The 67,466-nt window shown below is 49.7% G+C and overlaps 2 protein-coding genes across 6 annotated transcripts; one reads left to right on the top strand and one right to left on the bottom strand.

Moving 5' to 3' along the window:
- Positions 1-29,670: 29,670 nt before the first annotated feature.
- On the bottom strand, positions 29,671-45,232 carry CUNH8orf33 (chromosome unknown C8orf33 homolog). Its single transcript, XM_004779366.3, has 6 exons — positions 45,134-45,232; positions 31,646-31,948; positions 31,234-31,557; positions 31,018-31,102; positions 30,735-30,881; positions 29,671-30,257 (listed from the first exon to the last, which is right to left on the bottom strand). Exons 2-6 carry the CDS (start codon positions 31,649-31,651, stop codon positions 30,118-30,120), a joined length of 702 nt encoding a protein of 233 aa, XP_004779423.1. The 5' UTR covers positions 31,652-31,948; positions 45,134-45,232; the 3' UTR covers positions 29,671-30,117.
- Positions 45,233-45,319: 87 nt separating this feature from the next.
- LOC101682296 (zinc finger protein 252) lies at positions 45,320-56,572 on the top strand. 5 transcript variants are annotated; one of them, XM_045074040.1, is made up of 5 exons: positions 45,320-45,479; positions 47,248-47,322; positions 47,648-47,774; positions 48,799-48,912; positions 52,527-56,572. In XM_045074040.1, the coding sequence occupies exons 2-5, from the start codon at positions 47,287-47,289 to the stop codon at positions 54,887-54,889; spliced, it is 2,640 nt and encodes an 879-aa protein (XP_044929975.1). In that variant the 5' UTR covers positions 45,320-45,479; positions 47,248-47,286; the 3' UTR covers positions 54,890-56,572. The 5 variants fall into 5 exon arrangements, with proteins under 5 accessions (XP_044929975.1, XP_004779424.1, XP_044929976.1 ...); XM_004779367.3 differs by having other exon boundaries at positions 45,326-45,431; XM_045074041.1 differs by lacking the exon at positions 45,320-45,479 and adding an exon at positions 45,488-46,483.
- Positions 56,573-67,466: the final 10,894 nt, after the last annotated feature.

The following is a 67,466-nucleotide window of genomic DNA, read 5'->3' on the forward strand; positions in this document are numbered from 1 at the left end:
GTATGAGGGGCACGTGGGTGGCTCAGTGGGTTAAAGCCTCTGCCTTCAGCTCAGGTCATGGTCCCAGAGTCCTGGGATCAAGCCCCATATCGGGATCTCTGCTCAGCAGGAAGCCTACTTCTCCCCACCCCCCCCCAACTGCCCCTCTACCTACTAGTGATCTGTCTGTCAAATAAATAAATTAATCTTTTAAAAAAATACATTTATGAAAAACTGTACCAGAGCTTCCAGGGGTGAGTCGGAGTATAAGCACTGCCAGGTAACGGGTGCACCTGTGGCCTAGGAAGGGCGCTGCTCACCATTCTCCCAGACAGGGGTGTCCGTCACCCTTCTCTCCAGGGGAACTGCAGGAGACCCCCTGTCCTCAGGCACCTGAGGTCCACCTGACCCAGGAATTCACCTTCTCTAGCAGAGGACAGATGGGGCTTCCTTCTCTGGCTAAGAATATGAACCTTGATCCTGCGAAAGGAGAGCTCCGCTGGGACTCCTGGCCTGGTAAGGAAGCTGTGCCCGCTGTGTATGTGACAGAGCCAGAGCAGCTGGGCATGGAGGGAATGAGTGCCTTAAGTCAGCCTTGTGTGCGGCAGTGTGGGAGCAGCAGCCCCTGCTTCCTGGGTAGCAGTGATGTGTGCAAAAGGAAGGAGGCAGATGTGGATCCTTCTAAGCCACACCAGTCTCACCCTTAGTCCTGAAACCAGCAGGAAGAGAACGCTGAAGACAGAGACTCCAGGGGGATTCCCATCCAGGGAAAGGGGGTCCGCTGGAGGGCACTGAAGCTGCCAGCCCCGCCGACCATAGGCCATTGGCACAGGATCACCTCTGGCACTTCCTTAGCATGTTGTCTGTGTTCATGTGTGGATAGTGATTGACCCACTGGTGCACTTCCAGAGTCAGACTGGAAAACTTCCAGTGCCTGCTCATGGGTCAGAGGACCCCGTGCCCAGAGAAGCAGAGGATGTCCCTCTTTCTCCAGAGCTGGAGAAGGCAGCCACCACCCTGGGGCAGGACCCGGTCCAGGCATATGTTCTTTCTGAAGCTCCCACTTTCGGTGGGCATTGCTGCACCTGAGAAAGGCCCCCTCAGCCCCAGAGTCAGGAGCCTTAAGGGGCTGTCTCCCATTCTGGCCCAGGATCATGACTAGAAACAATCCTGTCTTTGAGATGATGGGTCTTCTTCAGGAGCCAGAGAGAGGACTGGCCCCTCCCCCTTCCCAAGTCCAGGACGCCCAGGACCCTGCGAGAGCTCTTCATTCAAGGAGGAGTCATGGAGAGTGTGTGTGTCTTGTCAGCCCAGCAAGTGAAAGAACCAAACCCCAGTTCTCAGGTTCTAACAGAAGCAGAATTTCAATGTACTGCTTGGGGGCAGCCACCTCCCCTCTTACATGGCCTTGGGGGACCCCAGGGGAAGTCTTCCTTGCTCTCCTGCCCTCAGAGTGAGGAGATGACCCCGTGTTCCAGGGTTCCACCCTGTCCCACTGCTGAGGAAGAGCCACACATAGGGACCTGGTGTCAGGAATGTGGTCTCTCAGGGGCCTGACAGCTGCGTGGAAGGGCTGAATGGCTTTGGGAGGAGGGGTGCTCACTGGCAACACTGTGCACCATCCCCCGCAGCACTCTGCAATCCAGACTCTGTGCCCACAACAGGTCAATCACCAGCATCCCATATGTTCCTGCCACGGGAGTGATTGATCATTCGGGATCACTGCATTGCACAGAGGCAGAGTGAGGTCCAGAGAGGGGAGGCAAATGACTCCAGTCACAGGGCTGCTCAGCAGAGGGGCTGGAAGGCCAGCCCTCCCGAGCCACCATTAGCCCAGCCAGGGATTCCCTGAGCCCAGGGCGAGCTCTCCCCTGCCTGCCCGGCCACACACTGGCCCCTGAGCTGGATGATGGGCTGTTCTTGGCTCTGAGGGTGTTGCTGACCAACTAGGAGAGGGAGTCCAGCTGGCAGGACAGGCTGTAGCTATAGGACAGAGTGACAGTCTGAGCTAGCACAAGCCACACTCTGGTTTCCCTCCCAGAGCCTGCCTGGGAGCTGGAGTATGGGTGCCCTAGGGGCCAGCACACAACAGGGTCTGTGCAGACCATGGAGCCATGGCCCACAGGGAGAGTCCATTCTGCCCTCTCCCTGCTCCTGTGCCACATAACCTCTCCTCACTGTGGGACTCCAGGACCTAAAATCAGGCCCCATAGGGCTGGTGCGGCTCCAGCTTGTAAGGAGTTTCAAGCCTCCTGGAGCAGCAGAATTTCCTGGGGCTGGAGGGAGGTCTGGCTGCGGACGAGGACTGGGCTGGGGGAAATGCGGCCTCATGGAAGGTGAAGGAGGGGGCAGGGGCCGAGTCCTGGGGCCACTGCTCATGTCTAAAAAGGGCTGAAATCCATGCGTGTCCACAGGTCCCTCATTATGGTAACAACACCCTCACACTTGGGCATCCTGGTGGTGAAACCCTCCTGCCTGCCCACCTTCCCACCCCTCTGACTCTAGCCAGGGATGAATCCAGGGACAGGCTAGAGCTCTGCCCCAGGGCACAGCTGGTAAGACAAGCAGAAGGAGGGGAGGAGAACTGGAAGGGGCGGACTGATCTCCCTGCCCTGATTTGGCCTCCACTGATGTCTCCAAGTCCTCTGGCTCAACCCCACATTTAGCTGGACCCTGTAATGGAGTCTGAAATCCAGACCAGCTGGGTGGGGGGAACTCAGTGACCTTTGCATCCCCAGATGTCCAACCCGCCTGGCCTTGCACCCTGAGCCTTGCTTCCCAGGATAGGCACGGTTCCGGTGCTCAGCAGACTTTGGGGCCAAAGAGAACTTGGCAGTGGTGAGGGAACATGGGGGACCAGTTGGGGACAGCGCCATGGTGGGTACGCATCCACCACAAGGCTGGGTCAGGGGACAGATGCTGTGTGCAGGTCTCCTGGGCACACCTGGCCCTCTCAGAATGGAGGTCTGGGTGCCTGGTGCACCTTTCCTCCACCTCCACCTACCCCTGGAGCAAAGGCCAGGTTCAAGCATTTCCATGTCCAACCCTCAAGGGACAGTTGGGAACCTGGGCTCAAGAGAGGCAGCGACTGGCCCAGGACAAAAATCGGGTACAGAGTCCAAGGAGCAGAGCTTCCCTCCAGGCCTAGGCAATTCCTGACCCTCCCATGAGGTTTGCTTTGAGGGTGAGAGCTCCTCAGATCCTTGGGGAGAGCTACCCACCCCATCCCATGTGGGGACATGACCTCAGGCATCCCCAGACATCTAGAGGCATATGTGTTTGAGTGTGCGTGTGTGTGTGTGTGTGTGTGTGCGCGCACACACACACGCACACACACCCCACTCTGCCCAGCTAGGGGTCAGAGGGGGAGACACCCTGGGAAAATGGTGGGTAACTAGGGGGAAAGAAGAAAGAGTTTGGAGACAGCTGGGCCATGGAGTCGGGGGCATCAGGACTCCTGGCAAGGACCGAGATCCAAAGCATGGGGAGGGGAGACAGGACAGGCTGATGGTCAAGGTGTCCCCAAGGGGCCCAGGGGCTTTTCCAGGGCACTGGGTGGGGGCAGGGTCTGGGGCCTGGTGTCCATCACCACCCTGGACTACTGGAAGTAGGAAGAGGCACCCCCCCCCCAGTGTGGACAGGACTACAGCACCGAAGGCCTCCCCTTCCTCTTCTATCAGTGGGGCCATAGAGACAGGGTGTCCCTAGTCTCCCACAGGCTTGCAGAAGAGCCTGTTGTCCTTGAATCTCTCTCCCTGACCCACTGTGCTCCCAGGCTTGGGAAAATGCTTTGGACTCCCTCGAGGTCCTTCTGAGCAGAAGACAGCCTGGGGGCTCGGGGGACTGACCTTGTGGGCTTGCAGAATGTGACAGAGCACTGGATCCCTGGTCTGGGGACCCAGGGCAGGAGCCTCCTTGTTGCGGCCTCAGGGTCCCCACTGGGAAGAGGTTCCAGAGTCAGAGCTCTGCTTGGGGTGAGAAGGCCTTACTTAGCAAGGAACCGAGCACCAGCCCAGGAGAGGGAAACAGGGACAAGGGACACTTCGGAGGTTTCTCCCCTCAGCCCTGCAGCCCACAGATCCTGCTCCTGGGAGACACCCACAAACAGAGACAGACGCAGACACAGAGACAAAGACAAAGACAGAGATAGACACTGAACCCAGGAGAGATGGAACCAGGAGAAGTCCCAGACTTTCCTCCATCGGCTGGGAAATGACAGCCACACATTGTGTCCCCTTCTCAGTCCCACGGGCCATCCACCCTGGGAGGACCGGATTCAGGAATGCCCGGGATCCCCTGTGGGCGCTGGCCAGCACATGGGCGCAGACGAGGCCCTTGGACCTCAACCTAATGGGAGCCCCAGGAAACCTGTGTCACCAAGGTCAGAAGCCATGCACTGCAACCTTGCCACAGGGGATGGGACACAGGCAGGAGGACGGTGGCTTTGCCTGGATCCCAGAGCAGATCCAGGCCCCTCTGGGCCGTGTTCCATGCCCCCGCCCAGCCCCTGGCTCACCCGCGCCTGGCCAAGTGTGTGCACAAGCCTCCTGGGAGAGCGGGGATGGAATGTATGCAGGGGTCCTACCCCTGATGGCATCCCTAGAGGGAGAAGCCAGGACACCCCCAGTGTGCAGACGGGGAGACTGGGGAGGACCTGAGAGCCACAGGGTGTGTGCGGGCTCACAGACCTGGGCAAGAGCAGGAGCCCGGTCTGAACCCAGCTCTGGGCCCTCCCAGCGGGGACAACAGCTGCACCCAAGCCTCCCAGGGTCTGTGGGGAGGCTGTGTGGGGGTCACTGGATGGACAGGGCACGGGGTGGAGGGTGAGCCTTGAGCAGCTGGGGGAGGTGCACCCTCAGGGAGCTCTGGTGGGAGCAGGAAGTCCGGTAAGGAGCCCCCAGGCAGTGGTGACCTCACTTCCCTGACGACAGAGCCCAACGGACTTGGAACCCACGTATCCAGGCACCCACGTTCCAGAGAAAACCCCCTGCCCAGCTCATTTCTGGGCAGATCCTGAAGGAAGCGCCATGTTCTGCTGCTGCCTACCGAAGCCCAGAGGATGCAGGCAGAGGAGAGCTCGCCCGCCAGACACGTCCCCCCACTGGGCAGGTCGTGTCAGGCTTCCCCGACGACTCTGGCCCTTTGGCAAAAAGAATCAAAAGGTGACACCGGGAGGCTCAGAGTCAGACAGCCCCACACCTTCTGACCGACCCGTGTAGGCCTAGGTCTCCTCCCCGTGTGTGTGTGTGTGTGTGTGTGTGTGTGTGTGTGTGTAAAGAGAGCTCATTGGGGATGGAGACGCCCTGAGCAGGAGCACGCTGATGAGGGGTCAGATGCCTGGTGGGCAGGTCATGTTCACACCCCAGGTTAAGGCTGGCTAGGTGGGACAGAGTGTGGGGCTGCACCCTTCTGCCCAAGGTTGATCCTGAGACCCTCCAGGGACAGGTCACTGACCCAGGTGCGGGGCTGTGCACGCACAGGTCTGCGTGGGATCTGGGAGAAGCAGGGACACTGGGCAGGAGCACGGTGGGTATGGCCGGGCAGGGCTCTGACGCCTCTTGCACACTCCCCGTCTCTGCCTTGGCAGGCCACGGATGAACTAGGAAGGAGGCGGGAAGACACGCACCCCTCCCCGACCCCGGAGTCCCCGGTCCTGGGAAGGCCCTCGCTACCTCCCAGACCACTGCCCGCGGTACTCCACTGCACTGCGGTCCTGGACACAGAGCCCACGGAGGCCAAGTCCAAGGGTGAGAAGGCTGGGGTGGGGTGCCTGTGGCTGTGTGGGGAGGGGTCGGTGCTGGGCCCCACAGGGAGAAGCCCCCACAGGCCGATGTGGGGCCAGGAGCCTCGACTTGGCTCGGAGCACCCAGGGGGTGGACTGCAGTCGGGGAGACGTCCCTGGGAGGGTTCCTTCGTGGCTGAGGATTCTCCGGGAGGCCCTGGGCTGTGCTCTGTCTCTGCAAAGCCACAGGGATAGGCAGGCCCGCGGGTGACCTTCTCTCCTCTCCCAGCTTCTCCAGTGGAGGAGCTAGACCCACTCCCAACTTCAGCAACTCCGGAGGGGCACATGGTGTCTGGAGTCACTTCGGCGGGAGACCGGGAACCCACAGGTGCCCGGGCGCCTGCCCACGGAGATGCTGATGCTGTCCAGGGAGAGCTGGCTCCTGCTCCTGCTCCTGCCCCCACCCCTGCTCCTGCAGCTCCCACTTCCCCTGCCCCTGCCAGAGCGACTCCCACTTCCCCTGCCCCTGCCTGTGCTCCTATTCTGGCCCTTGACCCAGATCCTCCCTTGGTCCCACCCCTTCCCCGACCCCTCCCTGGGCCCCTGTTCCCGCCCCAGACCCAGCTCCTGCCCTTGACCTCGCCCAGGCCATCACCCCTGCCCTTGCCCCAGCTCCTGCCCCTGCCCCTGCCCCTGCCCCTGCCCCTGCCCCTGCCCCCGCCCCTATCCCTTTGCCTTTCCCTGCCAGGGCCACTGCCCAGACACCTGACCCTGCACCTGTCCCAGACCCAGGCCCTAACCCTGTACCTGCCCTTTCCCCTGCCCCTTCCCGCGCCCCTGCCAGGACGGCCTCCCCTTCCCCTGCTTCTGCCCCTGTTCCTGCCCCAGACCCAGCTCCTGCCCTTGACCCTGCACAGGCCATCACCCCTGCACTTGCCCCAGCTCCTGCCCGTGCCCCTTCCCCTGCTCCTATCCCTTCCCCTTTCCCTGAGAGGGCCACGGCCCCTGCACCTGCCCCGGCTCGTGCTCCAGACCCAGGTCCTGCCCCTGCACCTACACCTGCCCCAGACCCAAGTCCTAACCCTGTTCTTGCCCCCGACCCTGACCCTGACCCTGCCTCTGCCCCTGCCAGGAAGGCCTCCACTTTCCCTGCCTGTGCCCCTGTTCCTGCCCCAGACCCAGGCCCTGTCCCTGCGTCTTCCCCTTCAACTGCCGCCATCCCTTCTCCTGGCCCTGCCAGGACCACTGCCCGTTCCCCTGGCCCTGCCTAGGCCCCTGTTCCCACCCCAGACACAGCCCCTGCCCTTGATCCTGAATCAGTCATCACCCCTGCCCTTGCCCCAGTTCCTGCCCCTTCCCCTGCCCCTGCGTCTGCCACTGCCCCTGCCCTTTCTCCATTCCCTGCCAGGGCCACTGCCCCTGCACCTGCCCCAGACCCAGTCCTACCCCTGGTCTTGCCCCTGCCCCTGCCCCTGCCAGGACCACTGCCCCTTCCCCTGGCCCTGCCGAGGCCCCTGTTCCCGCCCCAGACCCAGTCCCTCTCATTTGCTCCTGCTCCTTTCCCTGCCCTTCCCTGGGCTCCTGTTCCTGCCTCTGACCCAGCTCCTGCTCTGGATCCTGCACCGGCCACTACTGCTGACCCTGTCCCCGCCCCTAGCCCAACCCCTGCCCCAACACCTTCTCCTGCGGGCCTCCCAGACCCGCATCCAGAGCCCACAACTCTGCGGGGAGATCTCCCCAGAAAAATACCATCAGTTCCATCGCCTGACCCCGACATCCCCCCAGAATCTCTCATCCCCTCCCCTTGTGTCCTTCCTCTCCTGTATGGAGTCACCGTTATCGTCGCCGTCCATCTCCTCTATGCCGTGTATTATTTATTTTAAATAAAAGTTCTTTTCCCTTGAACACGTCATGAGCATGAAGAGCACTCCCAACGCTGTGCCACCACGCCCCAGAACATCGTTGCAGGCTATCTCCTTCCCCAAACAAGACCCTGAGCCCAAGCCCTCCTGCCCATTGTTCCTCCAGCCTGGCCCCTCGCAAGCCCTAAGCTGCTTTCTCTTCCTGTTCCTGCACGTGTTCTGGAGGTTTCTGGAAGTGGAATCCCTCAATAGGTGCCTTTGTGTCCACACCTATTTTCAAAGGGCCCTTGTTTGGGGTTTGGTTTGGTTTGGTTAGGTTTGGTTTTGGTTTCTTCTCTCTGTTTGACATAGAATTTCCCTTCTTGCTTGTTGAGATGCCCAATGGATTACAGAGGAGATGTCATCCTAGGGACCCCTTTAGGAATTCTGGGCACAATCTCGGGGCCAAGGCCCCTGTTCCTGCTGGGACACCACAGTCGGTTCCCAGACAGGACACGGCTGTTTCCTCCTGTGGCCCACACAGAAACCAGGGAAAAGCAGAAAGCTGGAAGACACACCACGGAGGGCAAAAGCATCGCTCACAACCCTAGACCAGAGAAAGGTCTCCCATGGGTCTGCTCCAATCCATGCTCCAAGTCACTGCATCCCACAGGGACAGAGACAGGGACAGAGACTAGACACATGCAAGTTCAAGAGGGAGGAGAGGCACACAGGGAGTGTGTGTCAGGAGATGCAGGAGCTCCCGGGGAAGGACTCAGGCAAAGGAAACCCTGGGGAGGCAGTACTGGTCACCCTCAGATTGGCAGGTGTCTAGTCTGGGGACAAGCAGCCCTGGGGAGAACGTGAGGAAGCAGAGGTCCGATGCAGGGCCCCTGGAGAGAAGGGGGACAGGCACCCCTGTCTGAGACAACTGTGAGCGGCACCCATCCCAGGCCACAGGTGCACCTGTCACCTAGCAGGGCTCAGCCTGGGACTCACCCCCAGAAACTCTGGCTCGGTGGGTCACGGATGTGTTTTCAGTAGTATTGGGCACAGCAGTGGTGAGACAGCAGGGAATGGGACAGTGTTCATGCCCAAGGAGATGGAGGGGATCCTCATCCCAGTCCTCATGACACAATGTCCTGGGGCTCCTTTCTCAGTGTTGTCTGGGGCACAGGATCGCGGCAGGCCCTCCTGAACCGCACTCCTGCCACCAATAGTTGAAGGAGGAGGTGGAGAGGATCCAGGGTGACAGCGGGCCAAGGACAAGGAAGGTCAGCACTGGGAAGACAGATGGACCCTTCCCCGAGCCACCAGGGCTCGGGGGCCTGAGCTGTGATTCCCTCAGGTCTCACCCAGAATAATGGCTCCTGATGTGTGGACCGACTTCTGTGGTTTCACTCCCTCCCTCCCTCATTTATTCAGTCCATCATTCATTCCCCCCTCCTTCCCCTCCACCCCTCCCTGCCCTCCCTGCCTCCCTCTCCCTCTCATCCTCCTCCTCCCTCCCCTCCCCCCTTTCCTCTTCCTTCTCTCCCCTCCTCCCCCCTCCTCCTTCCCTCTGTTCCCTCCTCCCCTCCCAGCCTCCCTCATGCCCCCCCTCATTCAGCCGAGGACCTGGGGTCCCTGCTCTGTCCTGAGCACTGGGGCTTCATCAGTGAGGTCCCCTCACCCATGGGGTCACCTCCACTGTGGGAGGGGACAGGGGTCGTCCTCAGGGCTCGCAGCGGTGATGAGCACCAGGAATCTGCCCCTGAAAACAGAGGCCCATTTCACAAATAAATGTTGGAAAGACACATGCTTAGCATTTCCTCAAGAAAAATCTAGGCCTGAGAAATGATGAAAAGTAAATATATCCTAGACTTCATGCAGTGTGAGTTCTACTGGCTCATACACACTGATTCCTAGAAGCAACAAAGAGTAACTCATTCAATGTTAACTGAGGGTTTGTGACACATTTTTTCTGATCAAATAACAACATTTCAGCCCACATCTCCAGGGCCTCTGAGTTTACCCAAAGGTCTCTGTGGTCCTCTGACTCTTCCATCGACCTCCTGGGAAAGCTTGGTCCTGTTGCCTTCCTTGTCTCCTGCCTCTTCTGGGACACTTCTATGGACCCCTACTCCCGCCAGGGCCTCCCCAACCAGGACTCCCCATGCCCTGTGGCCTCGTGCCCAGGTCCTGCACTGGGTCCCTTGAGCCCAGTGCTTTGTGCAAGCCCTGGGTGCTCCTTCTGGGGTCACTTGGCATCTCCCATGTAGTGGCCTGCATCTTCCTGCACTGGGTCTCCTCTGACAAGTCTGTGAGGCCAGCCTATGCCCATGTCATGGGCATGGAAGCACGAGTCCAGAAGGTCCAGATGACCTGCTCCCAATCCCAGCGTGTGGAGCCTGGGCCGAGAATGGTCCCTGAGCAGGGGACGGCTTGGGCCTAAGGAGCCTAAGGGAGGACGTAGTCCACTGAGCCCCCAGGAGAGTGAGCACCTTGGGGGCCTGGCGCTCAAGCCAGCTGGAAGACCACACCCCACCCGCACTGGCTCTGTCCCCAGGGCTGGAGGTCATCGGGGTATCTACCCTCCCATGCTGCAGGCTGGCAGTGACTGGCAGGGGAGGAGGCACCACTGGAGCAGGAGAGAGCCGCAGAGCAGGAGAGAGCAGGAGAGCCCTCCGCAGAGAGGAGGGGGCAGGGGCTCTCCCAGCAGCAGGTGCACTGGGGTGGGCTGAGGAGGCATCAGGAGACAGCAGTGTCTGCAGCTGGGGTCTCCACACAGACCCCCTCCTCAGGCTTGGCACAAGCTTGTCTGGATGGCCTTTGTGCCCCAAACACAAAGTCTGACTCAGGACCTGCCCTCAAGCTTCCACTCCCAATCTTTTGTATTCAGCTCAAGTGACAAGAAAGGGCCAATAGTTTAGGTGGTGTTGGGTGCAGAGACATGTGATTTTCTGGCCCACACTGTAACACTGCTGGCATTTTAAAGATCTCAGGGCTTTGATGCAAAAACGGTAGGATGCCTGGGACCATGGAAAGCTTTCTGAAACATGCTTCGGTGCCCTGCAGCCCTCGCATCCCACCAGCTCTGCTTAGATCCCTCCAGGCCACAGACCCACAGTCTTGGGTCCTCAGACAGCCCAGACAATGTGCCTTCAAAAAGGTGGGGCAGCAGGACACACTGAAGATTCCAGCAAATCCCCCACCCAGAAAGTGCAGGTACCACTGGATGAACTGTCTGAGAACAGTCAGGTCAGGGTTCTGGGAAGACCCCAGAGGCACAGGAGTAACTGAGGAGCATCTGAAGGTAGCCACCTCACTACTGGGAGAGTTGGTGGCCATCAAGAAGTCACAGAGGACTCCAAAGGTCTGGACTTGGTGTTTCCCTCTCCTGAGATGGGGACACCTGTGGGAGGAGCAGGTCGCCAGCTGGTGGGGAGTGCAGGTGCCTGATATGGGCAGATGGGGTAAGTGAGGCCCGAGACCCCCAGGGGATGCTCCTGGCATCTGAACTGAACACGTCTTCAAAGCTGCAGATCGGTTGGAATCATTTTCAGGCTGAGAAAGAAGATGAGGGGGACAGAGGGGACTGAGGAGGCTCGACGTAGACAGGAAAGGGCTGAGCCACGCCTTTGGGGGAAAAGTGGGTCAGCTCCAGGCTCATGGGGACAGGCCTTGAGGCCATTATGCTACATGAAATAAGCCAGTCCCCAAAGGACTGATACTGAAGGACCCCACTTGTGAGGGACGGAGAGCACCGATTCATAGAGGTGGAAGGAGCTAGTGGGTGCCAGGGCTGGGGAGGAGAGATGGAGGGTTAGGGTTAGGGTGAGTAGAGTTCAGTTTGGGGTGAGGACAAAGTTATGGCAGTGGATGGCGGTGGCAGGTCCAGAAGAGCGAATGTACTTACTGCCACTGAACTGACCCTGAAATGTGCTTAACAGAGTCGGTTACATGTCTGTTACACCACAGTAGGAAAGAAGTGAGTCAGGAGGTCTGGGTCATCATGAGTCCCAGGAGGGCCCTGGAGCAGGGATCCTGTATCTTAGTTCTCGCTCTCACGCTCTATCCCTTGTTGGTGACTGAGCTCACAGCAGGCACCCAGTGAATGCTTGCTAAGACACAGTGCAGGCAGATGGGGGCACAAGTGCAAAACCACTGGTGGGCACTGAGGAGTCCCAACAGGACCTGCATCCAGACGGAGCCAGTGCCCACATTTTACAAACACCAGCACAGAAATAGCCATTTAAAACCAAGGCAGGAACCACATATAACCCAGAGGGTTCCATTCTCTTGAAGGCTGAGCTAGCGGCCACAGCCAAGGCCTCTGGCAGTCAGGGGACTGGGGGTCTGGCAGGTGGCTCGGCACACCCTCGACCCTGAATCCCCATGGGACTGTGAGGGAAGACCCACCCAGGGCCCATTCTGACTCCACAGCAGCTGCAGGGCCACTCCCAGCCCCACCAAGATGTGTCTGTTTAGAACCAGGCAGGAAATCTTTTCTCTCGACTCTTCTTTTTAAAGATGATTGCTCAGCATTGACACAGAAAAACATCTGACATAAAACTGGAGCCGTTCACAGCTGCCAGGGACCCAGAAGTTATCAAAATGCAGTGACCACAAAGAGAGAAACTTGTGTCCCCAGCCTGACATCTCATATGCAGGTGCAGCCCCAGATGTTCAGAGGTCCTGGACATCTGGGCCTCATAGTCTCCCTCAAGGGGACAGAAAAAGGAACCTGCTCTGATGGCTCCACTGGCAGCATCTCCTGATGGAAAGGGGGGCAGCCCCTCATGTGTTCCTGGCGTCCAGGTGATTCTTGGGCACAGCCATGTATCTCAGCTTCTCCATGATTGGGGGGGGAGGGTAGCCCAGCAGCTTCAGATCCCACAGATCCTCCAGGGACAGCCCAGCATCTGAAGGCCCCACAGGTCCTCCAGGGGACAGCGTGGCAGCCACAGGTCCCACAGGTCCTCCAGGGCACAACCCAGCCACTACAGGTCCCACAGGTCTTCCGGGGATAGCATCTTGGTGAGCTTGTGGTTGAGCAGGTACCTGCTCAGGTGGCTCTTGTCATGCCATATGGCCTCCATCCCATTGGGCAGGTCGACCCCCATTGCATGGTGACAGGCCAAGTTAAGTCAGTGAACCTCCACCACCAATACCCTAAAAAAGGCCCCCAGGTAGTAAATGTTGCCCTGATCCCTGGGGATATGGGCCTGGGACTCTAGCTGGCATCCGTAGCCAAAGTCTTTGCAGGCTTCGCAGTAGGAACTGGGGTACAGGGTGCCAAAGACGGGGGACAGGATATCCACACCCATGTGGTCACAGAACTTCAGGTCTATACCTGCACACCAAGTCGTCCACCTCGCAGAGGAAGTGCTGCTCGTAGAAGCAGCTGACCATCACCATGTGCTCCATGGACACATCCTGCCAGTGTGGAGCACCACAGACCTGGAGGACCACCACCCTCCAGCCCTCCTGGTGGGGACACAAGGACCCGGCAGCGAGCCGGTCAGTGAAGATGTAGCAGGTGACACTGTGTCTCACCATGAAGACCACTATCTTTCAGCCCTCCTGGAGGGGCACATGGACCCAGCAGCCAGCAGGTCAGTGAAGATGTAGTAGGTGACCCTGTGTCCCACGATGGAGGGCTTCTCCACTGTCTGCAAGAACAGGTCCAGGAAGCTATAGGGACAGGGGACAGGGCGTGAGAAGGTTCACTGCCAGAGACTGGCAGCAGGACCCCAGAGCTGGGGGCTGTGAACATGTACACCTTCTTCAAGGGGGTAGGCTCTGGGCTGTTTTAAGCGACAGTCACTCTCCCAGCCTGTCCTGAGTGAGTCTGCCCCTGGGGTCTCCCTGCCTCCTGCTCCCAGAGATGGGGGCCATCACCCCATCTTACAAAGGGGACCCTAAGGCTTAGAAGGTTGGAAACCCATGCAGCCCTACATTTAAGTGGGGGAAAAGCTCACACACACCCAGCAGGCATGAGGCAGGTCATCAGGGGGCAAAGCGTGGCTCAGCCAATGGGGAAACAAGCCGGACGGGAAGCAGGAGGAGGGAACGGAGCTCCTGGCAGAGGCACAGCATAGGCAAAGGCTTGGGTTCCAGCCTGAGGCACCTGTGGGAATCCACACTCTGGGGTGCCCACCGGAGGGAGGCACCCCGTGGGAGAGGTGAGGCTGGGAGGGGGGCAGGAGGGGAGCAAACCACAGAGAGGCCCGAAGATTATGTCCCAGAAAGATCACTGTGGTTGCTGGAGGAGAACGGGCTCTGTGCCGGCGAGGACAGGGAGACCCTAACCCTAAGGCCACCCTAACCCTAACCCCTACCCCTAACCCCCATCCTAACCACGAATACCAACCCCAATGAAATCATCACAACATCAGCGAAATGCAGTCCTATACGTTTCTTTAAGCAAATGTGAGGATCCTGGTCAGGAACATTGCGAAACCGAGAGCTCGCGGACACGCCATGCGCCGTAAGCCAGTGTCTGTTCCCAGGCGTCTCCCGCTGTGCAACAGAGTGAAACAATGTTGCGCGGCGCAATGAGTGCGGGAGTAAAACCACGCGGTCGTCTCAGTGGCGCGGAAAAGGTTCTGACCCAAATCCACGTCTGCTGCCGAGACAACCTCTCACGAACGCAGGAAGAAGGGGTCATTTTCCCGTAAATCTCCTGCGAACACCGCGCGCACGTCTGAAGGCCGCCGGCTCCCCTCCGAGTCCGGAACGGGGGCGGACGCTGGTGCCCACCGAGGGACAGACCCCAGGACCGCACTCGGAGGCGGCGTCCGGGACTCACGGTCGGACGCGGCTGCGGGACCGAGGGAGGGGACCGGGGAGCTGGTGGGTCGCGCGCACAGTCCCCTCGGGGACAGCGAGAACGTTCCGGAGAACGACGTGCGGCACGTGGCCTCGGCCGGGGCGGCAAACTGCCACCCGCCGTGTCTGAAGCGGGCCGAGTCGTCGTGTTTAGTCGCCGTGAGGACGCGAAGGATGACGCCTGTCACCACGCGCGTGGACCCCGGGAACGGCCCCAGGGACACAGCCCTGTGGAAATGCCCCTCAGACGGGACCCTCCGCGCTCCGTAAGCCCGTCCGGGTCGTGCACACGGGGGACTCTTGGGAGCGGCTCCGGAGGGAGAAAACCGGTCGGGACCGGAGAAGGCGCCGCGGACGGGGCGGCGGGCGGTGACCGGCGACGTGGGCCTGCGGTCTGGGGGCCACTGCGGGCGCCGTCAGGGTTTCCTCACCAGGGTTCCGTGGGGGTTCCGCGGGACGGTGTCGCTGTTCGGGGTCAAACGCCCGACGCAGCCCGTGTCACACGACAGACGGTTCGGAAGCGACGGCGGGGGGTCTGCGTGCGGGGACGAGCGTCTCTGTGAGACCCGCAGATCCGAGGTCACCGCAGAGGACGCGGCGCTTCCCGACCCCCACGGCACCAGGTCGCAGGAGCAGAGCCGACGTCGGGCTCCGGGAGGGAGGCGGGGTCCAGAGGGTGTGGCCGAGGGAAGGACCCCGCAGGGCTGAGGCGGGGGGAGCACGAGGCCGGGGAAGGGGGTCGCGCCCTGACGGCAGACTGTCGGAGGAACCGAATCGGAGCCCGGAAAGGGGCGACCCGACAGCCCCACGCACCGCAGCACCGGGGACCCCACGTCGGCCCACACGAAGCCAGGGAAGCGGGTCTACACAGCGCACCCTCCCTCCGCGGGGCAGTCCCCCCTCCGCAGTCCCGGTCCCGCAGCTGCCGCTCTCCGCCTCCTGCCACCGCGGGTCCTGTGGAGGCCGCACTCCCGTCAGCGTGCGCGGCCCCACCGCCTCCGGTCCTGAGGAGGTCAGGCTCCCCCCGGCGTGTAGGAGCCGGGCTCTGGCGCCCCCTGCGGGCGGTGGGGGCAGTGCAGGATGCGGTGCTCTGTTCAGTGGAGACACCTGTCCCCTCCGGGGGCCCAGCTGATTCCATTAAATTTTGGAAATTCACACTGATATCAAGCCCAATATCCCCTGACACCTCCAGAAATAGGAACAATTATCTGGAAACTATATGGAATTAAATGAAATGCAGATATAAACTTAACAACTTATACCAAAATCCATTCGAAATTGAAAATACATTTAAAATACAAAACTATCAAAATATCAAAAAAGAAAACATAAAGGAAAATCTACATGACCTTGGGTTTGGTGAGGAGTTTTAACGCACAATTCCGGAGGCTAATCCACAAAAGAAAAAAATTGATAACATGAATTTCTTAAAATTCTAACTCTGAAAAAGATCTTGCTCAGAAAACTACTGGGGGAAAATATTTGCAAAACACATATCTGATAAGGGATTTGTATTCAAAATATACCAAAAAGCTCTCAGAATTCAACACAAAGGAAATAACACAATTGATCATGGATGAGTATCTGAAAGATGCCTGGACAAAGAAGACATGTAGATAATAAGTGAGCATATGAAACATGCCCCACAAACAGTGAGCCAGCACTGCACACCTATTAGAAATGCTCACCTACAATAAACAAGGGTACCAATGGCTGGAATGTGAGAAAGGACAGCCACTGTCCTTCCCTCTGGGGTATGCACCTACCACTGCTTCGGAAGACAGTTTGGCAGGTTTTTTTCCCAAAGCAAAATCCTCACCTTTAGGATCCAACAATCGTGCTTCTGGTATTTAGACAACTGCACTGAAATACTATTTCCAACCAAAAACTCGCATGCAGTTATACACAGCAACTCTATGTCTAGTGGTTAAAATCTGACCAATATCAAGAGATACTTCAATAGATGAATCCATAAGCGAATCAGAGTGCATCCACGTGAAGGAAGCAGAACATGCCACCCCAAATATGCCTCTTTGGCACAAGGATTATTTGGGGCTGATCAATTTTAAGAACCAGAAGACACAGGAGCATCTCTGAAAACTGAGCAGAGGTTGTCATTTGGTGAGTGAAATGTACACAAATAAAGGAAAGCTCCATTTATAAGGTATCTCCACCTCTGCACCAGGAACAGAAGAATGACTAAAACTCAACACATTTGTACCAAAGGAGAAGGCACAAACATAAATCTGCATAACGATCATAACTTTCTTTCCTGTGCTTGGCTTCTCCACCACCCAAAATCTTTGTGTCTTTAGCTGAAAATGGCATTTAGGATGATGGCTGGGCCATTTCAGGGAGATACTCTGCTTTTCTGGTTATCTCCCATGAATACAGAACGTAAGCATGGTATTAAACTTCTGTTTATTTTTCTCCTGTTTATCTATTCAGCAAAAAAGGAATCAACCATCACCCCATACAAAGACATGGATGAATCTTACATGTATCACCCTAAGTGAAAGAATCAAGTCTGAAAAGGCTACACACTGCATGACCCCATTTATAGGACAGTCTGGAAAAGAAAAAACTGCAGGGTGACAAAAGGACCATGGTATGGGAAGCTTGAAGTATGCCATGATATTTTAGTGCTGGATACCTGCCACTGTGCATTTGTCAAAACCCAAACATCTTCACATCCCAAAGAGTAAATCATAATCTACTCAAGTTATTACAATGTGGGAATATCATATGTAGGATGTGGGGTGTTTGGACCAAAGGCTGCCCCAAATGTGCCACTTCAGCATACCAATCACTTTAAATAGAAGTTACTTAAGAGACAGCCTTGTAAGGGGGACACTCAGGCCCTCCTCTGTCCCCTTAGCAGCAGGATATCCATCTCCGCATGCAGATCTCCCGGTACGAGGAGGTGAAAAGCCCACCTAATCATCAGATGGCAAATTTACAGCCCAGAAGGCTGCATAAACAACCCTTGTTATATTTGACTAATTTACCACCCCAGTTCAAATTGTTTAGAACTCCTTACAAATTGAAGCTCCTAAGGTTTTCTTTCTTCTCTGAATTCCTCACAGGAATTTTCTCTTTGTCCAAAAAGTATAAAACCTGCCTGCCTTAGTCATTTAATCATGTGCACATGATTAAACTTTGTGGGGTCAATGTAATTCCTAGTCCAACTGGTAGAACCGTGACATGAGCAAAATTTCTTCGGCCATTTTAGTGGGATACAGAATATGACAAGTGATGTAACTGTACTGGAAATGTCTGAAAAAACACTCACTGCAGGTTCTATGGCAAAAGATGCTGGCCAAATTAACCCCAGAAATGAGTGGAGTCTGTAAATGTAATGGCCTATTTAGCCAGAGCGATTCACTCCATCGTGGACTAAACAGTCCATCTTGGATTAAACAGGATTTTGTTGTTTATGCAGTAAAACTTAAACCGACCCTGCCCTCTCCCAGGGGACTCACTTAAAAGCAAGTCTGGGAAACCAGTCCCAGGTAACAAAGCCCAAATACAAGGGCGAGTCAGGCCAGGTGGAGACATCCAATCAGTGGGGCACACATACTGTCTCCGTAGCTACCAAGGAGTGTGGGCCCCACCTTTTGGGTGCCTTTTGGGCACCAGTTCTGACCAAGGCGATAGGCTAGTTCAAATATCTACTATAGGGTAAATTGTAACTCAATTGACCACCTGTGTGTGACCTAGCATGACTGCAACTTTCTCTGTGTGTTACAATCTCATTGGCCACCTGTGTGTGGCCAGGCTCAACCACATGGCCTTTGCCCTTTAAAAGTTAGTTGGCAAGGCAGGGAGGGGTTGCCCTCTCTGTAGGAGGTGACCCCGGCCAGTCAGCTTGATTCGCGATTTGGCGCGAAATAAAGCTTTGCTTCACCTTCGCTTTGTATCAGTCTCACTCCTTTGATCACGGACGTAACACAGACTAATGGAAAAATGTGCTGTATGTACACAGTGGACTCTATTTCACAAAGTCTCCCATTATGGTGGTAGTGAACAGATCGAACAGATCTTAAAAAACCGTATCTGTAATCTGGAATGGAGCAATGAATTAAATACATGGCAGGTGGTGAAAGCCAGTTTGTCACTGGTGGAGTAGAAAGTTACAGACCAGCAAAGGGAGAAGATCACAATATGACAAGGTTGGAGACATTAGCATGAACTCATCTTTGGCTTAATATGGATACAGACAGTACCACACAGAAATCTTTAATTAGGTGTGTTTACATAGGCTCGAATACATGCATATATTGTCTTGCATTGTTCACTGAGCCCATTCAATTTCCACAGATAAAACTTTTTTTTAAGATTTTATTTATTTGACAGAGATCACAAGTAGGCAGAGAGGCAGGCAGAGAGAGAGGAGGAAGCAGGCTCCCTGCAGAGCAGAAAGCCCGATGTGGGACTCGAACCCAGGACCCTGGGATCATGAGCTGAGCCGAAGGCAGAGGCTTTAACCCACTGAGCTGCCCAGGCACCCCCACTGATAAGACTTTAATATCACTCTCTAACAGAAGGAGCCAGAGCTCTTTGAAGAAATTGCTGACACTAGGACTGAGACAGTAAATGTAGAAGCAAGGTTACCCTTGAAGTATCAGAAACTAAGGAAGTACCAAGAAAAAACCCACAAAGATGAAATGATGTCAACAGAAAACAGGAGCCAATGGAAAGCACGAAAAATGAATGATTTGTAAAAAAAGAAATCACAGGCACAAAATGGAGTCACTTATGTTAAGAGACCCAGGTCAGCAAAGGACGACTTACTACCTAACCCAACTGCTGTTTCACATAACCCCATCTCCACGTAAACTTTAAGCAGTCAACCTGGAAAATGTACTGAATGGCCCCTTCTGTTCCCCTTAAGAGGCCAACCTGGCCTAAAACAATGCATTCTTTACTAATGATTTTCTTTTTTCAATTCCTTGTGTGCTTTTATTTTTTAAGAATTAGTCATTGTGTTTTATTTGACTTGTTAACTAGAAACATTATCAGAAATCTGCCCCCCAAGGCAAGATAAAGGGGAAAAGTATGCATTGTAGTATCTATTTTCAGCTTGTGAATAAAAATGATTTTTAAGGCCATGTCTTCAAGACAGAGAGATTTCCCATCCTGTTCTTTTAAACCTGAAATGATTTAGCGCTCACAATCCCCCAAAATACTCCGGCACAGTACCAATCCTTGACTTCCTCCATGTAATACAGAATTTCCCTATAACTTAGTCACACCTTTATAAGATGAAAAAGTAACAAATTATTTTATAGATTGTACATTTTAACTCCCTTGTTATGCATATGAAGAAACTGAGGACTAGCGAAATAAACATCTTGGAGAACCATTTATTTATCACGATGGTCCCCAAGTCCCTCTCAACTCAGGAAGCAACTACCCTTCTCCTACTCTCCTATTTGAATAGTCTCTATAATTCTTATAAATAAACCGAAGCAGTCTCCATCTATTCTTTCACACTGCTACTCTGGTACTTCACATTGTATTACCTATTGTGAAAAAATACAAGATTACAAATGTTTTAAAGAAAAGAGCATTCACCATTGCTGGAATGATTAAAGACAACTGTATGGAGAGGTAGTACATGTGCTAGGCCTAGAAGCACATTTATAATTTAGATAGGCTAGGGGTATAAAAGGAGAAGTATATAACACTGTCATACAATTCCGTCTGCTTGTTTTTTTTTTAAGACTTGTTTATTTATTTGACAGACAGAGATCACAAGGAGGCAGAGAGGCAGGCAGTGAGAGGAGGAAGCAGGCTCCCTGCTGAGCAGAGAGCCGGATGCGGGGCTGGATCCCAGGACCCTGGGATCATGACCCGAGCTGAAGGCAGAGGGATTACCCCACTGAGCCCCCCAGGCACCCCCCCCATCTGCTTTTAAAAGCATTTCCTTCCATGCAGCTCAAAGAAGGTCCTTTCTATTTGCTAGATGGGATGCTGCACAATTCAAGAGCAGTTCAATAAAACCAAGGTGATCTTTTAAATTACTCAGTTGCATTCTTTAGTAACAGATTAAATAGGTTTTTACAATTGGGATTGAATAGACCTGTCCTAACAGAATTCCAAATAATAGATATAGACACTTAGCCACCCATCAAAGAGGTGGCTTCTGAAGCGTGTGGGCTCCACAGTGTCTTCCTGCTCATGAAGACACACCACACCACACAGGAAAGGGTAACATTGTGGTGGAGAAGACTGACCAACACTGCCTCAACCAGGTGACCAACGTTAACATGGACAGTGACAAGTGTCTCTTGTTGTACAGTGATGACAGAGCACTTTAACTCTTTGATCTGCTTCCTCGAAACCTACAACCCCAGTCTAACCATGAGAAAAATAACTAAATCCCAATGCACATCTATGTACAAAATCCCTGACCAGTCCTCCTCAACATGGTCAAGGTCATTGAAACAAGACAAGTCTGAGGGACTATCCCTGCCAAGGAGAGCCTAAAGAGATGTGATGACCACATGTCATGTGGTGTCCTGCCCAGAATGCTGAAGCCAGGAAAGGTGGAACAGAGGGAACCTGAAAAGGAAGGACTGTGGTAAATAATAGATCAACGTTTGTTCATTAATTATGACAATTCTGAAGAAAAATAGAGAGTAGAAATTCCAGTCTATTCCATCAGACTGGAAGCTTAGAGGAAATAAATGATTTCTCAGTAAAATAACATTAACAAAATGGACCCTAAAATAAGGAAAAAACAACAAGCAGACCAATTAGCCACCCAGGGACTCTTTCTCCTGCTGGCTCTCCCCTCACTGCTCTGGAGCTGCCCTGAGACTTGCCCACCCCCATCACTGTCTTCCCCTCCCCAGCCACGCACAACCCAGTGAGGACACCATGCACAGGCAGTCTCAGGGATTGTTGATCTTGATGTGTCACCTAGCACTTTTTGGATGGCAAGGGACTGGACATGCTTACTGAAGTAAAAGAAATCAATATTTTTAAATGGTAGAAATAAATAACTTGCAGGAGGCAAGTTAAGAGTGGGTTTGGACCTAGAAGTGCCAGAGGCTCACACTCTTACAGTGTGACCTGGACCCTCTCCAACCCACCATCCTGCTAAGTGTTCTGGACATTCGCAGGCACAGTCTCTCTCACTGCATCTGGGGCCTCTAGCAACTCTGGGCTGATACCCACTCATCATCTAGTCTACTGGGAAGCATTTCTTCTTCCCTTGAGTCCCAAGGAAAGTCGCAGCTTTAAGTCTTTGGTCTTGGGACACATTCTTATCCTTGAAGCCATCTGAGCACCTAGAAGATGGAGCATGGTGTTGGCTGGACTTGGATCATACACCCACCTTCAAGGTGGGGGAATGTGGGATCTAAACTCTGGAACTCTTTGGATGGGAGGTAGATGATATTATTGCTCAGTGAATCAGTGGAAGGCTCAAGGATTATTCCACAGCCCAAAATCCACACTTGGCATGCTTTCTAAAGGTCACAGTCCTTGGATCATGCACATGGCTCTCCAAGAACATGCAGTCTCAGTGAGAAACTGCCTGCTGGGAACACAGTTGTTCCTGTATTCTTGATTCTTAATGAGTGTGTATGTCAAAGCTTACACTATAACTGGGAGGCCAAAGGCTTGCAGAGCCAGTCTGCTGTATGGCTGCTGTGGCCAGGGCCACATTCAATGTTTGGAGAGTAAGAGACTGTGAGGGAGCAGGTGTTTGTCTCCACCAGAGGCTGAATGAGAATGAAGGGAGACATCCAAAGAGGCTGTCTATGTGGCCCATGAACTGTTAAACTGCCCAGTAATTGGCCACAAGGGTTGTCAAGACCCAGGCTGGCCTGAGCAGGACTACAGATGCCTGCCTGGATGGTTGAAGGCCAAGGGCTGTCCGATCTGAGACTTGACTATCTATTTCTGATCACTCAGCAAGGATGAAGGATCCAGATGGTGCCAGGAGAGTACCACCAGCCCACGAGAAGTCTGCCCATGGTAGGCTTTCTGGTAGCTGGTAAGCCACTGCACCAGTCCTGTATAAAGTCACATGCATCTGGGGCACCTGGGTGGCTCAGTGGGTTATGCCTCTGCCTTTGGCTCAGGTCATGATCTCAGGGTCCTAGGATGGAGGCCTGCATCAGGCTCTCTGCTCACCGGGGAGCCTCCTTCCCAATCCCCATCTGCCTGCCTCTCTGCCTACTTGTGATCTCTCTGTGTCAAATAAACAAATAAATAAAATATTTTTTAAAAAAGAAAGAAAAGTCACACGAATCTACTGTATGCCCCCAAGGGTCAGGCCTTTGCTGGAAACTTGGGCTGCCCAGGCAGAACCCCTCCCAGATGGGAGGGTGGAAGGACTGTGCACAATCTTGAGGCCTTCCAAAACCCTCAACTGGGGTTGAGTTGAATTTGAAACAGTGACCGGGCAGATATTTCACTCGTCTATTACAGTCCAACACTGAGGGGCAAAAACCTACAGCCCAGCTCAATCCCTAATGCGTATGTGATCATGGGTGTTTCCTGTCCATCCTAGGGGCCCAGAGAGTCAGAGAGGAGATAGAAGATAGGCAATAGGGCCACTTACACTACAACCAAACCCTGACCCAGACCCTGACCCAGGCCCTGACAGTGACACGGACTCTGAGCCAGACCCTGAACCTGGTCCCAAGCCTGCCCCTGGACCCAACCCATGACCCTGACCCTAGACCTTGATCCCCAAAACCAACCATGGCCCTGACCCTTCCCCTGCCCCCGACCCTGACTTTACCCTAAACCCTAAACTGGACCCTGACCTGCCCTCTAGCATGTTTTCTTTTCCAATCACATCGACATTATCTCTGGCTAAGTGGAAAGGAGAGGAAATTATATCTGGGTCTCTCATTTCTCCAAGCCACTATTGATGGAGCTGATAATTTGTATCAGTAAGTTCTCAAACACTTTGTAATTTTTACTGCATCCCGTATTAGAGACTAATCTAACACTAGGAGGTTGAGTCTGGGACCCATGATCACAGAGTGAGTACAAAATGTGAACTAAGATCCTCCTCAATTCTCATCATATGGAGAATGATCAAGGCCTCTGGGCTTCAAGCTCAAGGGGTAAGTGGTATTGCCATTGCTTATCACAAATATCTGGATGTGAACACAGGCATGACTGTTTTTAGATACATAGTTTATTTTTCCAACTGTTGCATATCATGAATGATCCTTAACAGAATTTTGTGTGCACAGTATACATATTCCCGTCTTTTTTAAATTGAGGATTAGGGATTGAAGTGTTCTTGAATGTAGTTTGCATCAAAAATAGTTCACTATGGTTCTGACTGTAATTGTTTTATATTTTTCAATCAAACCTAACCTTCCTTACACCACCACACCTCTCTTCAGCACACCTGCACTTGAGGAACATCCAAATTAATAGTGCTGGGGAGGACGTTTTCTGGAATAATAACGGAAAATCCAGGGCATAATATGTCATTCTAAACTATGGGAACTTTCCTGTTGGGTTAGAATTTTCAGTGGAAGAGGAACACTTTGTCCTCCGTCCCCACAGAATCATGGAGCCGCCCAGGAGAAGACAGAGTGGGCCACTGGGTCACTGAGGTTAATTACAAATCTACTGTTGGATGTAAATCTCAGAACAGAGCTCTGACATAAAAATAATCATGCTCCCTCGCTTGAACATTCTGAAATACCAACATAATAAGTTATCTGTATAATTATAATTATTCATTAATAATTAAACACGATCTCAAAGAAGCTGTATTCAAATACATATATTACAGATCATGTCCTAATAGACTAGGACTTTTTATCAATTACTTAAACGTAAGTACTGAAACCTGAAATACTCTGTAGTGGTAGCATGAGCCTAGGGAATTTAGCAAGGTAATACCGAGTTCATGACCTTCGTATGACATTTCAAGTGTTAATTATGACATTTACCTATTGCTCGGCATTGAGTTTTGTTTTGTTTTATTTTCATTTTATTTATTTATTTGACAGACAGAGATCACAGCAGGCAAGAGTCAGGCAGAGAGAGAAGGGGAAGCAGGCTCCCCGCTGAGCAGAGAGCCCGATGTGGGGCTCGATCCCATGACCCTGAGATCATGACCTGAGCCAAAGGCAGAGACTTAACCCACTGAGCCACCCAGGAGCCCCTGGTTTTCTTTTTTTAAAGACTTTTTATTATTTGAGAGAGAAAGCGTGCACACCAGGGAGCAGGGGCAGACCCCCCACTGAGCATGGAGTCCGATCCAGGGCTTGATCCTAGGACCCCAACATCATAACCTGAACTGCAATCAGATGCTTAATCCAGTGAGCCACCCAGGGACCCCACGATTTTTCTTTTTTACTAATCTTCCCAAACACAGGATCTGATTTCATTAACTACTCTCTCAAAATATAAAGTGAGGGTGACTCTTGCAGGTACTCTAAAAAGCTACAAATCTTTAGTCGAAAAAACATTAAATCTGTTCGCTATTAGATATTGTAACTACTGTGAATATCCCTCAAATCTACAGCAAAATATCTCTTATTATTGCTCGGACTCCCTACTCTGTATGCAGACAGAACTGGGTCCCAGGACTCAAGAAAATCTCTCTGAAGCCTGCCTTTAACGAAAGCTCTGCTAGTTCACAGGGGCAGGTGTCCAACCAGAGTCGGGCACCTGCAGCAGCATCTCTCTCCTATACCTTCTCCCTCCCAGGTTCCCAGGGGAGAGTCATGTACTACAGGTAGGGTTTTATTATTCAGCCATCATTTATTCATACATTTAGTTCATTCATTTATTAATTCCGTTGCTGAAACTTAGTAATTCCACTATGTAGTCAGTAAATTACCCATTTGCCTTGGAATCTCATCACCGACCTTGCCTGGTTGATTCCTACTCATTCACTTCCCAACTTGAAACTGTTATTGCACTTGAACAGAATTTGCCTTGCTGATTTAACAAAGCCAATGAGGCTACCAAAACTGTTTTGCAGGGCGCTGAGGTCTCAGAAATGGGAAGACACAACAGGCGGACGAGACCTAGGAGCTGTCTAGCTACTGAAAAATATGCCGAGACCTAAGAGAAGCTGTGGATTCTTTAAATTACAGTTTTCAAACATGTCTGTTTTGTATATCAAGTGATTGGAAGCTCAGAGAACCATCAAGAGGGTTAGATAAACAGGTTTAAGGCTAAGTAAGCTTCCAGGACAATGTCCAAATCACACTTCAGATTTGGCCTCCAAAATGTATGGGAAGTTGGTGCCACCCCAAAATCCCTATCAGTGGCATTGTTCAGAGACAACAATGGGACAAGGACAATACCACACTGCTGTTGGGAATAAACTGAGGGGAAACTGCTATCTTATGGCAGAATTTACTAGCTAAAGTTGACAAAATAGTTTTCTTATTAGGACTTACATTGTTTAAACTTACAGTAGAAATTCACTTGGGGAATTAGAAATTAATGAATACTGACCCAGTGAAAGTAAAGGTAAACATATTTTTAACTTAGGAGGATCTGCCACTGGTGATTTGGCTTTTCTTCTTTTTTGACATAAATGGAAATTTTTCAAACATAGTGGAAAGAATGGTGTGACAAATGCCACATACACATCAGATTTAGTAATCAGCCATATTTGCTTGACATTTTTGTATTGTAAAATATAATAAATTACAAACAACACTGCACACCTAAATATTTCAGTATGCACTTCTACAAATACCAGCACAATTTTCCACAGAACCACAATACCATTACTGAACCTAATAAAATCAACAATTCGCACAGATCATCAGTGTTCAGTTACGAGGGATTTTCCAAAACCCAATTAATGTCAGAAGGCATACCGAAGACACAACCAGGAGAAATTATATTTGCAAGTCGTAAGAATCTACTATAATTTCCCCGGGAAAGACAAAATACCTCCCTTGTACACTGAAGAGGAATAAAGGAAATATTTTTTCCCATAAAATTATCAGGGAACGGGCAACGTAAACCCAAAATTATGCAAGAAGGACCTTCCCTAAGCTGTGTGGAGAAATATGTCCATGTTCCAACGTGACTGTGTCTTGTTAGTGGGAATGTGTAAATCACCAAACCTGACACACGACATCTCTGCTTTCTCATCTGTGCAGACAGACCACTGCGTAAAGTGTGCAGACGATCACTATGCAAACAGGAAGAGAGACTGCCAACAACCCCCCTCAACAAAAGCTGTGATCTTTCTGGTTTTTGACTGGGTGGGGGAGCAGGGGTGGTGAAGCTCTGAGTGGAGGTCAACAACCAACCCCTCAGCTCCATCCTCCTCATCTCCCGCACCCAGTGCCTCCTCTGCTCCTTACTCTTCACTGGCCCCCAACAGAGCCACCAGCATCCTCTGGCAATCCACATTTCGTGTGTGTTTACCATAGATCTTTCCATTATTTTGACCAAAACCATCACTGTGGTCATGGCTTTCAGGTTCAACACACCTGGAAGCAAAGTGAGGTATGGATCAGTGTCACAAAGCCTCTAATCCTGGCATTCCCTGAGGCAAGTAGATCTCATCTGGCTAGGAAGGTCTCCGGGCTTCACCAACACAGATATACACTCTTGAGTCAAGATATACAATCTTTTACAAAATTCTGCAAATCTCCCCTTACCAGATGTGCAGTGATCTCATTTTACAATCCATTTCGTGAACCACTACTGTCACCAGGCTTTATTTCACTTTCCTGTTTTCCTCAATTACAAGTCTTTCTCACTGGCCAGGATCTAACGGGGTTTTCTAGTTTTTTCCCAGCATTCCTAAAGGTTAGTTTACAGCTTTGTATCTTCTACTCCTCTGGGATTCATTATCCGGAACTGTAAGAAACTAGCATTCCTCTCTTTTTTATTTAATTACCAAACATATCATACATCATTAGTTTGGGATGTAATGTTCAGTGATTCGTCAGTTGCATACAACACCTAGTACTCATGACCACATGTGTCCTCCTTAATGTCCATCACCTGGTTACCCCATGCCCCCACCACCTCCCTTTTCATAATCCTCAGTTTGTTTCCCAGAGCCAAAAGTCTCTCATGGTTTGCCTCCCTTTCTAAGTAAAACAACAGGGAACTGGCTGAGTGTCACCTGTTTCTGAAGCTCCCCATGTGGGGTGCCCACTGACCAGAGGTGGGGGGAACAGCTGAGCCAAGGACCGGAAGGGCAGGACCAGTTTCAGGCCAGGGGGCCCAGCTTTTGGTGAGTCCCACAGAGGCACAGTAAGTAGGCAAACGGCTGGGAGCTTCCTGGGAGCCGATACCTGTGGCGTGTGCAGTTGCATGTGGGCATTAAAGGGGCTTCCAAAACCTTGGGGGATGTGGGTGTATCCTGTCCAAGCCCCCAGAAGGTAGGTGATACACTTCCATTCTTCAGGAGGCAGTGGGACTCGAATTAGGGGGGACCCCCAGCTGCTGAAAACACAGTCCTTAGAACACGCCACGGGGAACCAAGCAAGCGCTGATAAAAGTTTGTAGAACAGGAGCGCCTGGGTGGCTCCGTCAGTTGAGCATCTGTGTTTGGCTTGAGCATGATCCCAGGGTCCTGAGTCCCAGTCTAGTGGGACTCCCTGCTCAGCAGGAGATCTGCTTCTCCCTCTCCCTCTGCCCCTCCCCTTGCTTGTGCCCTGTCAAATAAATAAAGCCTTTTTAAAAAAGTGCATAGGGGCACCTGGGTGGCTCAATCATTAAGCCTCTGCCTTCGGCTCAGGTCATGATCCCAGCGTCCTGGGATGGAGCCCCACGTCAAGCTCCCTGCTCAGCAGGGAGCCTGCTTCTCCCTCTCCCACTCACCCGGCTTGTGTTCCCTCTCCCTCTGTGTCTCTGTCAAATAAAGAAATAAAATCTTTAGGGATAAGAAAAAAAAAGTATGTAGAACAAATGATCATCACCCAGACATACGACTGTAGCCACAGGAAGGCCACTAGGAAGAACCAAACATGAGCTGCAGAGCCAGGGAGCTGGTGTTGAGACCCCACACAGCAGGCCTGAGACACAGACCAGAACACCGAGGCCTGAGAGGGTGCAGGTAGGTCAGGGCCTCCAGTTAACCTCACCTAGCACCACCTACACCCATCCTATTTATACACGGGTGAACTGTGGCCACAGTCAGGGGTCTGACTTAGCTGTGGTCGCCTAACATGCAAGCCATGGATGAACCACCACCAGGAACACAGCTGGGTACACGCTGAAGGAGCATCCTTAGTAGAAAAATGACCTAAGAGGGAAAGCAGAGTTGATGGCCCAGAGGCTAAATAGTGCCCTCCCCTCTTCAAATGATGCGGTTTCCCAGTCTCCATGCACCATGTTCCCCAGAGTCCCAGACCTGCTACAAGTGGACTTTTAGTGAACATCATATCAGGATTGAAGCCTTGAGGCAGAATGGAGTTGGTTATCTCAGGAGCAGGCAAGAAGCCAGCACAGTGGGAACAAGAAAGGGGGACCACTTCAGAGGGGTGGTCAGGAGGCTAAAATGTGCAGAGGCCCTAGTGGCACCTTGTCCACCAGCCTTCACGTTGTATCATGGGTACAATAAAGTCACAACGTCAGAAAAATAGGACCCCATATACATGGAGGAGCACTGGCTGCACTGAACATACAAGAGGCAAGAGCCACATACTGACACGAACACCCGGAGGCTCACACGGCAGTCAGGGCAAGAGCCAGGGCCAGGATTAGAATGCCAAACAATGAAGAGAAAGCACAAAAGATTAGAGATTTAGTCTGAAGACAGAACTCACCTTCCAGCTAAAGTATTGGACACTTGTGTAGAAGGAAAGCAAGAAAGGATGACACAGGTTTTTGGCTTCATCAACTAGGTGGGCGGCAGGACCATTCACTCAAAAGCAGAAGACGAAGGGAGATCAAATGTTTAGACTTGTCAAGTCGGAAGTACCCGTGAAACATCAAAGTAGAAATGATGGGTAGGCAGCTGGGCTCCAGGCATCTTATCTAGTCTGGGATGCAAGCTTAGGAGACACCAGCAAAGGTGGCATCACAACCACTGAGGAGGACTAAGCCACCCAATTCAATGCAACAGAGGTCCTGGGACAATGACTTGGAGCAGCCGTGGTCTGGAGAGGTCATGTACTGATGCTCAACCCTGGTCTTCAGCCAGGATTGAGGACAAGAAGCTCTCTGCTCCTGAGAACAAAGCCTTCTGGGAGCCACACTGGCTCCCTGAGCATGAACCTGCTCAGGAATGATACAAAGGACAAGCACTACGGTGAGCCCGGAACCCAGCCACGCCAGACACCTCGTCTGTACTCATGTAACACAGGTAGTTAGCCCATGAATTCACTAATCCACTTTTACAAAAAATAGTTTTATTGGTGCAACGTGACACTATGACATAAAGCACTACACCATTTGAAGTAAGCACCACGATACAGTTACATAGCTTCCCCCACACTCCTCACTACAAACAGCTGCTTAATCTCAACCTACACACTGAGAAAACATTCTACAACGTGCTGAACACTCACTTCAGGTTACTGTAGAAGCTTTTCTAAACGGACCTCCTTCCTCTGGCAGGAAGGACATTTCCTCTGAAAACCTACAAATGGCTGTTGTGCTTACCTGACAGTACCCGACAGGCTGGCCTCACCTCTGTCCCACAGCCAGGGCACCAGATCCCACTGACCAGCCATGGACAGACCAACCCCACGACCGACAGAGCATTCCTGGAAAGGCTCTGTACTCCAGACAAACCCCACACCACGTGGGCAGGGGAACTGTTCTGGGATGGAACACCGGCTAAAAAAAATTGAACCTAAACTCTTCATCAGGCGTGTCCAGGGTGGCCTTGGCTACCCCTGCCTGGCGAGGCCTGCAGACCCTTCCGTTCTTCTTTCTGGCGGCCTCACCAACAGGCTGCACCTGCGCTGCACGGGCTGCTGTGGGGGAGCAGACAGACAGTCTCAGAACGGTCCTAACAGCTAACCTCACCTGTGTCCCTGCGACTCTAACCCCCTGCCATAGAAAACTATTCATTCCTCAAAACCGTAGGGACGGTGTTCTCTCAAACTCCACTTAGACACAGGGGCACCGGGGGGCTCCGTCAGTCGGCTGAGCTGATTCCAGCTCTGGTCACGATCTGAGGGTCAGGAGATCCAGCCTCCCATCAGCTCAGGGCTCAGCGCCGCTGAGACGCTCTCCCCCTGCCCTCCGCACCGAGCGCCCTAACCCTAACCCCCGCCTTCCCTGTGCCCGCTCTCCCAGGCCTCCGGGAGCCCGCGTCCTCCCCCTGCCCACCCGCGCCAGCCCTGTTCCTCTGGGTCTCCTCGGTCCCTCCCTGGGCTCGCCCTCCCTACCCCCTGCACGTTTCTTAAAGGCGTCATTGCTCTGACGGTGCGCACGTGCCCGCTCCTCACCGGTTCTGAGAACCCGCAGGGCCTCTCGCCGCTCGGCTTCCATCTGAGCCCTGTAGTCCCCAAACAAGGAGCGCATCAGCTGCCTCTTCCGGGGCAGGGGGGTTCTTTCGCTGCGCAGGGTCCGGATGGCCCCAGCGGCCTGCTCCTCTGAGGATCAAAACCACAAATGACCAGGAACGTCCACCCTCACCTCCCGCGGTCCCGCGGCGGCGCCCGCAGCCGCACGACCACGGCTGCCGCACGACCACGGCTCCCGCCCCCAGCTCCACGGAAAGGCCCTCACTCTGCCTCGGGCTCGGTCTCTGCATCTTGAGGCCCAACTCCAGCTGGTCCACGCACCACGCCAGCTCCCGGGCCAGCTGCTCCGCCTGCGGTAAGTGGGGACGCGCCCATGACGCGGCAGCAGGACCCCGCGGCCGCCAGCCCCACCCCCGCCGCCCTGCGGTCCCCGTCCCGGTCTCCGAGCGCGCGCCGGACGCACGGGGCTCGCCGCCCTTGCCTGAGCCTCGGCGCTGACGGGCGCCTCCTCGGAGACCGGCTCCTCAGAGACCTGCCCGCCTCCGTTCGCCACCGACGCCCCATTCCGACTCTTCTTCTTCGTCTGCTTCTTGGAGGCTGCGGCGCCTCCACGGCGTTCGGGGTGCGCCCCGGGGGCGGCGTCGCTGCGGGCGGAGCGCCCTAGGCGGAGGCCGGCCGGCTGGGACCTGACGGCGGAAGGACGCGGGGCGTCGGGGAGCGACCCAGGCGGCCGGGGGCTGCGGGGCGCGCAGGCGGTGCGTGGGCTCTCGGCCGCTGACTCCTCCCGAGCCGGCTGTCCTGGGGCCTGGACAAAGGGGGACAGCACAAGGGTCGTGGGGGGCCGCCGAAGGCCCAGGACCCTGGCGCCCCCGCGGTCTATCCGCACATCTCACCGCCATGCGCCGCCGTCGCCGCCGGAGATTACGTAGGGCCGGAGGTCCGACGCCGAATTCCCTTCTCCGGAAACGCGTCTGCGGCGCCCAATTCCGCGGGGCCCGGGCGCGCGGGGGGCGGGGCGGAGGGACCAGGCTTCGGTGGGCGGGCCGATGCTGCGGTGGGCGGGCCGATGCTGCGGTGGGCGGGGCCGAGGCCCTGGCCGCTGAGACCCGTTGGGGAGGTCTGTCGTTACCGGGTCGCAGGCGCCGCTCTGGACGGGAGGACGACCCGCTAAACAAGGGAACGCTCTGGAAGCTCCCCTAGTGGGGAGAGAAAAGCCGTCACAGAAGCGCCGAGAATAGCAGCCGAACCCGGCCGGCGAGTGGTCAGCAAAGACCTCTGGTGCCAGGCCGGCGGAACGGGTCGGGCGGCGGGAAGGCTGCGGGGAGGGGGCTGGGGCAGGGGCCGCGGTGCAAGGCGAGGTCGGAGACTTGGGCGAGATGCGGTCCTGCGGGCGCCGTGGGGTAGCCCGCTGTCCGCTGTGATGGTGACTGCCAGGGAAGAGACGTTAGTCCAAAGAGTGATGTGCGCAAGGGCCTGCTTAGCCAGAGGGAGCCGTTTTGTTGTTTATGCAGGAAACTGAGACTGACCCTGCCCCTCCCAGGGGAACTGACTTAAAAGCAAGTCCAGGAAACCAGCCCAGGTAGCAAAGCCCAGATACAAGGGTGGGTCAGCCCAGGTGGAGACATCAGTGGGGGCGCATACTGTCTCCCTAGCTACCAAGGAGAGTGGACCCTGCCTTTTGGGCACCAGTTCTGACCAAGGTGATAGGCTAGGTCAAATATCTACTATAGGGTAAGTTGTAATTCAACTGGCTACCCGCGTGTGACCTAGCATGACTGTGCAGCTTTCTCTGTGTGTTACAATCTCAGTGGCCGCCTGTGTGTGGCCCTACTCAACCACATGGCCTTTGCTCTATAAAAGTTAGTCTGTGAGGCTGGGAGGGGTCGCCTCTTTGTAAGAGACACACACCCCCCAGCCCCGCCTACTGGTGGGTTTGATTCTTGATGTTTGGCGTGAAATAAAGCTTTGCTTGACCTTTGCTTTGTATCAGTCTCACTCCTTTGATCACGGACCCATTATTGGGGGACCTATCACTGTGGTCCCACTCAGATGTTTTTGAAAGATCCCTCTGCTGTCTTGGGTTTAGGGTTAAGGCTAGACGGCTGGGGGCAGGTGAGGCTGGGAATATTGGGGGAGGGGGTCAGAAGCAGAGGGGAAGAGCCTGCACACTTGCTGGTGGCTTGATGTGAGCGCCGCAGGGGAGAGGACAGAGGGAGCCCCATCCCACAATCTGCCCAGGACAGTCCTCCTGCCATATTGCACTACAGACCACAGTGCCTCCTCCCTGCCCCGGGTCACAGGCATCAGCAGACCTCCGCAAGAATGAGGGGCTCCAGGAGGACGGGAGTCTGAGCGCTGTCTGATGATTCAGAAACCGGGATAGAAAGTGTTGTTTCCTGAGACCATGGATGGGAGGTGTTGCCTGCCTGTGCTGGGAGGTCTCAAAGGGGAGAAGGTTGGTCATCACAGATAGCTGGTGTGCTGTTTATTGCAACGTAGCAAGTTGTCACAAAACTTAGCAGATCAACAACAGTAAACATCTGGTACAGTTTCTGAGGATCAGGAATCTAGCAACAGGACAGCTGCTTGTTTCTAAGTTAGGGTCTCTGGTGACCCCTCTTGAAGGGAGGAATATCAAAACCTTTTAGATGTATTTTTAAACTACCACAGTTAGGATGTGTTTTAGTCCCGGCAGATGGAGGTTTTGGTGGTGAGTGGGTTCCAGATCCAAAAGGACTTTTTCCTGCCTTGTTTGGCTGGAATCAACCTGTGAGACTTGGCCCAGAACTGCTTCTACAAGAAAGCCTTCTTAGCCCAAACATCCGTGTCTGAGCACAGGCCTCACACCAGACTGCCGTCTTCCACAGCCCTATGCGCAATCAGCCATGCAGTCCTATCAGTTTATCTCCTAACTGGTCTCTGCCCCTTGCCATGCACACCATCTCTGCCCTGAGCAACCTTAATGCGGGCCTTGCTGATTTCTGCACTTCCTCTCCCTGTCCATCCTGTGGTGGGAGTGAGCTTTGTAAAACAAAAACTGTGTTACTCTCTTGCCTAGGAATCTTCTGTTTCCTCCATCATGAAGACCAGACTTCTTAGCTGACATGGACAGCTGTTTGCCTGATCTTCCGGCCAGCACAAGCCTGACAAATCACACAGAGGCAACAATTTCCAGACCTCACTCTGCTCTGGTCCCACTGAGCACCCAGCCTTCTGAGTTTCTCCTTATAGGCCCCTGCAACCCCACTACCCTCTGCCCTACAAACACCTTGTTTTCCTTCCCTGGCAGTACTAGCACCTATTCAAACCCCCAGGCCCAGATAGCAGGTCCCTGAAGAACTTGAGAGAGGAAGGCATAGAGGACCCAGCCTTCCATTTCAGTAAATCTTCACATCTCTCCACTGCCTCTCACCCTGGCATGTAAAAAGAACTCATAAAAGTAAGTACAAGTCCTCAGCTTCCCCTCCCTGGCTTCTCACCTCCACAACCACCCCAGAAACCACTTCTAACGTGGCACTCTCCATCACCATGGCTACTCCCTATTCTTAAATCGATAATTCTCCACTAGTCTCCACTAAAACCATCTTTCCTCTGCCTACTCCCCTAGCATCTCTAGAAAATGTTACAAATTTCATACCTGTAAATATCAATATTCGTATGCAGTCACTTCTTATCATTCCAGATAGTTCTATATAAAGTAACTGAGAACAGTGAATTTGTGAATACTGAACCACTGCTCCTAGGGGAAGTACAGTTGGGTTCTTGGGAGCCTCCAGTCACAATATTTTCATCAACCACTTGATACATCACCTTGCTGTGTTTCTCTATTTAATATATATTGACATGCACATCTAATATACATTGTTTTTTTTTTAAAGGTTTTATTTATTTATTTGACAGAGAGAAATCACAAGTAGACAGAGAGGCAGGCAGAGAGAGAGAGGAGGAAGCAGGCTCTCTGCTGAGCAGAGAGCCCGATGCGGGACTCGATCCCAGGACTCTGAGATCATGACCTGAGCCGAAGGCAGCGGCTTAACCCACTGAGCCACCCAGGCGCCCCATACATTGTTGATTTATTAACATTGACATCATGGCCAACAACATGATGACTAGTACCTGACTGAAGCTTATGTAGCACATGTATTTTCTCCGTAAGGCACAGCACACCTTAGGAACACTAGACAGCACCCCAGCACTATGCTTGAGAGCCATTTTAAACAGCAAAACCACCACAAAAAGCAAAAGAATGCAAAAAAAAAAGTGTAACATTGAATGCACTATAAAAAGGACACTGATTTCGAGTATGAGAGCAGTGTTGCCGGTTCAGCCTTAGCTGGGAACATGGCAGTGAAATCACCAGAATTTTCATTACTCTGCACATCTCCATGAATGACTATGAAAGTATAAGAGGAGGTTTTGGGGGTTACAAGTAAATTTTAGCAACCAGGTGAATTTGCAAATATAGAATCCACAGTAATGAAGATTAACTGTATAAATAAACATATTTGAAGGTAAAAATCAAAAATGGATGTCATTAGGACCTAGTTAAAGAAACAGAACATTACCAATGTAATTCAGGACTTCCATGTGTGTACATTAACATAAATATGGGGATACCTGGGTGGCTTAGTCAGTTAAGCCGCTGCCTTTGGCTCAGGTCATGATCCCAGGGTCGTGGGATTGAGTCCCTCATCAGGCTTCTTGCTCAGCAGGGAACCCACTTCTCCCTCTGCCTACCACTCACCCTGCTTGTGTTCTCTCTGACAAATAAATAAATAAAACCTTTCTAAAAAATAACATAAATATGTATCTCTAAACAATACTGTTTAGTTTTGCATGTTTTGAACTTTACATACATTAAATCACCCTATATGTGTTCTTAAGCTTCTTTTTCTCAGTAAGTTAGTGAGGGTTACACATGTTACTGTGTGTCATTGTAGTTCACGGTCTTCACTGGTGATAATATTCTACCGTATAAGGAAACCTAACAATAAACATTTTTTTCTTCCACTTTATTTTTGCTATTATAAACAATGCACTGGGCATATTCTTGTATGTCACCTATGTTCAGGTATTTCTCTAAGATATATATATCTAGGGATGAAAAAGCTGAGTTGTATGGTTTTTTCACTTTCATTATAGTATACTTCGATGAAAAGAAATTCTTATTTTGAACATTGTTAAATGTATCAATCTTTTTATTTTCCCTTTTTGTGTCTTAAGAACCTTTTGTTAACCCAAGATCATTCAAATTTTTTGCTGGAAGTTATTTTTCTGTCTTTTATAAAGTAAGAGTCAGTTTTGTTTTTTAAAATACGGATAATCAATTTTCCTAACCCCATTTGTGAAGATCAAGTCTGCCATGCACTTTTGTTTGAAGTTCATTTCTACATGTGCATGGATGAACTTCAGAACTCTACAGTGTGTTCCATTAGGCATTTTGAATATCCCCACACTAAGTCCACTCTGCTTAAATGACAGTCTTTACAGTAAGACTGATATACAGGGACTGCCACTCTCACCACTGTTCAACAGAGTATTGGAAGTCCCAGCCTCAGCAGTCAGACAACAAAAAGAAACAAAAGGCATGCAAATCAACAGAGAAGAAGTCAAACTCCCACTCTTCACAGATGACATGATTCTCTATGTAGAAAACCCAAAAGACTCTACCAAAAAATTAATAGGACTTGTACAGGAATTCAGCAAAGATGCAAGATATAAAATCAATGCACAGAAGTCAGTCATATTTCTATACATTAATAACGAGGCGGAAGAAAGAGAAATCCAACAACCAATCCCATTTACAATTGTACCAAAACCCACAAGGTCCTAGGAATAAAACTAACCAACGAGGTGAAGGATCTGTACTCTGAAAACTATAGAACATTTATGAAAGAAATTGAGGTAGACACAAAGAAATGGGAAAACATTCCAAGCTCATGGATTGGGATAACAAATATTGCTAAAATGTCTATGCTACCGAGAGCAATACACATTTATCCTTATCAAAATGCCATCAACATTTTTCATGGAGCTGGAACAAACAACACTAAAATTTGTATGGAACCAGAAAATATCCTGAATAGCCAAAGGAACATTGAAAAAGAAAAACCGAAGTGGGAGGCATCACAATTCTGGACTTCAAACTGTATAGCAAAACTGTAATCATCAAAACAGAATAGTACTGGCAAAAACAAACAAACAAACAAACACAGACACATAGATCGATGGAATGGAATAGAGAACCCAGGAAGGGACCCTCAACTCTATGGTCAACTAATCTTCAACAAAGCAGAAAAGACTGTCCAATGGAAAAAAGACAGTCTCTTCAACAAATGGTGCTGGGAAAATTGGACAGCCACATGCAGAAGAATGAAACTGGGCCACTTACTTACTCCATACCCCAAAATAAATTCAAAATGGATGAAAACCTAAATGTGAAGCAGGAACCCATCAAAATCCTAGAGGAGAACACAAGTAGAATCTCTTTGACCTCAGCTGAAGCAACTTCTTGCTAGACATGTCTTCAAAGGCAAGGAAAAGAAAGGCAAAACTGAACTACTGGGACTTCATCAGGATAAAAACTTTTGCACAAGAAAGGAAACAGTCAACAAAACTGAAAGACAACCTATGGAATGGAAGAAGATATTTACAAGTGTCTTATCAGATAAAGGGTTAGTATCCAAAATCTATAAAAAAAAACAACAAAAAACAAAAAACAACTGGGACGCCTGTGTGGCTCAGTTGGTTAAGCAGCTGCCGTCGGCTCAGGTCATGATCCCGGCGTCCTGGGATCGAGCCCCACATCGGGCTCCTTGCTTGGCGGGGAGCCTGCTTCTCCCTCTGCCTCTGCCTGCCACTCTGTCTGCCTGTGCTTGCTCTCGCTTCTCTCTCTATGACAAATGAATAAATAAAATCTTTAAAAAAAATACTTATCAAACTCAACAACCAAAAACCAAATAATCTAGTCAAGAAAAGGGCAGAAGACATGAAAAGACATTTCTCCAAAAAAAGACATACAAATGACCAACAGACACATGGAAAAATGCTCAGTATCACTTGGCATCGGGGAACTACAAATCAAAACCACAATGATATACCACCTCACATGGGTCAGAATGGCTAAAATTAACAACTCAGGAAACAACAGATGTTGGCAAGGATGTGAAGAAAGGGGAACCCTCTTAGCACTGATGGGAATACAAACTTGAGTGGTGCAGCCACTCAAGAAGACTGTATGGAGGTTCCTCAAAAAGTTTAAAATAGAGCTATCCTACAACCAGCAATTGAACTATTAGGTTAATTATCCAAAGGATACAAACATGGGGCACCTGGGTGGCTCAGTCCTTTAAGAATCCACCTTCAGCTCTGGTCATGATCCCAGGGTCCTGCAATTGAGTCCCGCATTGAGCTCTCTGCTCAGCAGTGATCCTGCTTCCCCCCTCTCCCTCTGCCTGCCACTCTCCCTACTTATGCTCTCTCTTGCTATCTCTGTCACTATCTGTCTCTATCAAATAAATAAAGCATTTTTTAAAAAAGGATACAAACAGTGATTCATAGGGCACATGCACCCGTGTTTATAACAATCATGTCCACAAGAGCCAAACTATGGAAAGAACCCAGATGTCCACTGACAGATAAATGGATAAAGAAGACGTGGTATATACACACAATGGGATACTATTCAGCCATCAAAAAGAATGAAATCTTGACATTTGCAACAACATGTATGGAACTAGAGGGTATGATGCTAAGTAAAATAAGACATAGAAAGACAAATATATGATTTCATGTGTATGTGGAATTTAAGAAACAAAACAGATGAACACAGGGGAAGGGAAAGGAAAATAAGACAAAAACAGAGGGAGACAAACCATAAGAGACTCTTTTTTTTTTTTTTAAAGATTTTATTTATTTGCCAGAGAGAGAGAGGGAGAGAGAGTGAGCGAGCACAGGCAGGCAGAGTGGCAGCAGAGGCAGAGGGAGAAGCAGGCTCCCCGCCGAGCAAGGAGCTCGATGTGGGACTCGATCCCTGAATGCTGGGATCATGACCCGAGCCGAAGGCAGTCGCTCAACCAACTGAGCCATCCAGGCGTCCCCAAACCATAAGAGACTCTTAACTATCGGAAACAAACAAGGTTACGGGAGGGAAGGTGGGTGGGGGGATGGAGTAACTGGGTGGTGGGCATTAAGAAAGGCATGTGATGGGGGGGCGCCTGTGTGGCTCAGTGGTTTAAGGCCTCTGCCTTCGGCTCAGGTCATGATCCCAGGGTCCTGGGATCAAGCCCCACATCCGGCTCTCTGCTCGGCGGTGGGCCTGCTTCCTCCTCTCTCTCTGCCTGCCTCTCTGCCTGCTTGTGATCTCTGTCTTTCAAATGTATAATAAAAATAAAATCTTTAAAAAAAAAAAAAAAGAAGGGCATGTGATGGAAAGAGCACTGGTTGTTGTATGCAAATGATAAATCACGAAATTCTACCTCTGAAACTAATAATACACTATATGTTAAGTTGAATTTAAATTTTAAAATTAAAAAATAAATATAAAAAAATAAGTATACAATAAGTCTAATACAGATAGCGTACATCCCCTCACCCTGTTCTTTACTTCAAGGGTACCTCAACTATTCTTGGACCTTTGTTTTTCCAGATACATTTTCAAATTGGCTTATCAGTTTCCATTAAAAACTCCTTTGGATTTTGTTAGAATTAATTCTATAGAGGATTTTGGTTAGAATTGACTCTCCATATTAAATAATCATGACTCTAACATCAACCTGATATACCTCTCATTTATTTAGGTATTCTCTATATTTCTCAATAAGGTTTCAAACCTTTGTCTCTAAATACCTTTCAGAATTTTTGCAATTAATTTTGCATATGTTATTGCTTAATTGCTATTAGGATTCAAAGTGGAACACAATCATCTAAAAAATATGATATAGTAAGAAAAGTATTAGATTTTTGTTCCTGGTTCATGGCACAGAGCTCCTAAAACCCTTGAAATGTCCTCAGTGATAAGAATAATAGGAGCATCGTGGCTCCCTGCATAGCTTCAAGATGAAGCCTGGTCAGCAGAAACACTACGCCTTCACCAGAGCTTCTATCTTGCAGCCCCATCTCCCAACCTCTAGGAAGGGGAGAGGGGCTAGAGATTGAGCTAATCATCAATGAACACAACCACGCCTACATAGTGAAACCTCCATGAAAACCCCTAAAGGAGGGGGTTTGTGGAGCTTTCGGGTTAGTGAATATACCCATGTGCCGGTAGGTGGGGCACCCCAACTCCAGAGACAGAGGCTTCTAGGCTTGGGACCCTATCAGACTTACCCTACTTACCTCCTCATCTGGCTGCTGATTGGTATCTTTTACAATAAATTGCAACCCTTAATTAGTATTACCCTGGGTTCTGTAAAGTCCTTCTAGCAAGTTGTTGAATTTGGGACAGGGGTTGTGGGAACCCCTGACTGGATATCTCAGCTGCACAGAATTATGAGTATTCTCTGGCACTTGAAGCTCGTGACTGGCATTCGAAGTGTGGGCCGTCTTGTGGGTGAGCTCTTAGCCTGTGTGTCAACTCTACCTCTGGTAGTTAGTGTCAAAATTTAGGTGAATTATAGGACTCTAGCTGGTGTTGGAGAAGACATTTCTCATCTTTGAATTGATTAGGATTTCTTTCTTTCAATGTCCCCCTCTCTACAAGCTTGGAAACTACACTATTTTTATTCTTTTATGGTTAATCTTGAAATCTTGAAATTTTAACACGCTTTCTAAATGTATAAAAGTCTGAGGTATATCAATATTCCTCCTGAATGACACAAAGACCTTTGAATACTCCAGTTCTATTCACCCATTCCTGACTCATCTGCTATTCTTTTTTTTTTTTTAATATTTTATTTATTTGAGAGAAAGACAGTGAGAGAGAGCATGAACAAGGGGAAGGTCAGAGGGAGAAGCAGACTCCCCGTGGAGCTGGGAGCCTGATGTGGGACTCGATCCCAGGACCTCAGGATCATGACCCGAGCCAAAGGCAGTCTCTTAACCAACTGAGCCACTCAGGTGTCCCTCACCTGCTATTCTTATCCCAACTTTATTTCTATTTGTTTTTAAACCTCCCAAATCAGACATGATTTTTATTTACAGTCCATGTTTTTGTTAGTAAGCTGAGATGACCAGGTCAGAACATGGGATTCCTGCTCATGGGAAAGTAAATGATGTATCTTGAACACACAGAACACCCTGCACAAGTACCAGTCTCTAGGTTTACAAAGGCATGTTGTTAGAGACAGAGACTTCTAGAGAAACCATGATTTTAACAGTTTAGGGGACAAGCTCACACTGAGTGTTAAGAGTAATATTTAGTTACAAATAACCAACTTGTGTCTCTTCTCCTCAGTGGGAAAGCAGGAAAGGAGTGCAGTGTAGTGGTCAAGAGCACTACTGTGAAGGCAGGAATGTCTGCATTCAAATTTCAGCTCCAATATTTACTGTGTAATTTTAAAGAGGGTAATTAACCTCTCCTATCTTCAAGTTCTTTATCTGTAAAATGGGGGGAGTAGTTGCACCTGCCTTCATGGGTTTGTTGCAAAAATTGAGGGAGATTATGTGAAGAACTTGGCACAGTGCTTGGATAAAGGTGCCTCTTATGGTTGGCATTTACTGGGTTTTTTGGCTCTCCGACACCTGCCCCCTTCTTAGGAGCACCCAGTTTCTTTTGGGGTTAGGGCCTCTGCCCCACTGTGTGTATTTTTGGAGGGACATTAATTCAAGGTTTCCTTTTAGGAAGCTGCTTGTCTCCCTGCCACAGTCCAGTCAGGGAGAACATATGTGACCTATGTATGTGAATCAGAGAAAGACAGAGTGAACACTGGTAGAAATTTCACTTGGCAGAGCAGACAATTCTGGCTATGTGGGACCTGCTTCCCCATTCCTCCAAAGCATCCTTGTTTCCTACACTATCTCCCTTGATTCTGCAAGTCTCCCAACTTCAGTATTTCCACTCAACCAAGAATCCCAGATAAAACAGTGGTGATGCTACAAAGCAGCTGACATTGGGTATGGATTTCATGCTGGACCTTTGAAGGAGTCCTGGAATTGGAGTGTTTAGGCTGGTTATCAAAGAAGCTCAAAGAGGAAGAAAGTATCAAATCAGGGATCCCAAAAGAAGACAGCCCATGTCAAACTCTCCTTAATAAGGGAGAAGAGGAAACTGAACTTTATTTCACTACAATGGAATTTTTACTACAAACTTAATATACTTGTCTCATTTAACTTAAACAATTCTGTAAGAAAGGAATTATTCTCTTAATAGAAACCAAGCCTCAGGGGCGCCTGAGTGGCTCAGTCAGTTAAGTGTCTGTCTTCAGCTTAGGTCATGATCCCAGGGTCTGGAGATTGAGCCCCACATCGGGCTCTCTGCTCAGCGGGGAGCCTGCTTCCCCCCCCACCTTCTCTCTGTCTGCCTCTCTGCCTACTTGTCATCTCTGTCAAATAAATAAAATCTTTTTAAAATTATAAAAATAATAAATAAATAAATACATGAAAATATTTGGCTAGTGTGGGAATTTGATAATAGAGGAGGCTGTTCATGTGTAGGAGCAGGGGATGCATGGGAAATCCCCCTACCTTTTGCTTAATTTTGTTGCAAACTTAAAATGAAACAGCAGGGAGGGGTTTGTTTTATTTATTTGAGGGCAGCGAGAGAGAGAGAGAAAACAAGCAGGGAGAGGAAGAGAGAGGGAGAAACAGAACGACACTGAGCAGGGAGTCTTATGCAGGGCTCAATCCCAGGACCCCGGGATCATGACCTAGACTGAAGGCAGTCACTTAACCAACAAAGCCACCCAGGCACCCCTAAAAAGTCTACTTCAAAAAAAGTGATGGAGGGGACACCTGGGTGGTTCAGTTGGTTAAGCATCTGACTTTTTTTTTTTGGACAGAGATCACAAGCAGGCAGAGAGACAGGCAGAGGGAGAGGAGGAAGCAGGCTTCCTGCTGAGCAGAGAGCCCGATGCAGGGCTCGATCCCAGGACCCTGATCTGAGCCGAAGGCAGAGGCTTTAACCTACTGAGCCACCCAGGTGCCCCAGCATGAGACTCTTGATCTCAGCTCAGGTCTTGATCTCAGGGTCATGAGCTCAAGCTCGTATTTAAAAAAAAAAAAAAAGTGATGGTGCAATAAATGTATTCTCAGGCACAGTAAGCCTTTTCTGAAATCACTGATTCTTTTGTAGGAGGAAGTATTATAGTAAGACAAGACAGAAATCCAGAAAAACAGAATGGGATCCATAGAAAGTGAGAGTCCACTGCACAAAGATCCTGGAATTGAACAATTAAATGGGTGACAGAAGAGAAGAGCCAGATTTCTTACTGTTGACCTGGGAGATCACGGACAAGCGAGGGACAAAGACTAGAATGATCCATGCTGCAATGGCTTAGATCTGGAAATGTCAGGTCTAGCTTACTACAGACAGGCAGATGTGCACAGAAAGACGTCACGTGAGTACACAGTGGATCAGTGCACACACGCAGCTCCCTGCCGTGTCACGACAGGACCTAGAAGCAGCGACGTTCCACCGGGGCCGGATCTAACACGGCCCTGCAGCAAAAGTCACCCGAGCTCCACGACAGACGACCCTCGCTGCGGCAGAACAGGGAACCTCCAGGAGCCGCCTGGGGACGAGCTCCGGCTCCCGCCTACCCGGCGACCGTTTCTCGGCCAGCCCCTCTGACGTTTACTGCCGGTCACTCGAACTCCAACTCTGCGTCTTCCCAGGTGCACCGAGCACAACCCGAACACCGGCTCTAAGGTCCGCTCCGCGCGGGTTTCGGCTGGGGCTACCACCCGTGCCTGAACGTGTCCTTTGTCGCGGGCGTCCCATCGCTCCGGCGCGTGGAAAAGACCTTTTCTCCCTCAACAGCCGCCACAGACCGGCGGGCCGCAGCTCAGGCGCCGCTTCGGGCTCTGCCCTCGGTTCCGCTCACCTACGTCTCCTCGTCTGGACTCGACTCGCGCAGCTTCTCCGCAGCTTCCCCGCAGCTTCCCCGCAGCTTCCCCGCAGCTTCACGCGCAGCTTCCCCGCAGCTTCACGCGCAGCTTCCCCGCAGCTTCACGCGCAGCTTCACCGCAGCTTCCCCGCAGCTTCACCGCAGCTTCACGCGCAGCTTCCCCGCAGCTTCCCCGCAGCTTCACCGCAGCTTCTCCGCAGCTTCCCCGCAGCTTCCCCGCAGCTTCACGCGCAGCTTCCCCGCAGCTTCACGCGCAGCTTCCCCGCAGCTTCACGCGCAGCTTCCCCGCAGCTTCACCGCAGCTTCACGCGCAGCTTCCCCGCAGCTTCACCCCAGCTTCCCCGCAGCTTCCCTACAGCTTCCCTACAGCTTCCCCGCAGCTTCACGCGCAGCTTCACCCCAGCTTCCCCGCAGCTTCCCCGCAGCTTCACGCGCAGCTTCCCCGCAGCTTCACGCGCAGCTTCACCCCAGCTTCCCTGCAGCTTCACCCCAGCTTCCCCGCAGCTTCACGCGCAGCTTCACGCGCAGCTTCCCCGCAGCTTCCCCGCAGCTTCTCCGCAGCTTCCCCGCAGCGGTCACTTGGTAGAACCCGCGCCGACTGGACGCGCGGCTCTGCAGGCCCGCCCGGCTGCTCTGCGTCCGCCGCCGTCCCTTACCCACTCTCAGGTCTGTGGACACCCGCCAATTCGGGAAAACCGGCTTTTAACGTCTACTTTAGAAGTTCTCGACGTGTCCTTCCACGTTCTCCCGACCACGGGCCTCGGCCACAGAGCCCGCGGCCCCGGCTACGTCTCCCCGCCGGGCGCGCTCCCCGTCCCCGCGGCTCCGTCGCTTTCCACCCGCGCAGCCGCGTCCCAGGCTCCGCGCGGGCTGAGGAGAGCGCCGACCGGCAGCCGCCGCCTCGCCACGGTTCTTTAGTCCCTGCGCCTGCGTCTCCAGCAAGAAGGCTTTCGGCGGGCGCCCGGCCGGCTCCGGAGTCGGCGCGCTGCGTTCCGGCCCCGCGGCGAACGAACTCGAACGAACGAACGGGCGCGGAGGGAAGACCGTCCCCGCCGCCGCCTTCTCCGGTCCCACAGAGCGTTCGCTTTGCCCCCGGCGCTCGCTACCTCGCGTCTTCCTCACACTCTGAAAACCCCCTCGTGCCGCGACGCGCACCGCCGACCTGAGCCCGCGGCCAAGCGGCGCCGCCCCGCCTCACCGGCGCCACAGGGGCCCGCGACCGAGTCCCGCCGGCTCCGGCGCCCGCGCCTCACCCCGCCGCCGCCGCCCGCGTTACCCGTGCGCGCGCTCCAGTGACCCGACGCACTCCTGCTACTCTTACTCTGTCAAACACGGATCTTTTCTTACGACGGAAGGCTTTGTCTCGCCTCCACTCACCCCTTCTTTCTTTGGCGTCTCCGACTGAGCGCCGGTGCCGCCTCCCTGAGGAACTCCAGCCGTTCCTCACAGCGGTCGGGACCACGACCCGGAACTGGCCGGGAGCATAGACTCTTCCGGGCGGCTAGAGCGGCCGCCGGAAGCGGCGAGAGCGGCCGCCGGAAGCGGGCATCCGATTGGTGGCGAGCTGGAGGGCGCGGCGGAAGTGCAGTGCGGGCGCTTCCCGTCCGGCCGCTCGGGCTCCGGCGGTCGGCAGTCTGCGAGCCGCACCTCCGCCCCAGCCGCGGAACCGCCCGACGTGAGTCGGCGCCGGTGCGGGGGTCGCGGAGGCGGCGTGGAGTGTGCGGTGAGAGGCGGGCGGGGGAGCGGCGGACGCCCCCGCGCAGAGCTCGCGGCCGGGGGTCCGGGCTCCCCAGGCCGCCGCGGCGGGGCGGCGGCGCGGACGGGGAGGGCCTCAGCGAGGGGCGAAGCTGGTTGTGCTCAGGGGCCGCGTCGGGGTCAGGCCCGTGCGGTGCACGCGGCCGAGGCGAGGGGGGCCGGGGCTGCGGTTGTGAGCGCGGCGGGGAAGGGGCCGAGGCGGCTGGGGACCGGCGGGAGGTGCCGCGCGGCGGGTGCTCGGGAAGCCGTGCCGCAGGGGTGGTGACTGCGGGTCCTCACGGTTCGCCGACAGCGCGCGGAGCGCCCTGTGCGTTTTCTTCACTACGTTCTGGAAAAGCCCCTCGGGATGAGTCTCACTTTAAGTCCGTGCGGAGACGCAGGTCGCGTCCCCGAGTTTGCACCCGCGGGCGGTGTGTCCGGGATGGGGGAGCCCGCGCCTGCAGCCGCGGGGCTACCGGCCTCCGGGTCCGCCTGCAGGCGCGCTCGCGGTACGCGCCTCCTCGGCCGGGCGGGGGCCCTGGAGGTGGGAGTCGGCTCTGGGGCCGAGGCTCCTCCCGATGGCGCGCGCCGCCAGCTCCCAGTACCCCGGCCCGCGCCGGCCTTTCTCTTGAGCTTTGGGCCTGATTCTTCCCTTGTAAATTGAAATTCAACGTGTACCAAAACGGCTTTTGGGTTTTACCCTTACATGGAGGTTTGATCCCTCAGAGTGGATGCCGCGTCGTCGCAGAAGCGGGGCCCACCTTGGTTTCTCGTCCCAGACCTGAGTCGTCAGCAGGTGCTGGCGACGACGCGGCTGAAGCGCACCTAGGGTCTGGCCCCTTGCGGCCGGCGCCCACCGCTCTGGCCCAGGAGACTGCCGGCTCTGCTGGATTGCTGCTGGAGCCTTGCGGCGGTGTTCTGTTGACATCCGCACACTCCCCAGCCGCCCCGCAGTCTCTTCTCCGAGCAGCAGCCGGAGAGGCCGCCCGGCAGGTCGGAGCACTGCCCAGATCCTCGGGATACCTCCCAGCTCATTCAGAGTGAAAGCCCATGTCCTGTAGCCTATGAGGCACCCCTCCCTCCTCTCTCGTGCCCTCCCCTCATCCACTTCAGCCCCTCTGGTCTCCTTGCCCTTCCTTGAACACATCAAGTGGGCCATCGCCTCACCCCCGTTGCCCTTGTGCATGCCCCTTCCTGGAATTGATCTGCCCTAAGGTCCACACGGTGCCTGCCCTCACTCCGTCCAGACCTCTGCTTTGGTGTTGCTTTACCAAAGTTGCCTTCCCTGGCCATCTCCCACCACCAGCTGCTGCCCTCATGCCGTTCATTCTTTCTATCCCTTGTCGTCACCTGACACGGGCTTTTGTTTGTCAGCGGCCCTATTTGCTTGCACACCGCCTTAGGTAGGTGCCTGGTCTGCTTGTTCTCAGCTGTTTGCCCACTTTCCAGGACCCTCAAGGTGGTCCTGAGATGCAGCCTATTGTCTGCCCTGGCCAGGTGCATTGCTGGGGCCATCATATAGTGGCCTGAGGATGCTGTTGTCCCAGGGGCTGCTGGGGAAGCCTTGTGGTGGAGAAGGGAATATCGTCTCAGAGACCACTGGGTGTTTAGTTCCTCTGCCCTTCCCAGGGCTTTCTGGCAGCCGCAGACTTGGTCTCTGCTGCCATAGACCTCTTGAGATCTAGGCACGGAAGTCTCAGTGCTGCGGTGAAAAGCAGACTGGTCACACTCCATTCCAGCCTTCCCTCTCCCTGCAGTTTCGCCCACCTCCTTGGGACAAGCTAAGAGATGCAGCGATGGCCGTCAAAGATCTCCTTCCTCCTGGGCCTCAGGTGAGTGGTCCTCTTGAGATACCTGAGCCCTTTCTTGGCTAAAGTCTCTCCATGGTTCTCTCAGTGAGGAGCTGTCTTCACCAGTGTTCTCAGCCCCTGAGTTCCAGGCCCTTAAATGTGCTGCACACTATCTTCCCAGTCCCTGCACTAGGCATAGTAGAGGGCAGGGGTTGGGCAGACAGAGATAAGTCAAAATGGTGCTGGTCTCAAAGAGCCCACAGTCTTGTGAGGACAACAGTCTGGTTCATGCATTCAAAGGGGTTTTGCCGATCATGAGCCACCCTGGGCCTGACCCTGGAGTTGCAACAAGATATTATCGTTCCAGGTTTTGGTTTCTTTTGAGGAAGTGGCTGTGTTCCTTTCCCGGGAGGAGTGGGGCTGTCTGGGCCCTGCTCAGAGGGGCCTCTACAGTGATGTTATGCTGGAGACCTACAGAAACTTGATCTCACTGGGTAAGGCTTCTTCTGAAGTTCAGCTCTGGGTTCCGTGCTCGTGAACAGCTCTAGGGTTAGACTCAAGGCTCAGAGACATCTTTCCTCCAGGCCCAAACACAAGGCATTTCTGATCGTGGTTTCAGGTAAGCCTGGTCTGCACAGAGTCTGTACCACAGACTCCCCAGTTTCCTTGTAGGAAATATGGAAGGAGAATATCATTCATTAAACCCTAAGTATTTTCACATCCAGAGTCAATCATAATGCATCTTCATGGTTGGTGTTGGGTTAAATGGTTTCTAGTGGACTCTGAGGCTAACATATCATAACTTTTTTTTTGAAGAGATTTATTTATGATCTCAGGGTCCTGGGATCAAGCCCCACATCAGGTTCTCTGCTCGGCAGGGAGCCTACTTCCCCACCTCTCTGTCTGCCTATTTGCCTACTTGTGATCTCTCTCTCTGTCAAATAAATAAATAAAATCTTTTAAAAGGAATATTTTTTAAAAGAGAGGGTTTTAAAAAAAAAAAAAAGAGGGTTTATTTGTGTATTTGAGAGAGAGACGGTAAGCACAGAGGGAGAAACAGACTCTACACTGAGCAGAGAGCCCAATGCAGGGCTTAATCCAGAACCCCGGTATCATGACCTGAGTCGAAGGCAGATACTTAACCCACTGAGCCACCCAGGTGCCTCATATCATAACTTTAAGTTCACACAGGTAGTCAGCGGCAGATCTAGGATTTGAATCCGTTTGGTTTTCAAGCCCTCCCTTACACCAAACGTGCTGCTTCCCTTTAGTCCTCATGGAAGTCAACACCAAGACTCTATTATTAGAGTCTTCTAGCATGATGTGTTCAGGCCCCTTATCCTTGGCCCCCAGAAGAGCTGCGTTTACTTTTCTTCAGCAGGGGAAGAGGCCTGCATCTCTTTCCTTTTACAGACAAGTGGCAAGGGAGGTCATGAACAGGACACAGGTGCTGCCCATGGGGCCACCTTACCCTGGACTTGGGTGAATTGTCAGCCTTGCTTCCTTTCTCTGGAGCAGGACTTCAAGGTTCCAAACCTGATGTCATCTCCAGGCTGGAGAAGGGGGAAGAGCCATGGGCCCCATACTCACCGAGAATTGAGGAAGGCTGGATCTGGAGTCATGGGAGTGAAAGTGAGTCTCCAGGAATGCTGCCGTGCTCTCCTGCCCCTGCTGGCAGGGGCTGTCACTTCGCCAGACCCTTCTCTGTGAGTCTGGACCACATCTTTTGTCACGCCAGAGCTTTGCTCTCCCTCTGCTCCGTTCCCACCTCTCTTTTCTTTCTGATCTATACCCATAAATGAGTTCATGTTTCCCTAACCCTACAAAATGTTCTTTCAATCCCAGAAAAGAGCTCAGGTGTGTTTCTGGCAGCTGACTGCCTCAATTGCTTCTGTGTCACCCAGTCGTTCTCAGGCCTTGCTGGCCAGCTCTGCCTTGGCTGCTTAGGAAGGCCATCCAGAGACATGCCCTCTGCCCAGACTTACTCCTGCTATTGCTCAGAGTTCCCAGGCTGATTCGGGGCCTTGGAGAAAAACATGAGCTAGGGTTTCTTCCTATGCAGCAAAGGGTATGGGCATGTAACTAGTAAGCGGAGCACCATCTTCAGCTACCACAGCCACTAACGATACCGGGAGTCTGTGCTCAGGGCATGCCCAGTGCTTTGCTGACACAACGAACTTAGCAGTCCTCCAGTATCCTCACAAAGTTGGTACCCAAGAAACTGAGGCACAGAGAGATGTGGTTGCTGGCCAGAGATCACACAACTGGTCAGGAACAGAGCTCGGTTAGACTCTGGCATACTGGCTCCACACCCCATGTGTTCTTTTTCCCCTCTTAGAAACAGTTTTATTAAGGTATATTAAGTGTATAATATGCTATGCATATCTAAGATGTGCAGTTTGGTAACATTTCCGTGCTCTGTACTGTATGTGTGAAACCTTCACTATAGTCAAGATAGCAAACATGCCCATTACCCCCCAACGTTTTCTGCTGTCTCTGCAATTCCTCCCTCTTACCCCTTCCCATCCCTGTCATGAAGCAGTTACTAGTCTGCTTGCTGCCAATGTGAATTACATTTCCTAGAGTTTTATGTAATTGGAATCATAGAACATGTACCCTTTTTTTTGTCTGGCATCTTTTGACTCCACGTAATTCTTTTGATATTCATCTGTGTTTGTATCAATAACTCATTTATTTATTTTGGTTATTATTTTCTTTGTATGGCTATGCCACAATTTATCAAGTCCGTTAACAGGCATTTGGGTTGTTTCTAATTTGGGCTTAGTACAGATAAAGCTGCTGTGAACATTTGCGTACATATCCTTGTAGGACCATATGTTCCTTTTCTCTTGAATAAATACCTAGTAATAGCATGGCCAGATTATGTGCTGGTGTATACTTAACTTTTAGGAAACTGCCAGAATGTTTTCCAAACTGGTTGTACCATTTGACATTCCCCCAGCAATGGATGCGAGTTCCATTTCCCCTGCATGCTGATCACTTGGTGTGCTCAGTCTCTTTTTAAATTTTAGCTGCTCTGATGAATGTGTACTGGTGTCACATTGTGGTTTCACTTTTGATTTCTCTGATAGTTAAAGATTCAGAGTGTCTTGTTTTCCTTCTGTGTATTTTCAGTGGCAAAGTGTCTGTTCATATCTTTGCTTATTTTTTAACTCAGTTTTTGTTCTTGTCTGAAGTTTTACAGAGTTGCTTTCTGGATATAGAGCTCTTCCAGACACAAGCCCTTTATCAGATAGATGCTGTGCATAGGTTTTCTCTGGGGGCTTCATCTCTACTCTCTTCCCGTGTCTTGGAAGAGGAGACATTTCACTAAATTCTGATGAACAGCATCTTGTCATTTCACTCTTTTGTGGGTTGTGCCTTCGGTGTCACATCTGAGAAACCGGCTTAATTCAAGAGGTTTTCTTCTTATAGAAGAAAATTTTATAACTTAGAAATTTTAGGTATTTGGGTCTGTGATTCATATTGAGTTGGTTTTTGTGTCTGGTATGAGTTATGGAATCCAGTTAAATTTTTAAAAATGATGTCCAGTTCCAGCAACATTTGTTGCAAAAAACCATCCCTTCACCACTAGTATTGCTTTTGTGCCTTTATCAAAAATAGTAAAAAATAATAAACTAAATCCCTTGGAAGTACTGTGAGTTGGTCACTGAAGTCTGTTAAAATGACATAGCCCAATTTTACATCCATCTATTCAACGTTTTCAGCTCCGTTTCCTTGTCGGCTGAACGGTCTGAGAGTCACAGCCTGTTACAGCTCTAATCATAAGCAGTCGACAGAAGAGAGGCTCCATGGTGCTGCTGTGGCATCTCACAGCAGGGCTCCCCTCACTGTTCTGACCTGCTTGTCCTTTCAACAGTCCTTGTGTTCACATGATTCAGTGGTTTTGTTTGGGTTTTTTTGTTTTGTTTTTAGTAAATTTCCTTTAATTGGATTTCAGAATTCATCTGTATCACAGTTTTTGTAAATATTCAGGTAATTTACTCACTGGGAATGTGTGCTATGGGTTATTGCCACGTTTAGCTGCTCTGCCCGTGCTGCACCTGCTGTTTGGATGAGTAGCTTACCTCTTCGTATCTGTTTTCTCTGTTTACCCTGATTTGCTTCTGTGAAGCCAAATTGTCCATAACTTTTTTCTCAATATCCGTTAATGTGTATACCTTTTATTCATTATAAGCCATTTATCATTCTTTTTTTTTAAGATTTTATTTATTTATTTGTCAGAGAGAGAGAGAGCGCACACAGGCAGAGAGGCAGGAAGAGACAGAGGGGGAAGCAGGCTCCCTGCCGAGCAAGAAGCCCGATGTGGGACTCGATCCCAGGTCGCTGGGATTATGACCCGAGCTGAAGGCCGCCACCCAACCAACTGAGCCACCCAGGTGTACCTCATTCATTTATTTTTTTAAAGATACTCATTTAGGGGCATCTGGGGGGCTTAGTCATTAAGCCTCTGCCTTCAGCTCAGGTCATGATCCCGGGGTCCTGGGACTGAGCCCTGCATTGGGCTCTCTGCTCAGCAGGAAGCCTGCTTCTTCCTCTCCCACACCCCCTGCTTGTGTTTCCTCTCTCTGTGCATCTCTCTCTGTCATATTAATAAATAAAAAATCTTTAAAAAGAAAAAAAAAGGATGTATTCATTTATTTCAGGGGGAGGGGCAGAGGGAAAGAGGCAGACTCTGTGCTGAGCCTAGAGACCAACACAGGGCTTGATCTCATGACCCCAAGATCATGACATGAGTCAAAATCAAGAATCAGACACTTCACCAACTGAGCCACCCAGGCACCCCTCGTTCATTTGTTTTTAAACAGATATTTGAATAAGTATTATAAGTAGGCTAGAAGAAGACACCTTGTTTGCAAAGTAGGAACAGTGACATGAGCAGTCGTCTTCTTAACACTCTAGTCACCTTTCTAAAAGCTCTTTTCCTCAGGTCATCCCTCACTGTTCCTGCTCCATCTGTCCCTAGTTAGCCCAGATGTAAGCCTTTGACCTTGGACTTCTCTCTTTCCTTCCTTCCGTCCCACACCAGCCTTCCTTGCTTTGATAACATACTTCTCTTCCCCTCTTTCCTCTTCTCAATCCCAGTGAGATGGTTTTTTGGATCTGCATTCAGGAAATGCAGTATGCTCCTAGGAGATAGTTGTTTTGTGTTACTATTTCTATTTATTCCCTAATTCTTTCTCCCATGGTAAAATATGAGCAACTCATTTGTCCTGTTCTTTCAGGTTTTGAGTCTTGGACAGGAAAGAGGGGATTGACTCCAAGACAGAAAATTTCCAAAGCAGTGGGGTCCCAGAGAGCAAAATCAGAAGAATCTGTAAAGAATATTTCCAAGGAACCTGATTTTGAAGAGATGAGTAAAACTGAGGGAAAATTAAAGAACTGCTGGAGAAAATCTGCAGAGGAAGGGTTTAAGAAATCCTTCTCCCAGAAGAGCAGTTCTGGGACAGTGACATTGACACATATGAAAACCCCAATTAGAAGGGAAGGCCAGAAATCCAGTTCTGTGGAGGTAAACTGCACTGCAGATCCAAACCCGTTTGGATTTCATAGAGCATCTAGAGGGAAGAATCTCCACCAGAATGTGCCGTGTATGGATGACTATCAGCAAAGCCAGGACCTCACTAATCGCCAGTGTTTCTCCCCAGAAGAAAGAGCCTGTCAGACAGATGTGTGTGTGAAAATGCCCAGGCAGAGTTCAGTTCTTAGTGAGAATCAGAGGGTTAACAATCCAGAAGAATCCTTTGAGTATAATGAGTATGGAAAACCTTTCAGCCTGAGTAGAACTCTTTCTCAGCATCAGAGAAGTCATACTGGAGAGAAGCCCTGTGAGTGTGATGGGTGTGGAAAAATTTCTCAGCACTGCTCTGTCCTAAGCCAACATCAGAGAGTTCACTGTGGAGAGAAGCGCCATACCTGTGCTGAGTATGGCAAATCTTCCAGGGATCATTCCTATTTCATTCAGCACCATAACACTCACATTGGAGAAAGACCTTATGAGTGCAGTGAATGTGGGAAAGCTTTCAGTGTACGTTCATCTTACAGTCAACATCTTAAAATTCATACTGGGCAGAAACCTCATGAGTGTCATCAATGTGGAAAAGCCTTTAGACATAGCTCTAACCTGATTCATCATCAGAGAATTCATAGTGGAGAGAAACTGTACAAGTGTAAGGAATGTGGGAAGGCTTTCAGTAGACACTCTCACCTCCTTCAGCATGAACGAACTCATTCTGGAGAGAAACCTTATAACTGTACTGAATGTGGCAAAGCCTTCAGTGCACGATTATCTCTCATTCAGCATCAGAGAACTCACACAGGAGAAAAACCCTATGAATGCATTGAATGTGGGAAATCCTTTAGCTTGAACCGAACCCTTACTGTTCATCAGAGAATTCACACTGGAGAGAAACCCTATAAGTGTAACGAATGTGGAAAATCCTTCAGTCAGCGGTCCCAAGTCATTCAGCACAAGAGAATTCATACTGGAGAGAAGCCTTATGTCTGCAATGAGTGTGGAAAATCATTCAGTGCTCGCCTGTCCCTCATCCAGCATCAGAGAATTCACACTGGAGAAAAACCTTATGGATGCAGTGAGTGTGGGAAAACCTTCAGTCAGAAGGGACATCTTATTCAGCATCAGCGAATTCACACTGGAGAGAAACCCTATGAGTGTAATGAGTGTGGAAAAGCTTTCAGTCAGAGTTTTAATCTTATTCATCATCAAAGGACACACAATGGTGAGAAGCCCTATGAATGTAATGAGTGTGATAAAGCCTTCAGTGTGCTCTCTTCCCTTGTTCAACATCAGAGAGTCCATAATGGTGAGAAGCCCTATGAGTGTCACAAATGTGGGAAAGCCTTTAGCCAGGGCTCACACCTCATTCAGCACGAGAGGAGCCACACTGGGGAGAAACCCTATGAATGTAACAAGTGTGGGAAAACCTTTGGGCAGATATCCACCCTAATTAAGCATGAGAGAACACACAATGGAGAGAAACCCTATGAGTGTGGTGATTGTGGGAAAGCCTTCAGCCAGAGTGCACACCTTGTCCGCCATCGAAGGATTCACACTGGAGAGAATCCCTACAAGTGCAGTGACTGTGGGAAGGCCTTCAACGTCCGCTCCTCTCTTGTGCAGCATCACAGAATTCATACTGGGGAGAAGCCTTATGAATGTGAGAAGTGTGGGAAGGCCTTCAGTCAGCAGTCACAGTTTATTCAGCATCAGAGGATTCACACTGGAGAGAAGCCCTACATGTGCAATGAATGTGAGAAAGCCTTCAGTGCACGCTTATCCCTTATCCAGCACAAGAGAATTCACACAGGAGAGAAACCTTACAAATGCACTGAATGTGGAAAGTCCTTCCGACAAAGCTCTCACCTTATTCGACATCAGAGAGTTCACAGTGGAGAGCACTCTTACGTGTGTAATGAATGTGGGAAAACTTTTAGTCAGAGAATAACTCTTACTAGTCATGAGAAAATTCACACTGGAGAGCAGGCCTATGAGTGTATTAAATGTGTGGATCTCTTTAGTGCACAGGCAGCTTTCATTCAGCACCACAAAGTTCACAGTGGAGAATAACTGCTTTATTCAATAAAGTCTTCACTGTTGTATGTCAGGAGCAGTATACTGATGCGAAAGCTTCTGTTTTAGAGATTCATCTCTTGAGTGATTTAACAATGTCCCAGTGCAGTGCTAACTGAAGACAGGCTGCTGGATTATGTGGTAGAAATTCCAAGGTCAGATGACTTTCCTCCCACAGAGGGTGCCCTGTGCCTGAGTACTTGAAATGAGCCCCCTCTGAGTACACTTACTTAAGATTGTGTTTTCATAGCTCCAGACGTTAGGGTGCAGTGAGGTATTTTATGTGGTCACTTGCTTTTCCTTTCTCCTCTTCATCTATTTCAAGTTCAAGGAGAGTAACTGGAACCATTACACTTTGGTCTTTTTTTTTTTAATATTTTATTTATTTGACAGAGATCACAAGTAGGCAGAGAGGCAGGCAGAGAGAGAGGAGGAAGCAGGTTCCCTGCTGAGCAGAGAGCCCGATGTGGGGCTCGATCCCAGGACCCTGGGGTCATGACCTGAGCTGAAGGCAGAGGCTTTAACCCACTGAGCCACCCAGGCGCCCCACCATTACACTTTAAATCTGGGAAGAACCAGGTTGGGATTTCCTTGTTGGTTTGGACCTCTTCAAAAAGTTTTTGTGTTATTGTGAGGGATGTCCCTTTAACTTCAAAAGTGTTACCCCTTTTCAGCATCAGGCAATCCAAACAGGAAGAAACTAGGAGCATGAACAAAATTTGTTAAGGAGGTGAGGCATGTGTGTAGATTCAGACTTTGAGATCCTGCTAGGAAGTCAAATAACACATGGAAAATGGGTTTTCCTACAAGGTAATTTGGAAAGTCAAACTGCTGTGAATTGGGAGGAAAATAAGCATAAAGTAGACACACCAGAGCATGGGATATGACTTACAGGTTTTGTTCTCAAAACCAAGTTTGGTATATTCCATATCATTTTTTTGAGGAGAGAACGGGAGTGGTCACAGCTATTCCCTTTCACTGGGCAGCCTGGCGCTGAACAGACCCTGGTGAGGAGTGGCAGGTCCTTCTGCTGCCAGAGGGCAGGACTCGAGGTAAGGCAGAGCCACTGAGCAGCTTTTAGTAGATAGATAATTGTGTAGGTTGTCTGCGAGGTACCTTTTGTCCCCTGGAATGATGTTGGTCACCAGTGTCTCAGTGTCCTTTAGTTCTTGATGTTCGAGATGAAGTATATCCTGGGAGTACTGTCTTCCTAAACCCAGTTTTCAGAGTTGCCATCCTTGCCTGTGGTTCTTCTGCCCCGATTCACCCCGATGGGTGGCTCACTTCAGGATCCTCAGAACCACATTCTCCAGAAACGTCTTTAGCACTTTCTCCTACATTTTGATGGAAGAACTAGCATCAAAATGAGCTGAAATAGGTTGTACATACGAGAAATTCGGCAACAGCAGTCTGTGAGAGACAGTTCTAGAAGCTAAAAATCTGGCAGCTGAAAGTAGTCTGAATGAACAAGCTGAATGCCACATGTACAAACATCTCAAAGGGATTGGCTGATTAATATTTGGGATAAGCTATAATGGAGTGATGCTTTGTATATAAGAATCAGGGTAAGAAAGAAGAAAAGGTAAGAGCAATGAATTACTTAATAATTGGCCATTTTATTCCTTTATAGTGTCCTTTTCTCTAATAAAGTTATTCCAGTTTTCCTGTTTATCAAAGGTACTTTCTTAGAATTTGACTGATCTTTTCTCCTTATGTTGACATGCCCTCTATTTCAGGCCTTACTTTCCAGGTTGTCCATATAGTAGTAGTGGTCTGGGCTTAGAATGTTGAAAAGCTGATTAGGAAATCTGCATCTTAGTGATAACCCTCCTAAGCACATTTCACCACAGATAGCTTTGACTTAAATAATATAAAAACTGGAGTGAATTTAATAATAAGGGTTATTGGCCAAACAGAAATCTTGACTTTTTTTTTCTTCTTTTTGTACCTTAGCACATACCAGATATTGTGATTGAGGCTTTGCATGGGTTTTCTCATTTAAGCTTCACGGAATTTCAGTGAAGTAGGTACTTTTACTTACCCTGTTTCACAGTGGGACTGGGACACAGAGAAGCTGCTCGGTGACAGTGCTGGCTCTGTGCGGCTCTACCACCCAGGTTCTCTACCTCCTGAGTCCTACTGCATGCAAGACTGAAGGCAGTGCTAGGAGGGAGCTTGCAACCCAAGGCTGGCCCAGCTGACAGATTCCAAATGGGAAATAGTACACTTTACTTAAACATGGTTTGGCATGTGGGGGTTTTTGGGTGTTTTATCAGGGAAGGAAAATGAGAAAACAGTCCAAAGGTAGGAGCCTCTGCCTTATGACTTCACCAATCATCACTCAACAGCATGTCCCACATGAAAGGGAATGTCCATCTTTTCCTGAGGTGACCAAAACTTTAGTTTTAGTTTTGTCAGAAGCTCCTCCTTTCCTGGTTCTTCAGGCCTCTCAGGGACGTTACAACTTCTAGAAAAGGGACCCTTTTAAAAAAAAAAAAAAGCGGGGGGGTTAATTTTATTTATTTGACAGAGATCACAAGTAGCAGAGAGGCAGGCAGAGAAAGAGGAGTAAGCAGGCTCCCCGCTGAGCAGATAGCCTGCTGTGGGGCTTGATCCCAGGACCCTGGGAACACGACCTGAGCTGAAGGCAGAGGCTTTAACCCACTGAGCGCCCCAGGCGCCCCTAGAAAAGGGACCTTTAAGACACAAGAAAATAAAATTAAACTGTGTTTGCTCCAAGGATCTCTAGTATCCTTTTAAGAGACAGAAGGACTAGGAAACTGTGGCAGTGTCCTCCTCAGGACTGCATGTGATCTTAGAATGCCAAATCAGGAAAAATATTTGGGTTTCTTTTTTTAAGATATATTTATTTATTTGAGAGAGTGAGAGCATGAAAGGGGAGAAGGTCAGAGGGATAAGCAGACTCCCTGTGGACCTGGGTGCCCAATGTGGGACTCGATCCCAGGACTCTGGGATCATGACCTGAGCCAAACGAAAGCAGTCACTTAACCAACTGAGTCACCCAGGTGTCCTGGGTTTTTTTCTTTTTAATTTCATCTTTACATACAGTGGAGGTGTTTACTTAACTAAGAATCCCAACATTTATCCTAATCCTCTATTTCAGCTTGTATGGCTAAAACATCATTCTAATTCCTGTGATGAGTTTTTCACTGTTTTAGTTTTCAATTAAGTGCTTCATCCAAATTGTATTCCATTTTATTTACATAGTTCTTAATTTTCTCGATTCCAGTCATAAGTTTCTCTGTTACCCAATTTCTTCTTTAGCTTGGGGATGACATTAATACTGGTTGGGAGCCACACTGTCCCCTGATGGTGCAGACCCTCTCTTTGCTACACTTGTGGGTTAGCACAGAGCGGTCGTCCACTTGGGACCCCCAGCTTTTATACCAAGTAAATTAGCTACAATTGAGAAGGACATTTCGGTTTCTTCAGTAGGTGGAAAAAAGCTTTATGCAAGAGAGATTCATTCTGTAGTGACTGGCAGTGCTGACTGATGCCCTGTTCATCTACCCCAGGCTACTTTCCCTCACCCCAAGAGGGTCACCCAAGCTTGAGAAATTGGCAAGGGTGCACCAACATCCCTGGGAGATACTGCAGGGCTACTTCCTATAGACTAGGAATGGCAGTGGGAGGGCTGTCATGTAAATGGGTTCCACAACTCACTGGGGTTGGATGGATACCAGACAGTAGCTCATGACCCTTACAAAGACATGGAAGTGTGTCACCTTAGCAGGCCCAGGGCCAGAGCAGTAATCACAGCACTTAACTGAATAATGGTGTCTCTGAGACTGAAATAGCCTACTAAAGTCTGTATGTAAAAAAAAACAAACACACACACACACACCACAAATTTGGTGAAAAGACCCGAGCCTCATGAAAGGAGAAAAGGCTAGATTCCCTTGAGGAAAGAAAGACCCTGAAGCTCTCCCCCAATTTTATACTAGATCTTGTTTCCTTCCCCAAAGGGAATATGGCCAATTATGGGGTAACCACGTTGAAAGACAGGAAATACCCACACTTACAGAGAAGAGAAAATGAAATTAGCTTAGACCAGCACAGGGAAAAAATCTATTAAACTATTCACTGGGCTGGAATCACGGATAAAACCAGCTTCAAAGGTTAGAGGAGAAAATACCTTCCGAAAGATGTATTCTGTTTTCTTACTGAGAAACTTCGCTCCCCAACATCACAGACTAACAGAAATGTGTTATAAATTATTAAAAATGAAATAGGCGCTCTTTCCTGGCAGATATAAGTCACCTTGATACAGAGATGCAACATCGATTTAAAACTAGAACCAGATAAGGCGTTTTGAACACTGTGCTCCACACCTAAATTTTGTGGTTTTCAAGGAAATAGGAACCCAGGTCGACTTCACAGTCCATACCTAAGGCTGACCCACCACTCACAGCCCAGCTTTGCTGCCCACCCATCCAAGCACTGCTCCACATGGATTTCACCCCAAATCCACCCTTCCCTGAAGTCCTATAACAACTCCATTTTCTGTTGTTTATTGGGACACCCCACAGATCTCATGTTTGCCACTCTCTTGGTAATGGATCTGTGACCCTGACTTGGTTGGAGTATAGGCTTGTCCCGGTAGTCTGAGGCTGATTAGCCTAGGGTAGGGGTTACTGAATTGACATTGGTTCAAGATATTGCTGTTGTTTACCAGAGTAGGAGCTTATGGAGTCAAGTGGCAAATGTATTTTTAACTCAGTACCATCACAGTTAGATCACTGGGACCCAGAATCCACCCCATCAAGAATTCTTCTGTCAAGAATTCTTGACAGAATCCCCATAGGAGTTCTCAGGGTGCTATGATAGGAATCCTTGGACTAAAGAGGCCCAGAGATGACCCCACCTCCCTACCTGTAGGTACATTACTCTGGGAAGACTAACTTCTCTAAGTGAGTTTGCATATATTCAAACTGGGAAAAGAAATACCAATCCATGTGGGGCTATTTGGGGATTAGTTAGAACCAAGTATGCAGAATGACCAGTGTGCTACTCAGGATGCAGTGGGCACACTGCAGACCCATTCTGGTTAGGGTAACAAGAACAGAAAGAGCACATTGCCTTTGGAGAGGGATGGATTGAGTTACAATCTGGGTTTCTTCTCACTGGTCTGGTTTTCAATGTAAAAGAGGGCATAATAGAACTCCTACTGCTGAGAGATTTATGTGGAATGTAAGGGCCTACTTAGCCAGAGTGACTCCATCGCAGCTAAACAGCCATTTTGTTGTTTGTGCAGTAAAGCTAAACCAACCCTCCCCCTAGAAAAACTTACTTAGAAGCAAGTCCAGGAAACCAGTAAAATATAGTCAGCCAGTTCCTGATAACAGAACCCAGAATACAAGGACAAGTCAGGCCAGATGAAAACACCCAATCAGTAAAAAGCACACATATTATCTCGCTAACCACCAAAGAATGTAAACCTTGCCTTTTGGGGGCCAAACTTAGGCGCCAATTCTTACCAGAGTGATAGGCTAGTTCAAACAGCTACTATAGGGTAAACTGTAATTCAATTAGTCACCTGCGTGTGGCCTAACATGACTATGCAACTTTCTGTGTATGTTACAATCTCATTGGCCACCTGTATGTGGCCAGGCTTAACCATATGGCCTTTGCTCTATAAAAGTTAGTCTGTGAGGCTGGGAGTGGTCACTCTCTTTAGAGGTGACCCTGACTGGTCAGTCAATTCTTAAGCCTGTAAAATTGGGAGTCATTGCTCTCTTCAGAGGCGGCCCTGGCAGGTCAGCCTGAATTCTGATGCTTGGCATGGAATAAAGCTTTGCATAACTTTCACTTTGTCTCAGTCTCATTCCTTTGATAATGGGCCTCAACATTTTGGGGGCTTGTCCGGGATCAAACGATGAGAACTGAGCCATCATCAGAATTTCTGGGGAAAGCCTCAGGAGGTAAGATCTTGAGATCACATTCTAAGAGATCCTGTTCTGTCTGTATGTTTGCGGAGCTCCAGGGATTTGGCCCACCAGGGAGAAACTGGGCACAGTATTGCTCTCCAGAGCTGGAGTAGATGTGGGGATGCCCCACCCCTCCACTGGCAAATCGCCAGGGGGTTCAAGTCCCCCTAGGTGGTCAGGAGACTGAGAAAATCCCCACCAGCGGCAGATTGTGTTTTTGAGTTGGGATAATATCTTGCACACCCTTAGACTTGATATCTGGTCAAGGAAGGGCTTCTGGGTCTGTGGTTGTCTTTGTCATGTCTTTTGTTGTCTTTTGTTTGTTGTGTTTGAAGAAATGGGACAAGCAGGGAGTAAAGGACCTGTGACACCCCTAAGTCTTGTTCTCCAGCATTTCAAGGATTTTCAAGGTAAAACCACCCAGTCAGGTGACAAGGTTTACCCAGGAAAACTCTCTAAAACTGGGAGCCCTTTCTCTGCCTTCTGGCAGCACTTTGTTCTTCTGTCTCCCCCTTTTGTTTCTGCACCAACTTGGGTGCAGCCTGCATAACTGGCCTCTAGACCATGCTCGGTGCTTCCTGCACCACGGCTCCTTCTCTCTTCACTGTAAAGGAACAAGAAGAGCACCCCCTGAACCTAACACCCCCCCCCCACACTCCAGATCTTCCCATCCATATCTCAGGTAAACATTCAAAATGGAGGGGGTCCAGATAGAACGTAACTCAGTATTTGATCTAAGCTATGTTTGTTAGTTTAATCAAGATAGACATGTCTTTTAAGTTATAGCATTAAACATGAAACTTCAATCAAAGTTTACTGAAGGTCAAATAAACTCATGTTATTTGTTAAAATCTGTTAGCAAAGAGATGACTGAACTGATAGTTAATTGTCTGTCTCGAAGTTTAATGGGTAATTGTTAAAGTAGCTTTCAAAGTCTTTGGTAACCTGAAAGTTTAAAGTTTTGGTTGGATGACAAATGAAATTAAATTTTTTGAACATCGAGGTCATAACCAAATTGGATAAAATGCTAAAGCACTGAGTATTGATGTAGGCTTGTGCCTTTGATTTCCTACTGCAAAGAAACTAAAAATATTTAACTCTGTTGGTAAACATGTTTTGTGCTTAACTGATTCATAAATTTGCCATCTAAAAAATTGTTGTAACAGTTCACAATTGGTTTATATTTAGCCATCACTAAAGACTGAGGTGTTTCTAAGAGTACAAAATTCTGCTAACTGTAACTAAGGCTGATGGAAGTAAGAAAAACAACCCTGTATGTAGGAAAGTAGGAGATATATAAAAAAGATTTAAAGAATGAAAATGTATTTTATTGAAGGTAAAAGATAAAAGGTAATTTTTTCCTAAATAAGGTTGTTGTTTGGAAGAAAATGGCTTGGGACAAAACCTGAATGCAAAAGAAAGTTGTAAAAGGTTTGTGAAGGGAAATCTTCAGAAAAGAAATTTTAGGTATGGTCAGGACAGATTAAGATTAACTGTACTCACAAAAAAAAAGAGGGCCTAAGAGAGTGAGTAGTTTTGTCTTAAAGTAAAAATGTCTGGTTGCACCAAAACATAAAAGGAGATAGTAAAAGCTAAACTTGAGGGTATGTAGTAAGTCGTAAAAGGCTTGGGGGAAGTGACTTTTATTTGCCTTGGTTTATAGGTTTAAAAGAAAACAATAAAATATGTTTAAAATTTGACCATATTAGATCAGTTTTGGTGGATTTATTCACAAGAGGGGAAAAAGACCAATAAATCTTTTCCTGTAAAATGTTTCTGTTCAAATGAGGCATAGAATTTAAGGAAAAAAGACTGAAGCCCTATGTCATGGCAAATCTATATTGGTGATCTGCTTAAGTAAATGTTAACTATTAGGTAAACTAAAAAGACACTGGTATAAAAAGCCTCCTTTCTCTCAGTTGAAAAAAGGGCAGAGTTTTCTTAAATTAATTGATCTTCTGTTTTTAAAAAATGTAAATGGTTTTCTCTTTGCCTGCCCAGAAAAAACAGTTTCTATGTTTTGTTTTATGTGATCTTAAACATCCGTAATTATATTTAGGCATGAACTTTAAAACTTTCTAAGATTTTGGCAATTGTTGACAAGATTTAAATTGTAAATGAGACCTCTTTGACTCATAAGGCTTTTCCTCGGTATGCTAAGTTACTCAGAAAGTACTGCTAAATCAATTACAAACCTTGGGTTACAATTGGGTAAATGCTGTTGTCAGGATCCGTTATCAAAGGAATGAAACTGAGACAAAGTCAAAGTTATGGGAAGCTTTATTCTATGCCAAGCATTAGAAGTCAGACTGACCGGCCAGGGCTACCCCCAAAGAGAGCAACCCCCTCCCAAACTCACAGGCTTGTTTTATAGGGCATAACCGCAGACCCAAGGTATGTGGCTTCTATTGGGAAGGCGTTTACTCCTGGAATCGATACCCAGAACCATACCAGGAACCATGAGGGCGTTTATTCCTGGAATGAAGTCCGTGGATGTAAACACCACTATGGCTACCTAGGCAATATGAAGTCACTCTGGCTAAGCAGCCCCTAATAGTTAAACAGGCTTTAACATTAAATTGGCCCTAACGGCTGTAACTACTCTAGAGGTTCTATACACTTCCTAAAGTTTTAATGTTTTGATAGGATCATCACTTGATATTTAATTAATTCTCTTTTAAAATGAATTTTATCTTAAAGAAAATGAATTTTATCGGGCGCCTGGGTGGCTCAGTGGGTTAAGCCACTGCCTTCGGCTCAGGTCATGATCTCAGGGTCCTGGGATCAAGTCCCGCATCGGGCTCTCTGCTCAGCGGGGAGCCTGCTTCCCTCTCTCTCTCTCTGCCTGCCTCTCCATCTACTTGTGATTTCTCTCTGTAAAATAAATAAATAAAATCTTTTAAAAAAAAGAAAATGAATTTTATCTTAAAGAAAATTCATATAGAAAACTTTCAGGACAAATACAGGTACTTGATATGTTAAAAATCCTAAAACTGAAATGGGTAAGAATTTCCAGAAATAAAAACTGCATTCAAACTAAACCAGAATTAGGAACTAAGGTTGACTTTATAAAACCTAGAGCCATAAAGCCCGTTGAAACTGTTGGCCTGATACCTTGTTTACAGAGCTCCTAACAGCCTCACCAGGTAAGTAAAGAATGTCACTTCCTGGCAGGTGCTGGTACCTCAGGATATATTGGGGACCTCAGGAAGAGAAATTTGCCCAAATCAACAGGTATTGCAGGCACGTCTGATGGCAAGTATGTGCCTTGGTTTCTGGCCTGGAGAGGCTACTAAAAAGTCCAACCTAGAGAATCTTTATAAAAAGTTCCAGCAAAGCAGATTCTAAAAGATCTGTATAATCACTCACTGTTCTTGCTGAGCTTATGTAAATAATTAGTTCAAGTTTGTTCAAACTGGACTTGTTTTTCAAATAAATTAGTCCTGATTTGACTATCTCTGAAAATGATGGTTATTTTTTTTAATTATGTTTCAGTAACACACCTTTGTGGATATTAAGTTCTAGATTTTGTTGTCTTTAAATGTTTGTTTACCTAAGCTAGACAACTTGAGGTAAACTTCAGAAAAGTTACACAATAGCTCATTTAAATGATCTTGCCTAATATTCTGTAGAAATAATAACAGAACCCATTAGACACAAGTATATGTTAATTTTTGTGGATACCTTCTCAGGCTGGGTAAAGGCTTTTTCCATCAAACATGAAATGGTAGCCAAAAAACTACTAAAAGAAATAATTCCTAGGTTTGGATTGCCTCTCATGATCAGGTCAGACAACGACCCTGCATTTGTGAGTTCAGTCTCACAGACATTGGCCAAGGCCATGGGCACTAATTAAAATAAATAAAAAATTAAAAACACAATAAAATAAATAAAAAATTTAAAAACTACACTGTGACTACTGGCCCCAGAACCCCAACATTTAATAACCTGTATAATGTGACATAATGTTTTCCCAAATAGCACTCTCTCCTTTCTTTTTTTTTTTTTTAAACGGAAGTTTGGGGTTTTTTTTTAAGATTATTTATTTATTTGACAGACAGATCACAAGTAGGCAGAGAGGCAGGCAGAGAGAGAGAAGGAAGCAGGCTCCCTGCTGAGAAGAGAGCCCGATGTGGGGCTTGATCCCAGGACCCTGGGATCATGACCTGAGCCGAAGGCAGAGGCTTTAACCCACTGAACCACCCAGGCGCCCCAGCACTCTCTCCTTTCTTAAAGAGATCTAGTACAGTTGATTCATGGATTCATTTAATCAACAAATGTATTCTGGGAATGGTTCTAGATGCTAGGAACAGAGAAATAAAAATGAAATTCCTGGCCTCATGGAGCATATATCCTAGCACAGAGAGATGATAAGCAGAGAAGTCATTTGGGCTGGTGAATGCTCTGAGGAAAAATGAAATACAGTAGCTTGTTATGGAACAGAAGTAAGGTGTCCTTTCCATCCTGTGGCCAAAGAAAAATACCTAGAAGCTCTTATCTCAGAATAATTTGACAAATAGCTGCAGGGCCTGGGTCCCCAAGCCCTGTAGGCTGGGATGCCTATATGGAAGCAACTGTTTTCCCCTCAAAGCGATGGGGCCTGCTTGAGGGTGGGGACTGAACTATCTGCTTCTGTATCCTAAGAAGTCCAAGTAGAACAGTGGTCACTGCATGTTGCAAACACTAACCATGGAAACATCTCAAGTCACTCATTTCTCACCCCTTACACCCAGCCCATGCCCTTGCAAAGAGGTTAGGAATCAGGTTTCAGGCCACAGCACCAGGCTCCAAGGACTGACAACTTACCTGGGTCCCAGCAGCTGAAAGAGGATAAAACAACAGGAGGTCATGCAAGCTGCTCAGAGACCACCTGCCCTGACTTCCTCACCAACACAGCAGGCTGGCTGGTCCTCATTATGGGCATCCATGATGGGCCAAACCAGAGAGAACCTGGCTGTAGTAGCCCCAAGACCCAGGAAACAACAGAGAGCCTCATGGAGTTCCCATTCTCACCCTTTCAGATGCTCATTTATCCCATTTGCTCCTCCTGAGTCCACTTCCTCTTCTCACCTGCCTGGGCTTCAAGGTTGTCATTCTGACTGTGGAATGAGATCAGGAAGTTCTCTGTATTAGTCACAATCCCATTTTTCCAGAAACCTAGAACAAAAGGGGCCTTAAGAGACCCCTAGCTAGGGGCTCCTGGGTGGCTCAGTGGGTTAAAGCCTCTGTCTTCGGCTCAGGTCATGATCTCAGGGTCCTGGGATTGAGTCCCATGTCGGGCTATCTGCCCAGCGGGGAGCCTGCTTCCTCCTCTCTCTCTGCCTGCCTCTCTGCCTGCTTGTGATCTCTCTCTCTCTCAAATGAAAAATAAATAAAAATATTTTTAAAAAGAGAGAGAGAGAGAGATTGAGACCCCTAGCTGTGGTAAGAATCCTTTTCCTGGGGATGGTGACTCCCTGCCACACTGAAACATCCGTGGTGCAGTCCAGTTCTCCAGCAGAAAGGTCTGCCTAGAGCACTGTACCCAAAGCCCTCCTGCATTTCCAGGGTAGTTTCTCTGATCTTTTTTTCTTGCATGTTTATTGGGGTAAATTAACAAAAATAGTATATATTTAAGGTATACAATGTGATGATTGAATACACTTATACATTGCTAAATGGTTACCACAATAAAGCTAATTAACAAGTCCATCACCTCACACAGTTTTTCCATGCCTTTCTTTGTGTGATAAGAAAACTTAACATCAATTGTCAGCAAATTTCAAGTACAGCGTGCAGTGCTATTAAGTATAATCACCATGCAGTGCATTAGATGCCCAAACTTACTCATTTTGTAACTACAAGGTTATGCCCTTTGACCAAGATCTCTCTGTTTCCCCCAACACAGTTTCTCTGGTCCTGATCATCTGTTCCAAATTTCTTCAACAGAACACACAGGGCACCTGGGGGGCTCAGTCTTTGAAGCATGTGCCTTCACTCAAGTCATGACCCCAGGGTCCTTGCTCAGCAGGGAACCCGCTTCTCCCTCTGCCTGCCACCTCCCCTGCCTGTGTGCTCCCTCCCTCTCCCTCCCTCTCTGACAAATAAATAAATAAAATGTTTTTTTTTAAATTGAAAGAACACATCCACAAAAAGTCCCTACAAACCACCAAGATGAAGGGAACACCACTTAAGTGGACAAACTCATGGCTAAAAACAACCCCCTTCCACTCCTCAAAAATATATTCTGAGAACACAGCCCTCCCTCAGGACCCACATGGGAATGTACAGCTCCAATTCCCTTATTTCTCGAGGCAAATACCATGTGTGGCTGTTGGAGCAGGAATGTCATCTCCCCTCTCCTCCATCCCCAAGTAAAGAGCAAGATAGGGAGGACCCAGTCTCAGTGGGCCTAGGGAACTGGTCAAAAGTGAGGAGGAAGGGAGAGAAATGGGCCAGGACAGTCATAAGCACAAGTGAGTGTGGGCACAGGGTCAGTTCTCATGCTGGGTGCAGAGTCCCAGGCAAGCAGAGGCAGAGGCTGAGGCTGAGACTCCCCACCATGCATGACCCTAAGGACCAGGACTGGGCACCGGCTATAAAAAGGGGAATTGAAAGCTTTGAGAGTATTTAAGCTGTATCAAGTC

This window comes from Mustela putorius, unplaced genomic scaffold, assembly GCF_011764305.1.
Source record: "Mustela putorius furo isolate JIRA1106 unplaced genomic scaffold, ASM1176430v1.1 tig00537303_pilon_pilon_pilon, whole genome shotgun sequence".
Lineage (NCBI taxonomy): Eukaryota > Metazoa > Chordata > Mammalia > Carnivora > Mustelidae > Mustela > Mustela putorius.

What these genes read in the sequence shown, in the direction of transcription:
- LOC101682296 (XM_045074040.1), top strand. Translation starts at nt 47,287, where the DNA reads ATGGCCGTCAAAGATCTCCTTCCTCCTGGGCCTCAG. An exon ending in TCCTTCCTCCTGGGCCTCAG is followed by an intron (nt 47,323 to 47,647) that starts GTGAGTGGTCCT and finishes TTATCGTTCCAG; the next exon opens with GTTTTGGTTTCTTTTGAGGA. An exon ending in CAGAAACTTGATCTCACTGG is followed by an intron (nt 47,775 to 48,798) that starts GTAAGGCTTCTT and finishes TCTCTGGAGCAG; the next exon opens with GACTTCAAGGTTCCAAACCT.
- CUNH8orf33 (XM_004779366.3), bottom strand. An exon ending in CCGTCAGCGCCGAGGCTCAG is followed by an intron (nt 31,103 to 31,233) that starts GCAAGGGCGGCG and finishes CACTTACCGCAG; the next exon opens with GCGGAGCAGCTGGCCCGGGA. An exon ending in GAGACCGAGCCCGAGGCAGA is followed by an intron (nt 30,882 to 31,017) that starts GTGAGGGCCTTT and finishes TTTGATCCTCAG; the next exon opens with AGGAGCAGGCCGCTGGGGCC.